General features: G+C 43.8%; 2 protein-coding genes across 5 annotated transcripts; both read left to right on the forward strand.

Moving 5' to 3' along the window:
- The first annotated feature begins 20,462 nt into the window (after positions 1–20,462).
- Positions 20,463–30,360, forward strand: LOC120063316 (RGM domain family member B-like). 2 transcript variants are annotated; one of them, XM_039013620.1, is made up of 3 exons: positions 20,463–21,293; positions 25,634–26,187; positions 27,798–30,360. In XM_039013620.1, exons 1-3 carry the CDS (start codon positions 21,173–21,175, stop codon positions 28,542–28,544), a joined length of 1,422 nt encoding a protein of 473 aa, XP_038869548.1. In that variant the 5' UTR covers positions 20,463–21,172; the 3' UTR covers positions 28,545–30,360. The 2 variants fall into 2 exon arrangements, with proteins under 2 accessions (XP_038869548.1, XP_038869549.1); XM_039013621.1 differs by having other exon boundaries at positions 20,463–21,290.
- Positions 30,361–40,067: 9,707 nt separating this feature from the next.
- On the forward strand, positions 40,068–54,151 carry LOC120063317 (endoplasmic reticulum aminopeptidase 2-like). 3 transcript variants are annotated; one of them, XM_039013625.1, is made up of 22 exons: positions 40,109–40,135; positions 40,282–40,301; positions 41,063–41,114; positions 41,240–41,620; positions 41,730–41,899; positions 42,141–42,279; positions 46,686–46,820; positions 47,180–47,300; positions 49,326–49,480; positions 49,810–49,923; positions 50,051–50,182; positions 50,294–50,425; positions 50,516–50,584; positions 50,711–50,886; positions 50,984–51,063; positions 51,313–51,496; positions 51,605–51,761; positions 51,928–52,112; positions 52,265–52,426; positions 52,515–52,655; positions 52,928–53,009; positions 53,160–54,151. In XM_039013625.1, exons 4-22 carry the CDS (start codon positions 41,267–41,269, stop codon positions 53,304–53,306), a joined length of 2,835 nt encoding a protein of 944 aa, XP_038869553.1. In that variant the 5' UTR covers positions 40,109–40,135; positions 40,282–40,301; positions 41,063–41,114; positions 41,240–41,266; the 3' UTR covers positions 53,307–54,151. The 3 variants fall into 3 exon arrangements, with proteins under 3 accessions (XP_038869551.1, XP_038869552.1, XP_038869553.1); XM_039013624.1 differs by lacking the exon at positions 40,282–40,301 and having other exon boundaries at positions 40,084–40,135; XM_039013623.1 differs by lacking the exon at positions 40,282–40,301 and having other exon boundaries at positions 40,068–40,135; positions 41,063–41,620.
- The last annotated feature ends 6,797 nt before the right edge of the window (positions 54,152–60,948 follow it).

Below are 60,948 nucleotides of genomic sequence, written 5' to 3' on the forward strand. Positions count from 1 at the left end.
GTGCCTGTACATAGCCCATCTGTAAATAGCCCATCCAACTACCTCATCCCCATACTGTATTTATTTATTTATCTTGCTCCTTTGCACCCCAGTATTTCTACTTGCACATTCATCTTCTGCACATCTGCCATTCCAGTGTTAAATTGCTATATTGTAATTACTTCGCCACCATGGCCTATTTATTGCCTTACCTCCCTTATCCTACCTCATTTGCACACACTGTATATAGAGTTTTTCTACTGTATTATTGACTGTATGTTTGTTTATTACATGTGTAACTCTGTGTTGTTGTATGTGTCGAACTGCTTTGCTTTATCTTGGCCAGGTCGCAGTTGTAAATGAGAACTTGTTCTCAACTAGCCTACCTGGTTAAATAAATAAAAGTACTTCCGATTTCAACTGTACGTCTCCAGTGCGTTCTGATCACACTGTATGTGTATGTTTGTGTCAGTTTCAGCCTCCCCAGTCTCAGCTGTGAATGTAATTGATTAAATTAATTCGTATGAAATTAGCATGATGAATAAGGTAATGTGTATGTGTGTGTGTGTGTGCATACTTGCGCATTAAGTACAAGATATTAAATTAGTATTGATGAATAGCACCATATGTTAGCACGAGAGCTGTAATTGAATCAAGTAACATTTGTATCTGTTTGTGCCATGACAGTCAAGCCCCAGAGCTCAAGACTCTTTCCCTGCTTACTCCCAAATTACAGTTCTCTTTTTACACCTCAGAAATAGACAAATGTCAAGATGTCATGTTGCGTAGATCCAGTTATGTGCCTCATTCCCAGAAGAAGTGAAGAGATAGTCATCAGAGCAGCAGAGCAGAGTTAACAGGAAACTGCAGATATAATCTAATCACAGGAGGTTGGTGGCACCTTAATTGGGGAGGACAGGCTCATGGTAATGGCTAGAGCAGAATCAGTGGAATGGTATCATCTATTTGCTTTGTTCCAGCCATTATTATGAGCAGTCCTCCCCTCAGCAGCCTCCACTGAATCTAATATCAGTGTTTGGTTAACGAGGATAATTTGTTCTGGCTACGTCTGATGAGGAGTTTAGTAGTCAGTGTGTGTGTCTGTGTGTCTTTTGTGTGTGTGTGTGTGTGTGTGTGTGTGCGTGTGTAACTGATGTGAAATGGCTAGCGCGCTAGTAGCGTTTCAATCGGTGACGTCACTTGCTCTGAGGCCTTGAAGTAGTTGTTTCCCTTGCTTGTGGAGCAATAGGTAACAATGCTTCATGGGAGGCTGTTGTTGATGTGTTCAGATGGTCCCTGGTTCCAGCCAGATTAAGGCAAGTTTAGGGACAGAAGCAAGACTGTTACGTGTGTGTGTGTGCGTGCGTGCGTGCGTGCGTGCGTGCGTGCGTGCGTGCGTGCGTGCGTGCGTGCGTGCGTGCGTGCGTGTGCTGACAGACTGTGAGGAAAACTTTTTTACTGCTCATAACGACAGCACAGCTCTGCCTGGTATTGTAAGGAGTGTGTGTATGTGTGATGTGTGTATGGTATTGGAAGGAGTGTGTGTATCAAATAATCAAATAAAATGTTATTGGTCACATGCGCTGACTACAATAGGTGTAAGCTTTACCGTGACGTGCTAACGAACAAGCCATTTCCCAACAATGCAGAGTTAAAAAGTAAGAAACATTTGCAAAAGGAAATAGTAACACAATAAAATAACAATAACGAGGCTATATACAAGAAGTACCGATACTGAGTCAATGTCCTGGGGGTATGAGGTAGTTGAGGTAATTGAGGTAATATGTAGGTACGGGTTAAAGTGACTAGGTAATCAGGATAGATAATAAACAGAGTAGCAGCAGCGTATGTGAAAAGTGTGAATGTGTGTGAGTGTGGACAGAACCAGTATAAGAGAGTCAGTGCAAAAAATGTGATTAACTGTTCAGTAGTCTTATGGCTTGGGGGTAGAAGCTGCTCAGAAGCCTTTTGGTTCCAGACTTGGCACTCCGGTACCGCTTGCTGTATGGTAGCAGAAAGAAGAGTCTATGACTGGGGTGGCTGGAGTCTTTGACAATTTTTAGGACCTTCCTCTTGACACCGCCTGGTATAGAGGTCCTGAATGGCAGGGAGCTTGGCCTTGCTGGGCCGTACACACTAGCCTCTGTAACACCTGTAACGCCAAGCAGTTGCCATACCAAGCAGTGATGCAGCCAGTCAAGATGCTCGCAGTGGTGCAGCAGTATAACTTTTTGAGGATCTGAGGGCCCATGAAAAATCTTTTCAGCCTCCTGAGGGGGATGAGGTGTTGTTGTGCCCTCTTCACTACTGTTTTCGTGTGTTTCAATCATGATAGGTCCTTGCAGATCCAGTTGCAGAGGGAGGTGTTCAGTCCCAGGGTCCTTAGTTTAGTGATGAGCTTGGAGGCCACTATGGTATTGAACGCTGAGCTGTAGTCAATGAACAGCATTCTCACATATGCGTTCCTTTTGTCCTGGTGGGAAAGGGCTGTATGGATTGCAATAGAGATTGCATCTGTAAATCTTTTGGGGCTGTATGTCAATTAGAGATGTGAGTGCTACAGGGCGATAGTCATTTAAACAGGTTATATTGGCATTCTTGGGCACAGGGACTATGCTGGTCTCCTTGAAACATGTAGGTATTACAGACTGAGTCAGGGAGTGGTTGAAAATGTCAGTGAAGACACTTGCCAACTGGTCAGCACATGCTCTGAGTACGCGTCCTGGTAATCCGTCTGCAGCCTTGTGAATGTTAAAACTTCTTTGGGATAGGTGGGACGGTAGCGTCCCACCTGGCCAACATCCGGTGAAATGGCAGAGCGCCAAATTCAAATTAAATTACTATAAATATTAAACTTTCATGAAATCACAAGTGCAATACATCAAAATAAAGCTTAACTTGTTGTTAATCCATCCAAGGTGTCAGGTTTCAAAAAGGTTTTACAGCGAAAGCAAGACATGCGATTATCTGAGGACAGCGTCCAGCACACAAATGCATAACAAATCATTTTCAACCAGGGAGTTGCGACACGAAAGTCAGAAATAGCGATATAATATATGCCTTACCTTTGAAGATCTTCTTCTGTTGGCACTCCAAAAGGTCTCAGTTACATTACAAATGGTCCTTTTGTTCGATAAATTTCTTCTTTATATCCATAAAAACTCAGTTTAGTTGGCGCACTTCAGTCAATAATCAACTAGGTTTCCATCGGTCAAAATGCATAAAAAATTAATCCCAAACGTTACCAATAAACTTATCCAAACAAGTCAATCAACGTTTATAATCAATCCTTAGGTACCCTAAAAGGCAAATAAACAATCAAATTTAAGACGGAGATTCTTTACCGGAGATAATCAAAAAGAACTCGCTCTCTCGGCCATGCGCATGGAAACACTACAGCCAAAATGGGAGCCCTTAGAAAAACTACTTCTTCTCCCTCATTTTTCCAAAAACCAGCCTGAAACTCTTTCTAAAGACTGTTGACATCTAGTGGAAGCCCGAGAAACTGCAACCGGGCACGATTTCGCCCTATTATAAAAGTGCCAGCCAAAAAACATTTTTTGGGGATGGTTTGTCCTCGGGGTCTCGCCTGCCATTTATGTTCTGTTATACTCACAGACATTATTTTAACAGTTTTAGAACCTTTAGAGTGTTTTCTATCCAAATCTACCAATTATATGCATATCCTAGCTTCTGGGGCTGAGTAGCAGTCAGTTTACTTTGGGCACGCTTTTCATCCGGACGTCAAAATACTGCCCCCCTATCCCAAAGAAGTTTTAACCTGTTTCAAAGTTTTACTCACATTGGCAAAGGAAAGCGAGATCACACAGTCGTCCGGAACAGCTGGTGCTCTCATGCATGGTTCAGTGTTGCTTGCATCGAGCGAGCATAGAAGGCAATTAGCTCATCTGGTTGGCTCGTGTCACTGGGCAGTTCGCAGATGGGTTTCCCTTTGAAATCCTTGACCAGTGCATCAGTGGTGTAGTAAGATTCAATGTTAGTCCTGTATTGATACACACAACAAACACCAACCTATAACACACACCAACCCATAACACACCAACCTATAACATACCAAACAATACCACACACCAAACATAACACACACCAACCTATAACACACACCAAAAATAACACACACCAACCTATAACACACACCAAACATACCACACACAAACCTGTAACACACACCAAACATACCACACACAAACCTGTAACACACATCAAACATAACACACACCAACCTATAATACACACCAACCTATAATACACACCAAACATAGCACACACCAACCTAAAGCACACCAACCTAAAGAAAACCAACCTATAACACACACCAACCTATAACACTCACCAACCTAAAGCACACACCAACCTAAAACACACACCAACCTAAAACACACACCAACCTATAACACTCACCAACCTAAAGCACACCAACCTATAACACTCGCCAACCTAAAGCACTCGCCAACCTAAAGCACTCGCCAACCTAAAACACTCGCCAACCTAAAACACTCGCCAACCTAAAACACTCGCCAACCTAAAACACTCGCCAACCTATAAAGCACGCCAACCTAAAGCACGCCAACCTAAAGCACGCCAACCTAAAGCACGCCAACCTATAACACTCGCCAACCTATAACACACGCCAACCTATAACACTCGCCAACCTATAACACACGCCTCTCTCTCTCTCTCTCTCTCTCTCTCTCTCTCTCTCTCTCTCTCTCTCTCTCTCTCTCTCTCTCTCTCTCTCTCTCTCTCTCTCTCTCTCTCTCTCTCTCTCTCTCTCTCTCTCTCTCTCTCTCTCTCTCTCTCTCTCTCTCTCTCTCTCTCTCTCTCTCTCTCTCTCTCTCTCTCTCTCTCTCTCTCTCTCTCTCTCTCTCTCTCTCTTCTAAATTTCAACATACCAATTAGGATCTGGCTAAAAATACTTGAATCAGTCATAGAGCCCATTGCCCTTTATGGTTGTGAGGTCTGGGGTCCGCTCACCAACCAAGATTTCACAAAATGGGACAAACACCAAATTGAGACTCTGCATGCAGAATTCTGCAAAAATATCCTCCGTGTACAACGTAGAACACCAAATAATGCATGCAGAGCAGAATTAGGCCGATACCCACTAATTATCAAAATCCAGAAAAGAGCCGTTAAATTCTACAACCACCTAAAAGGAAGCGATTCCCAAACCTTCCATAACAAAGCCATCACCTACAGAGAGATGAACCTGGAGAAGAGTCCCCTAAGCAAGCTGGTCCTAGGGCTCTGTTCACAAACACAAACACACCCCACAGAGCCCCAGGACAACAGCACAATTAGACCCAACCAAATCATGAGAAAACACAAAAAGATAATTACTTGACACATTGGAAAGAATTAACAAAAAAACAGAGCAAACTAGAATGCTATTTGGCCCTAAACAGAGAGTACACAGTGGCAGAATACCTGACCACTGTGACTGACCCAAACTTAAGGAAAGCTTTGACTATGTACAGACTCAGTGAGCATAGCCTTGCTATTGAGAAAGGCCGCCGTAGGCAGACATGGCTCTCAAGAGAAGACAGGCTATGTGCACACTGCCCACAAAATGAGGTGGAAACTGAGCTGCACTTCCTAACCTCCTGCCCAATGTATGACCATATTAGAGAGACATATTTCCCTCAGATTACACAGATCCACAAAGAATTTGAAAACAAATCCAATTTTGATAAACTCCCATATCTACTGGGAGAAATTCCACAGTGTGCCATCACAGCAGCAAGATTTGTGACCTGTTGCCACAAGAAAAGGGCAACCAGTGAAGAACAAACACCATTGTAAATACAACCCATATTTATGCTTATTTATTTTAACTTGTGTGCTTTAACCATTTGTACATTGTTACAACACTGTATATATATAATATAACATTTGTAATGTCTTTATTGTTTTGAAACTTCTGTATGTGTAATGTTTACTGTTAATTTGTATTGTTTATTTCACTTTTGTATAATATCTACCTCACTTGCTTTGGCAATGTTAACACATGTTTCCCATGCCAATAAAGCCCCTTGAATTGAGAGAGAGGAGAGAGGAGAGAGGAGAGAGGAGAGAGGAGAGAGAGAGAGAGAGAGAGAGAGAGAGAGAGAGAGAGAGTTTGAGTTTTAAATAATCTTTATTGGGTCTGGAAGCCCACCACACAATAAATACTCATACAAAACCACAGTTACACATCAATTAAAAACACAACTCCAACTCCTCCTCCACAGTAACTAAACACAACAGCCTCTGAATACCCCATATACTCAAAAACAGATCAATATTGTTGACAAGTTTATAATAGGCAAACTCAACCCTTAGTCTCGCTGCCACCATTCCCTCCAGCATTCCCACCACATCCACAGACCCTTGTCCCCGAATACTGTTCTTTCGGGTCTTCCATATCGCTAATTTTGCTGCCCCTAACACAAAATTAAGCAACACAACGACACCTTTTTGACTGAACCTGTACTTTGGCCCAAATATATACAGTTGGGAAGAGAAAACCACTCCCAACGTTGAGAACCAGTCAGTGATCAGGTCAATCATCCCGACCAACCTGGGACACAGTAAAAACAGGTGTGCCAGAGTTTCAGACTCTGCACAGAATGGACACCCCTCCCCAACAGTAGGGTCCAGGTGTACCAGATGCATGTTGGTGGCTATAGCTCCATGTATTATCCTCCATTGGAGGTCAGCTGTCCTCTTATCAATCGGCAGTTTGTATAAGGATCGCCAACAGCCTTTTGGGGAAGCACCTGGACCAAGCACACCCGCCCACCTCGTCGATTTTACCCCTTCCAGGGAAGAGGCATGGGACACCTTTACACATATTCTGTACATGGCCTTCTTTCCCACCTCCTTGAACTCCCCCAGCTCCGGGGTATCGAAGGAAAGCAGCATCCCCACATCCTCCTCAAATGCCCCCACCGCAGCACTAACAATCAGTGCAGGGAACATATAATCCAGACCCTCCTTCCACCGATCAGAATTGGAAATTTCAGTCACATACTGACGATGAAGAACTGGCAAGGAGTCACAGACCTCAGCGACGACCTTCCTCAGTAGGCGAGATGATCGGATCCCCGCTCTTTCTCCCAGCTCCTCCAACGATCTGCTCCTGCTCTGCATCAGATGACCCAGCTTGGTGCACCCCACACCTAACAGGCATGAACGCAGGCTGGCTGAACCCAGAGCACTGGACTGGATGGCAGTGTTATAAAAAAGAGGCTCTTCAAAAAGCCACATCCCTGGTAGCGTGCCGGCCTTACGGGACTTGTCAAGAACCCTCCAAGCCTGCATAACAGACTCATAAAATGGAGTCAGGCCATTCAACTCACCCCCCTCCAGCTTTAAGAGGAAAAGGTGCTTGTCTAAGCCCAAACAGCCCGCTCTCCTCATCAATGCGTAGGCTGTGTCGACCCAGCTAGAACCGTCACTGTATAACAGTCTCTGGGCTGCTTGAAGCCGGAAAGCCATGATCCTAGAGGAAATGTCCACCAGGCCTTGTCCCCCCTCGTGCAGTGGCAGGTACAGGGCTGCAGCTTTGATCCAGTGTTGTCCAGACCAGAAGAAGTTGACAAGGGTCCTCTGAAGCTCTTGTATCAGACCCTTTGGTGGCTGCAAAATCATTAGTCTGTGCCACAGGGTAGAGGCAGCAAGATTATTAATTACCAGTACCCTTCCCCTATAAGACAACTGGGGTAGCACCCATTTCCATCTTGACAGTCTGGCACACACTTTCTCCACTACACCCTCCCAGTTCTTTTTCTGAAAGACATCAGAGCCTAGAAAAACACCCAATGTCTTCATCCCATCTCTGCCCCACTGAAGCCCCCCTGGTAACCGTGGAGCGGACCCTATCTGAAGCTGACCTGCCCACAGCGCTTCACTCTTTCCCCAATTGACTCTAGCTGAGGAGGCACCCTCATACACCATTAAAGCGTCTGAGAGAACCTTAACATCCTCAGCCCCTGTAATAAAAACTGTCACATCATCTGCATACGCAGACAGTGCTATCGTGGGTCCCTTCATTACACCTGGCACAGAGAAACCAGTAAGCTTCGCTCTTAAAAAACAAAGCATTGGTTCAATCGCCAGACTATATAACTGCCCTGAAATTGGGCATCCCTGCCTGATGCCCCTTTGGACAGGGATGGGGCAACTCAAACCACCCCCCACCTTCACCATACACGAGGCCCCAGCATACAGTAAATTCATCCAAGACAAAAAAACATCCCCAAACCCAAAGGCTTTCATCGTTTTAAACAAATACTGGTGGTCCACTCGGTCAAAAGCCTTCTCCTGATCCAAAGAAAGTAAACCCACATTTACATCAGACAGTTTACAAATGTCTAAAACATCTCTTATCAGAAACAAGTTGTCAACAATTGAGCGATCAGGTACACAGTAGGACTGGTCCTTGTGGACCAACAATCCCAGATACTCTTTCAACCTGTTTGAGAGACATTTAGAAACTATTTTGTATTCTGCACACAGCAAAGCAACAGGTCTCCAATTTTTTATGAGAGCCAAATCCCCCTTTTTTGGCAACAGTGAAAGCACAGCACGTTGACAGGATACAGGAAGAGAACCCTCATGAAAAGATTCACACACCACTTTATAAAAATCCTCCCCAATAGACCCCCAAAAATGCTTATAGAACTCAGATGGTAAACCATCAATGCCAGGGGCTCGGCCTGTTGAGAGCTGCATAACTGCTGTGGACAGCTCTTGCAGTGTAATGTCAGAGTCCAATGCGACTCTCTGTTCAGTTCCCAATTGAGGAAGACCGTGTAACAACTGGTCAGTACACAGAGAGTCACAATCCTCCGCCTTATAGAGGGCAGAGTAGAAATCCACGGCATGTTGACGCATTTCACTGTCATCCGTGGTCACCTTCCCATCAGGGAGACGAAGGCAGACCATCTGTTTACGTTGTAATTTCGACTGTCCAAGGTTAAAGAAAAAAGCACTAGGAGCATCCATGTCCTTGAGGGAAGCGAAACGAGACCTAATCAAGGCACCTTTCACTCTTTCATGCAGAAACGACCTCAGTTCATGTCTCTTGTCCTGTAAGTTCATGACTAGTCCAGGGTCATTCTGAGTGAGCAGCTTCAATTCAATTGATTTGATGTCCTGTTCAAGGGCCTTGATAGTGTCTTTAACTTCAATTTGAGACAAAGCAGTATACTGTTGACAAAATACTCGTATTTGGGCCTTCCCAACATCCCACCATTGTCTCAAGGACTCAAAATTCCCTTTTGTAACCCTCCATTTTTCCCAAAACAACAAAAACCTTTCACAAAACTTGACATCATGTAACAATTTAACATTAAAATACCAGTAAGGTGATGACCTTCGTGGACAGGACAAGTGAATATCAGCAGTAATAATATGATGATCAGAGAAACCCACAGGAGTAATGGCACACCTTCCAACCCTACTACAGTATTGATCAGATACGTACAACCTATCTAACCTTGCTGCACTGACACGACCTTCATTCACTTTCAACCATGTGTACTGCCTAACTTTTGCATTCCTTACTCTCCACACATCAGAAAGCTCTAACTCAGTTAATAGGCCAGACAGGAAAGTGGCTGACCGCAGGTGAGGTTCTTCAGCGTTGCGATCAACAGTAAAATCCACAGTACAGTTCCAGTCCCCCCCTACAACCATACACCCCTCTTGGTCACACTGTCTTAAGGTTTCTTTTATTTTATCAAACACAACAAGACGCTCGGTACCCTCATTAGGAGCATAAACATTCAAAAAAACAAACAAAAACCCCATAACATCCACCTTGACCAATAAAACCCGACCCTTGACAATCTCTGTTGTAGATACCACAGTCACCCCTAAGCCTGAGGAAAACAAGATGGCCACCCCAGCACTGAAATTAGTACCATGACTGAGTATATGCTGCCCCTCCCACCACATTCCCCAGTCAACCTCATTATCCTCATCACTATGTGTCTCCTGTAGGAAAACTACATTAAGCCTTTTCTGTTTTATTTCTTCTAATACCCAAGCCCTCTTATTTCTGTCCCTTCCCCCATTAATATTGAGAGAGCCTACCCTTAGTACCTCCATGTAGAAAAGAGAAAGGAAAAGCAGAAGATACCACAGAGAAACCAAAGAGAAAAAAGACACCCTATGGAGCATGATCATCATCATTATTTAAATCTTTTCTTATTAACCTGACCACGTTTCCCACCACCTTTTGCTGCTGTAACAGCAGTAACAAATTTCCTCAAGCGAAACCGCTTCTTCTCACTCAACTCGTCCAACCCCACCGTCTTCTGTAACATCACAGCTGACCTCACAAACTTATCAACATCAAAATATTCTGCCAATTTGACAGATTTCCCAAAAGTCTGATCCAGAAAACCATTTACCTCCTCTAGATCATAAATTGAGTCCTCACCAGCTGCTGTCATATCAGAAGAGATATCCATATCCTTCTCCTGATCCTCCTCAGCTGAGGCCACAGACCACTGACTCCCTTCTACTACATCCCTTTCAACACTCCCCACTTGCACCTCATCACTCGTACCAGGCATCTCCTCCACTACCTGGGAGACTAGCCCCACCTGAACCCCATTACCCGTGGTGGGCATCTCCTCCACTACCTGAGAGCCTAGCTCCACATGAACCCCCTCCTGTACTCCATTACTCGTAGTAGGCATCTCCTCCACTACCTGGGAGATTAGCTCCACATGAACCCCCTCCTGTACTCCATTACTCGTAGTGGGCATCTCCTCCACTACCTGGGAGATTATCTCCACATGAACCCCCTCCTGTACTCCATTACTCGTAGTAGGCATCTCCTCCACTACCTGGGAGATTAGCTCCACATGAACCCCCTCCTGTACTCCATTACTCGTACCAGGCATCTCCTCCACTACCTGGGAGATTAACTCCATTTGAACCCCCTCCTGTACTCCATTACTCGTAGTGGGCGTCTCCTCCACTACCTGGGAGATTAACTCCATATGAACCCCCTCCTGTGCCCCAGTACTCGTACTGGGCACCTCCTCACCAGTCTGAGGAACTGGCTCTTCAGATCCATCCTTGCCTTCTACAACAATATTTTTCTGCTGCATAATATTTCCCTCTAATACAAGTTGCAAACTCGTGGCCTCAACACGGATAACTTGTTCCTCGGCAACAGGTGCTTGTGGCTGCTCAACCACTATCAGCCCACCTCTCCCTACATCAGTGGGCCCAGGCGTTATGATGACCACCTGCGCCCCTCCCTCTGCCTTCTCCCTTTTCGGGCAAGCATGTCGCTTATGGCCAACATCCCCACACTCAAAACACCGTTGACTACCCGTACTAGCATAAGCCATATATAGTCTATTGTCATACTTGACTTTAAACGATATCTCTAAAGTCTGCTCCGGTGAGTCCAAAAACATAAACACCTGTCGCCGAAACGACATAACCTGTTTCAACGCCGGGTGTTTGCAACCCAACGGAACAACCTTAATTGAGCTTGCAAACTTCCCAAAGCGCAATAACTCGCGCTCCAATAGCTCATTTGGAATAAACGGTGGTACATTTGAAATAGTTACCCTTGTTGACGGAGAAAAAAGCGGCGTAACTTGAATAAACATTCCCTTAAGAAGTACGCCCTGCTCAACCATACGATCAACAAGGCGCTCTTCTTTAAGAAATACCACCACCGCTTTGTTCATCCGTGACGCATAAGCAATATTCTCATAGCCTACCTTCTCTCCTACGGCGACCAGAAAATCCTCCACCGTGACAGTAGCTTCAGTAACACACCTAAAGCCGTGCCGAAGTGACAGGGACGGCATTCCAATTCTGGAAGCCATCCCCGCCAAAATCAAGGTAATTTCGATACGAAAAAACCTAAATACTTAATTCTACCACACAAAAAAAAAAAATATAATAATCTTAATCATGCACAGAAGAAACCAAAGAATGCCACCAAGAAAGAGAAAACCGAAAGAAAGTTCTGAATATCTAACTCTACACAAACCACATGCACTCCCTCGATCATACACTTCCCAGCATGCACCAAACACTCCCAGCATGCTCTCTCTCTCTCTCTCTCTCTCTCTCTCTCTCTCTCTCTCTCTCTCTCTCTCTCTCTCTCTCTCTCTCTCTCTCTCTCTCTCTCTCTCTCTCTCTCTCTCTCTCTCTCTCTCTCTCTCTCTCTCTCTCTCTCTCTCTCTCTCTCTCTCTCTCTCTCTCTCTCTCTCTCTCTCTCTCTCTCTCTCTCTCTCTCTCTCTCTCTCTCTCTCTCTCTCTCTCTCTCTCTCTCTCTCTCTCTCTCTCTCTCTCTCTCTCTCTCTCTTCTAAATTTCAACATACCAATTAGGATCTGGCTAAAAATACTTGAATCAGTCATAGAGCCCATTGCCCTTTATGGTTGTGAGGTCTGGGGTCCGCTCACCAACCAAGATTTCACAAAATGGGACAAACACCAAATTGAGACTCTGCATGCAGAATTCTGCAAAAATATCCTCCGTGTACAACGTAGAACACCAAATAATGCATGCAGAGCAGAATTAGGCCGATACCCACTAATTATCAAAATCCAGAAAAGAGCCGTTAAATTCTACAACCACCTAAAAGGAAGCGATTCCCAAACCTTCCATAACAAAGCCATCACCTACAGAGAGATGAACCTGGAGAAGAGTCCCCTAAGCAAGCTGGTCCTAGGGCTCTGTTCACAAACACAAACACACCCCACAGAGCCCCAGGACAACAGCACAATTAGACCCAACCAAATCATGAGAAAACACAAAAAGATAATTACTTGACACATTGGAAAGAATTAACAAAAAAACAGAGCAAACTAGAATGCTATTTGGCCCTAAACAGAGAGTACACAGTGGCAGAATACCTGACCACTGTGACTGACCCAAACTTAAGGAAAGCTTTGACTATGTACAGACTCAGTGAGCATAGCCTTGCTATTGAGAAAGGCCGCCGTAGGCAGACATGGCTCTCAAGAGAAGACAGGCTATGTGCACACTGCCCACAAAATGAGGTGGAAACTGAGCTGCACTTCCTAACCTCCTGCCCAATGTATGACCATATTAGAGAGACATATTTCCCTCAGATTACACAGATCCACAAAGAATTTGAAAACAAATCCAATTTTGATAAACTCCCATATCTACTGGGAGAAATTCCACAGTGTGCCATCACAGCAGCAAGATTTGTGACATGTTGCCACAAGAAAAGGGCAACCAGTGAAGAACAAACACCATTGTAAATACAACCCATATTTATGCTTATTTATTTTAACTTGTGTGCTTTAACCATTTGTACATTGTTACAACACTGTATATATATAATATAACATTTGTAATGTCTTTATTGTTTTGAAACTTCTGTATGTGTAATGTTTACTGTTAATTTGTATTGTTTATTTCACTTTTGTATAATATCTACCTCACTTGCTTTGGCAATGTTAACACATGTTTCCCATGCCAATAAAGCCCCTTGAATTGAGAGAGAGGAGAGAGGAGAGAGGAGAGAGGAGAGAGGAGAGAGAGAGAGAGAGAGAGAGAGAGAGAGAGAGAGAGAGTTTGAGTTTTAAATAATCTTTATTGGGTCTGGAAGCCCACCACACAATAAATACTCATACAAAACCACAGTTACACATCAATTAAAAACACAACTCCAACTCCTCCTCCACAGTAACTAAACACAACAGCCTCTGAATACCCCATATACTCAAAAACAGATCAATATTGTTGACAAGTTTATAATAGGCAAACTCAACCCTTAGTCTCGCTGCCACCATTCCCTCCAGCATTCCCACCACATCCACAGACCCTTGTCCCCGAATACTGTTCTTTCGGGTCTTCCATATCGCTAATTTTGCTGCCCCTAACACAAAATTAAGCAACACAACGACACCTTTTTGACTGAACCTGTACTTTGGCCCAAATATATACAGTTGGGAAGAGAAAACCACTCCCAACGTTGAGAACCAGTCAGTGATCAGGTCAATCATCCCGACCAACCTGGGACACAGTAAAAACAGGTGTGCCAGAGTTTCAGACTCTGCACAGAATGGACACCCCTCCCCAACAGTAGGGTCCAGGTGTACCAGATGCATGTTGGTGGCTATAGCTCCATGTATTATCCTCCATTGGAGGTCAGCTGTCCTCTTATCAATCGGCAGTTTGTATAAGGATCGCCAACAGCCTTTTGGGGAAGCACCTGGACCAAGCACACCCGCCCACCTCGTCGATTTTACCCCTTCCAGGGAAGAGGCATGGGACACCTTTACACATATTCTGTACATGGCCTTCTTTCCCACCTCCTTGAACTCCCCCAGCTCCGGGGTATCGAAGGAAAGCAGCATCCCCACATCCTCCTCAAATGCCCCCACCGCAGCACTAACAATCAGTGCAGGGAACATATAATCCAGACCCTCCTTCCACCGATCAGAATTGGAAATTTCAGTCACATACTGACGATGAAGAACTGGCAAGGAGTCACAGACCTCAGCGACGACCTTCCTCAGTAGGCGAGATGATCGGATCCCCGCTCTTTCTCCCAGCTCCTCCAACGATCTGCTCCTGCTCTGCATCAGATGACCCAGCTTGGTGCACCCCACACCTAACAGGCATGAACGCAGGCTGGCTGAACCCAGAGCACTGGACTGGATGGCAGTGTTATAAAAAAGAGGCTCTTCAAAAAGCCACATCCCTGGTAGCGTGCCGGCCTTACGGGACTTGTCAAGAACCCTCCAAGCCTGCATAACAGACTCATAAAATGGAGTCAGGCCATTCAACTCACCCCCCTCCAGCTTTAAGAGGAAAAGGTGCTTGTCTAAGCCCAAACAGCCCGCTCTCCTCATCAATGCGTAGGCTGTGTCGACCCAGCTAGAACCGTCACTGTATAACAGTCTCTGGGCTGCTTGAAGCCGGAAAGCCATGATCCTAGAGGAAATGTCCACCAGGCCTTGTCCCCCCTCGTGCAGTGGCAGGTACAGGGCTGCAGCTTTGATCCAGTGTTGTCCAGACCAGAAGAAGTTGACAAGGGTCCTCTGAAGCTCTTGTATCAGACCCTTTGGTGGCTGCAAAATCATTAGTCTGTGCCACAGGGTAGAGGCAGCAAGATTATTAATTACCAGTACCCTTCCCCTATAAGACAACTGGGGTAGCACCCATTTCCATCTTGACAGTCTGGCACACACTTTCTCCACTACACCCTCCCAGTTCTTTTTCTGAAAGACATCAGAGCCTAGAAAAACACCCAATGTCTTCATCCCATCTCTGCCCCACTGAAGCCCCCCTGGTAACCGTGGAGCGGACCCTATCTGAAGCTGACCTGCCCACAGCGCTTCACTCTTTCCCCAATTGACTCTAGCTGAGGAGGCACCCTCATACACCATTAAAGCGTCTGAGAGAACCTTAACATCCTCAGCCCCTGTAATAAAAACTGTCACATCATCTGCATACGCAGACAGTGCTATCGTGGGTCCCTTCATTACACCTGGCACAGAGAAACCAGTAAGCTTCGCTCTTAAAAAACAAAGCATTGGTTCAATCGCCAGACTATATAACTGCCCTGAAATTGGGCATCCCTGCCTGATGCCCCTTTGGACAGGGATGGGGCAACTCAAACCACCCCCCACCTTCACCATACACGAGGCCCCAGCATACAGTAAATTCATCCAAGACAAAAAAACATCCCCAAACCCAAAGGCTTTCATCGTTTTAAACAAATACTGGTGGTCCACTCGGTCAAAAGCCTTCTCCTGATCCAAAGAAAGTAAACCCACATTTACATCAGACAGTTTACAAATGTCTAAAACATCTCTTATCAGAAACAAGTTGTCAACAATTGAGCGATCAGGTACACAGTAGGACTGGTCCTTGTGGACCAACAATCCCAGATACTCTTTCAACCTGTTTGAGAGACATTTAGAAACTATTTTGTATTCTGCACACAGCAAAGCAACAGGTCTCCAATTTTTTATGAGAGCCAAATCCCCCTTTTTTGGCAACAGTGAAAGCACAGCACGTTGACAGGATACAGGAAGAGAACCCTCATGAAAAGATTCACACACCACTTTATAAAAATCCTCCCCAATAGACCCCCAAAAATGCTTATAGAACTCAGATGGTAAACCATCAATGCCAGGGGCTCGGCCTGTTGAGAGCTGCATAACTGCTGTGGACAGCTCTTGCAGTGTAATGTCAGAGTCCAATGCGACTCTCTGTTCAGTTCCCAATTGAGGAAGACCGTGTAACAACTGGTCAGTACACAGAGAGTCACAATCCTCCGCCTTATAGAGGGCAGAGTAGAAATCCACGGCATGTTGACGCATTTCACTGTCATCCGTGGTCACCTTCCCATCAGGGAGACGAAGGCAGACCATCTGTTTACGTTGTAATTTCGACTGTCCAAGGTTAAAGAAAAAAGCACTAGGAGCATCCATGTCCTTGAGGGAAGCGAAACGAGACCTAATCAAGGCACCTTTCACTCTTTCATGCAGAAACGACCTCAGTTCATGTCTCTTGTCCTGTAAGTTCATGACTAGTCCAGGGTCATTCTGAGTGAGCAGCTTCAATTCAATTGATTTGATGTCCTGTTCAAGGGCCTTGATAGTGTCTTTAACTTCAATTTGAGACAAAGCAGTATACTGTTGACAAAATACTCGTATTTGGGCCTTCCCAACATCCCACCATTGTCTCAAGGACTCAAAATTCCCTTTTGTAACCCTCCATTTTTCCCAAAACAACAAAAACCTTTCACAAAACTTGACATCATGTAACAATTTAACATTAAAATACCAGTAAGGTGATGACCTTCGTGGACAGGACAAGTGAATATCAGCAGTAATAATATGATGATCAGAGAAACCCACAGGAGTAATGGCACACCTTCCAACCCTACTACAGTATTGATCAGATACGTACAACCTATCTAACCTTGCTGCACTGACACGACCTTCATTCACTTTCAACCATGTGTACTGCCTAACTTTTGCATTCCTTACTCTCCACACATCAGAAAGCTCTAACTCAGTTAATAGGCCAGACAGGAAAGTGGCTGACCGCAGGTGAGGTTCTTCAGCGTTGCGATCAACAGTAAAATCCACAGTACAGTTCCAGTCCCCCCCTACAACCATACACCCCTCTTGGTCACACTGTCTTAAGGTTTCTTTTATTTTATCAAACACAACAAGACGCTCGGTACCCTCATTAGGAGCATAAACATTCAAAAAAACAAACAAAAACCCCATAACATCCACCTTGACCAATAAAACCCGACCCTTGACAATCTCTGTTGTAGATACCACAGTCACCCCTAAGCCTGAGGAAAACAAGATGGCCACCCCAGCACTGAAATTAGTACCATGACTGAGTATATGCTGCCCCTCCCACCACATTCCCCAGTCAACCTCATTATCCTCATCACTATGTGTCTCCTGTAGGAAAACTACATTAAGCCTTTTCTGTTTTATTTCTTCTAATACCCAAGCCCTCTTATTTCTGTCCCTTCCCCCATTAATATTGAGAGAGCCTACCCTTAGTACCTCCATGTAGAAAAGAGAAAGGAAAAGCAGAAGATACCACAGAGAAACCAAAGAGAAAAAAGACCCTATGGAGCATGATCATCATCATTATTTAAATCTTTTCTTATTAACCTGACCACGTTTCCCACCACCTTTTGCTGCTGTAACAGCAGTAACAAATTTCCTCAAGCGAAACCGCTTCTTCTCACTCAACTCGTCCAACCCCACCGTCTTCTGTAACATCACAGCTGACCTCACAAACTTATCAACATCAAAATATTCTGCCAATTTGACAGATTTCCCAAAAGTCTGATCCAGAAAACCATTTACCTCCTCTAGATCATAAATTGAGTCCTCACCAGCTGCTGTCATATCAGAAGAGATATCCATATCCTTCTCCTGATCCTCCTCAGCTGAGGCCACAGACCACTGACTCCCTTCTACTACATCCCTTTCAACACTCCCCACTTGCACCTCATCACTCGTACCAGGCATCTCCTCCACTACCTGGGAGACTAGCCCCACCTGAACCCCATTACCCGTGGTGGGCATCTCCTCCACTACCTGAGAGCCTAGCTCCACATGAACCCCCTCCTGTACTCCATTACTCGTAGTAGGCATCTCCTCCACTACCTGGGAGATTAGCTCCACATGAACCCCCTCCTGTACTCCATTACTCGTAGTGGGCATCTCCTCCACTACCTGGGAGATTATCTCCACATGAACCCCCTCCTGTACTCCATTACTCGTAGTAGGCATCTCCTCCACTACCTGGGAGATTAGCTCCACATGAACCCCCTCCTGTACTCCATTACTCGTACCAGGCATCTCCTCCACTACCTGGGAGATTAACTCCATTTGAACCCCCTCCTGTACTCCATTACTCGTAGTGGGCGTCTCCTCCACTACCTGGGAGATTAACTCCATATGAACCCCCTCCTGTGCCCCAGTACTCGTACTGGGCACCTCCTCACCAGTCTGAGGAACTGGCTCTTCAGATCCATCCTTGCCTTCTACAACAATATTTTTCTGCTGCATAATATTTCCCTCTAATACAAGTTGCAAACTCGTGGCCTCAACACGGATAACTTGTTCCTCGGCAACAGGTGCTTGTGGCTGCTCAACCACTATCAGCCCACCTCTCCCTACATCAGTGGGCCCAGGCGTTATGATGACCACCTGCGCCCCTCCCTCTGCCTTCTCCCTTTTCGGGCAAGCATGTCGCTTATGGCCAACATCCCCACACTCAAAACACCGTTGACTACCCGTACTAGCATAAGCCATATATAGTCTATTGTCATACTTGACTTTAAACGATATCTCTAAAGTCTGCTCCGGTGAGTCCAAAAACATAAACACCTGTCGCCGAAACGACATAACCTGTTTCAACGCCGGGTGTTTGCAACCCAACGGAACAACCTTAATTGAGCTTGCAAACTTCCCAAAGCGCAATAACTCGCGCTCCAATAGCTCATTTGGAATAAACGGTGGTACATTTGAAATAGTTACCCTTGTTGACGGAGAAAAAAGCGGCGTAACTTGAATAAACATTCCCTTAAGAAGTACGCCCTGCTCAACCATACGATCAACAAGGCGCTCTTCTTTAAGAAATACCACCACCGCTTTGTTCATCCGTGACGCATAAGCAATATTCTCATAGCCTACCTTCTCTCCTACGGCGACCAGAAAATCCTCCACCGTGACAGTAGCTTCAGTAACACACCTAAAGCCGTGCCGAAGTGACAGGGACGGCATTCCAATTCTGGAAGCCATCCCCGCCAAAATCAAGGTAATTTCGATACGAAAAAACCTAAATACTTAATTCTACCACACAAAAAAAAAAAATATAATAATCTTAATCATGCACAGAAGAAACCAAAGAATGCCACCAAGAAAGAGAAAACCGAAAGAAAGTTCTGAATATCTAACTCTACACAAACCACATGCACTCCCTCGATCATACACTTCCCAGCATGCACCAAACACTCCCAGCATGCAGAGAGAGAGAGAGAGAGAGAGAGAGAAAAACAGTTGGAGGGAATTAGATTTTTTTCAAAAGATGTTTCATATGCAGGCTCAGCATTCCAGACATCAACAATGGAAATGACATGCTGTGAAGGTGTGTAAAAATAAGGGTTGGGGTGTAATATTCTCCTCTGTGCTAGTCTCCATAACAAATCTGTTTGGGTCTCAGTGAGACTACAACACCCACGATGCCTCTGTCTCACCTGTCAGGAGATGAAAGACATAGTACACCTGTGTGTGGCATAAATCGGTTTGAGCATGTTTAATAGTGTCATCATAATCATTACCATTAGGGCTTGTTAAACTTAACTTTGTCTGTAGGTCTTGTAAAACTTAACTTTGTCTGTAGGTCTTTGTCTTACTTCTGGAAATGTATTGCATCAATACATGATGTTTTTAAAATAACATGCACTATTCCTCGCTCTCTTTCTCCCGCTCTCATTCCCTCCCTCTTTCTCTTTCTCCAGGAAAGCCATGGGGCGGGGCCTGGTCTGTCAGAGGCAGGTTTTGCGCCAATGGTATTGTTCATTCGCTAAGCAAACAGAGGAAGAAGCAATGCGAGAGGGATAAGTGTGCCCAAAGTCTGTTTCTCCAGCAGGTGGCGATTTTTATTTATTTTTTTCGCTCACCAAGCGAAGAGTTTGTGTATGGGAGGTCATGAGAGTGTCGAATTTGGTTAACAAAATTTGAATGGCTTATTTGATACGTGAGGCTTATTTAAAATAATAGAAATGTCGTAATACTTAGCTTATTACGAGTTTACTGATATAAGTAGAACACGTGACATCCCGGCAACTTTGATAAAAAAAAAAAAACTTTATATCGGAATCGTGCCCGTTTTCACACGCGCATCTGTCCTCCCATTGGCTAGAATGGTTCCAACTGATCTTGCCTACTCCCGACTGCCTTCTATTTTAAATACGTTTCTTTTCATTGTTAGAGTGGCCACTTGAGTATCTGGTCAACGATGGATCATCTGTGGTATCCATCTGGGAAAAGGCTGTATGGACACTCCTGACCTGCAAATTGATATTTAATTTCAGAATCGGTTAAAATTAGGTTACGGTAAGGGTTAAGGGTTTGGTTAAAGTAAGGGTCAGTTTTAGATTTTAGTTAGTCGTTTGCAGGTCAGCAGTGTCCTTAGGTCTCTCCCATAGATCTGAGGAACAGAGAGGAGAGGGGCAGGATTCTGAGGTGAGGTAGAGAGAGACAGAGAGAGGGGAGCCGAGGTTGATCGCTACAACAAGACTCAACTCAGTCAGGACGGAATAAGCTGCTAGAGACACACTGCGGGGTCTGGGAAGGAAATCTGTCGCAGGGGACGAAAAAGGAGTGAAAGTGTTTCTGTTGCTGGATGGACTTGTATTTTTATATCGCAACTTAGTTTTCCCTTTTCCTCTCCTTTCCCTTCCACCGCCCTAACGGATCGCATTCCGCGGAGCAGCTGCGCTTTAATGCCCCTGCGCATTCTAGGAGGAGAAGGAGAGAAGAGCGAGGAAGAAGGAGTACAGAGGGAGGGAGAAGGAGAGCAGAGGCCTGACTTCTCGGAAACCGCTCCGCCGCCCCTCACGCCTCTCCCCCGTGGCTGTCTGTCCCCTCTTCCCTCCTGGCCCTGTATGGACGGGGATGGGGAGAGCCGGATGTTGTTACCGCGGGGCTGAGCGCCTCGCATCCCCACCGAGGGTGCCCCGCTTGCGGCCGTTGCTGGTGCTGCTCCTTGCTCTCTGCTACGGGGCTCACAGAGGTGGTAACTATATAACTTCGGATGTTGTTCATTCTCGGTAGCCTAAATCGGGACCTAGTACCCTGTACGCCGTTCACTTCAGCTCGAGCGCTGCGAATGTGCCATAACAGTTATAGGCGAATGAATAATTAATAACCAGTTAATAATGACACAACTAAAAATGTCCCACTGGGCACAGACGTCAATTCATCGTCTATTCCACGTTGGTTCAAACCACGTTGATTCAACCAGTGTGTGCCTAGTGGGGTGGGATTGGAATGAGTCTTCCATGTGGTTTAAGGGGAGTCTAATAGTGTGTATATCTTATAGGCCTGTGCGTGTTGTAGCCTATCGGAGTGTATTGGATTTGGACCTCCTGTCCTCTTCGTGTCTCTGCCGTGGGACGCTAATGGCTGATAGAGAAAGGGAAGGGTGGCTATGCAGACATCTCGGTGGCAGGTCCTCAGCAGCCAGGCTAACAGATTATTGTTGACACATTTTGAAAATAATAGAGGTTTATAATAATAATAATTGAAATGTTAGAAAATTATACGCTTCACTTTTACTTTTAATACACAAAGGAAATAGTAGAATATAATAGGACCACATGGAGACTCTAGAATGGAATAGAATAGAACAGAACAGAACCATATTGTGACAGTGCAAATAATCATTTGTTGTTAATTTAATTACTTATATCAATAAAGGTCAAATATAAATAAATATAACTATATCATCTAGAATAGAATATAACAGAATACAATCATACAGAAACTCTAGGATATAGAGAAATATAATATAATCAAAATGATGTAATAAAGTAGAATAGACTTAAATACCAGAGGAAAGCATTTTGGGTGCTAGTAGGCTACTTGAAGTCGTCATATAGAGTCTGGGTTGGCCTCAGTAACCCGGTGCTAGCTGGCAGTTGTGCCCATACAGAGAGCCACGTTCTGGGCTGGCACTGAGACAGCCCACCACCTCTCTGGATGTCCCCCAGACCTGCTGTGTAACTCGTGCTCAATGACTGTGTGTGTGGTGTGAGTGCGTGCAGCAGGTAATTAGTTTAACACGGTGCCAGACAGCTGGACATGACACTGTCTGTGTACAGTTATCTGCAGTAGGAGGATGAGGACTGGTTGAGTAGCATGAAAGCACTCTGATGCTCCCTGCCAATAAGAATTACAATTTTAAATCATCTAATCTATTTAGAAGGTTCTATTTCACTTTTGTAAGTTTGTTCATGACACCATAAAACACCATTGACAGTTTAATTGATCAGCATGTCCTGTCTCATTGGGGATGTCAGATGTTGCAACGAGGAGATATATACAAAAACAAAACAACAATTATTGAGAAGAAACAGTGACTTGGTGTGTTTTATAGTGTTGTTGGTGTGTGTAGCTAGCTTGTAACAAAACTTGGTCTGTGGGCTATTCGGCTGATGGTGTGTGGTCTGTGACTGTGTGTTGATGGTGTGGTGTGTTGCTTACTGGTCTGTGTTGATGGTGTGTGTAGCTAGCTGGTCTGTGTGTTGATGGTGTGTGTAGCTAGCTGGTCTGTGTGTTATTGTGTTGATAGTGTGGTGTGTGTCTTGCTTACTGGTAACAAGGCTCCACAGCTGTCTCATGGTGCTCATCACCACCGGATGCACCAGACCAGCCAGGGAGCTATCACTTCTGATCCTGATATTATATTGCAGCGTCATTACCGCCAGCCGTCCACACTATTTACCGTTATTCAGCCCTGTGTGTGTGTGTGAGAGAGAGAGAGAGAGAGGGGACTGAAACGGAAGTGAGTGTCTCTGAAGCGGAGGCCAGAGCAGCTGTGTATTGTGTCACAGTCAGTCACAGTTATCAGTATGTTCAGACTAGACTCACTGCACAAATTCCTGTGTGATCAGAAAGACCTGTGTGATCAGAAAGACCTGTGTGATCGGAAAGCACTGGAGACGTACAGTACATGTGTTTGGCATAGAGGTTTAATCTCAAGATTCAGCCTGAGAATGAAACTGTTTAGTTGTTCACTGTATCTGTGAGTAACTCTCGTGTGTGTGTGCGTGTGTGCGTGTGTGTGTGTGTGTGTTTGTTGAGGACTAGTGTTAGTATAACACAATGAAGGGAGATTCAGGATCTGGAATGTGAGTTGGACGTGTTATGTTGTGTACCCCCCTCTAATACTCAGCACACTGCTGCCACCACCTGGTTGGCCCGGGTACTGACACACACACACACACACACACAACCCTCTCACCACACAGCCCTGAGAGTGAGAGCATTGGTTTTAAACATTCTTCTTCTTTCTGTTATCCCTTCATCTTATGGTTCAGGGCATTCATACCAGGATAACCATGGATGTGTTTGCTTTACCTCTGTATGCACCATGGGAACTAGGCCTAGTGTTAGCATAAGTTCTGTATGACGTGTGTGTGAATAGGCCTATGTTGTGTGTGTTTGCTGCAGGGGTTTGAACCAGAACAGAACATTGAAAGTGATCTCTAGTGGTTCAGAACAGAACTGTTCAAATCTTGAGAAACGGTAAATAATCATATTTTTTGTTCCAAAAAATATTCCTGGTGTTTGGTATATCATTGTGTAGATGATTGGAGTTATGATGATAGTAATAGCCTAAACACATTCCAACCCATCATCATGCTCAGTGCTTCAAGACAAACCCCCTCCATGTCCACCGCTTTCTCCTGCTCTCTCCCCACCCGTGGAATTTCAATCACATCTCGTGCCTGCACTTATCTGTCCATCATACATGTAAACAACTAGCTTACCCGTTCCATAGCAAGATGCTCTATCCATGCTAATTGGTGGGTGGTAAATGAATGAGCTAAATGTAGAAACTATGTTGATTTCCCGGGGAACAATGAACAGTTACTTTTGTTTGGTTGGAAACGGTTCAGAACTTTGTAATGCTGGTTGGAACACTGGAACGGTACAAAATAAATAGGGGTTCTACTCAGAACGGAATGATTCCAACCCCTGGTGTACTGGTGTCTGTTAGTAAATCATGCCATAATCAGGTGAGCTCGGCCAGTGTGTGTTGTTGGCAGCGGAAGCAGAGCCAGTATTCTCTCAGAGATAGTTATAAGTAAGTGTGTGTGTGTGTACGCATTAGAGAGCCTCTGGTCTAATCTAATAGGAGCTCACTGTGGCTGATGCATTAGGCCTGGCATCTTCTCCTTTTATCTGTTCTTTTTCTCTCTCTCCCTCTTCTCTAAGCCTTAACAGGCCTCTCTTTTCCAAGCCTATATGAACTACTGCTGCAGTACATTGACCAAAATGCTGCACTATGTAGGAGAACATTATCGCTGGCTGAACCATCTCTAGATGGCCTTTACTGCTGTATAGATGTAATCAGTGAATCATTCCAAAGTGTTTTCTTTTCCTCCATTGGCTAGAGGCCGGGGGCAGAGGTCACTGCAGACTCCAGCCTGACACTGAGAGCTCTGAAGAACTTCTAGATCATAGAGTTGGCAAACACACTGCGGTCTGCGGCCACCCGCAGCTTTTAGCACTTCTTCATGATGGTGTCTCTGAGCTCTTAAAGATGCACTCTGGAGTTTTCTTTCCCATGTGAGGGTATTATTTTGAGGCAATATCATAAACATGGCAGTCTGGAGAATGACAAGCTTCATCAGGCAGCATAGAATATTATGTAACAGTTATCAGATGTGGATGTGTGTGATCTGTTATTCTTTCACTCTAGCTCAGTCTTATCTCTGGCTCTGTGGGAAGGTCTGCAAGTCTCTGTGTCAGTCTCTCAGCGCTGCTCTTTGTTCTGGTTTATAAAAGTCATAAAGTGGTGTTACTGTACACACACACACACACACACACACACACACACACACACACACACACACACACACACACACACACACACACACACACACACACACACACACACACACACACACACACACACACACACTGTAGCCTGTTCTTTCTCTGCTTTATTGGTCTAATCTGAACAGGCCAGTAGTGTTGTGTGTGTTTACTTGTGCCATAGAGATCAAAGCCTCCTTCGCACCCCTAACCAACCTGACTCTGCGTGTGTTTGTGTGTTTGTCTGTGTGTGTATGAAAACGAGAGCTTCCGTGAAGATTTAATGTATGTCATACCAATGACTATGACTTTCTATTATAGCCACACATCATCTGTACCACATGTTCTCTGTCTGTCTTTGGTACCACGAATGAACATGGATATTCTATATTACATTAATAGTCTGTCAATAGATATGGTATTGCTACCCTGCCAGGGCACTGGTACTGTATTAGTGCTGTCATAATAGAACTGTAATACTCTTGTAGTTGTACAATAGTACTGACAGTTAGTATGTGTGTGTTTCTCCAGGTCATTGCCAGGTGGCCACCCCTCAGTGTCGTATCCAGAAGTGCACCACAGACTTTGTGTCCCTGACGTCTCACCTGACCCCAGCGCTGGATGGCTTTGACGTAGAATTCTGTAAGGCTCTGAGGTCCTACAGCGCCTGCACCCAGAGGACAGCCAAGTCCTGTAGGGGTAACCTGGTCTTCCACTCTGCTGTCCTGGGCATCTCAGACCTCATGACCCAGAGAAACTGCTCCCGTGACGGGCCCACCTCCTCCACACACCCCGAGATGCAATCAGAGCCCTGCAACTACCACAGCCGCACCCAGCACGCTCACATACACCCTCACACACACCCTCACACACACCCTCACACACACCCTCACACACACACTCACACGCCGCCAGTGTACCTGTTCTGCGGGCTGTTCGGGGACCCCCACCTGCGGACGTTTAAGGACAGCTTCCAGACCTGCAAGGTGGAGGGGGCGTGGCCACTTATTGACAACGACTACTTGTCCGTGCAGGTGACCAACGTTCCAGTGGTGACGGGATCCAGCGCCACGGCGACCAATAAGGTGAGGGGAGATCATTACTGTATATATATTTAAAAAACTCCTTCCTACATACTTCAGGAAGGGTGCTAGTCCACAAAGTAGAAAGCAATACACTTATAGATACAGGAAGATTGTTTTGTTTCAATATAAAACAAAAATAAATGTACTAAAAGTATTATTTGGAGCATGTTCCATCTTGTAGTAGAGTAAAGGTATGAAACACACAGAGAGACCCTACTATAGAGCCCTGAGGTACTCCCTCTGTAAGACGTCTGATAGATGGATGTACTGACCCAGCTCTCCACTGAAGCAGCGGTGTTGTGAGGATGTAGTATACAGTGAAGCCTGGGACGGAAGAAAAGAGGTTGAGTTTGGCGTACAGAATAAACAAGCTGTTTGGTATGAAGAGCTGTGCAGCTGATGCCAGAGCTGTTCTCATTGAGGCAGAAAACACACACACACACACACAGTCTCACTCACAGGTGCGAGGAGAGCAGAGCAAACAGTTGAGTCTTGTGACCAACACTTGTGACTAACGTGATGTTGGAATCCTAACTTAACTAATAGCTGCTTATAGCATGACCCCTAATACCCTGGAATGAGCGGCGCGTGAAAGAAACCACTGTGTGTGTGTGTGTGTGTGTGTGTGTGTGTGTGTGTGTGTGTGTGTGTGTGTGTGTGTGTGTGTGTGTGTGTGTGTGTGTGTGTGTGTGTGTGTGTGTGTGTGTGTGTCAGCAGTGGGCCCAAGAACTTTCACACACATATGGCCTGAAGCAGGTTACTGTCGAGAGTGAAGGGCACCATACCATAAATGACAAAACACACACACACACACACACACACACACACACACACACACACACACACACACACACACACACACACACACACACACACACACACACACAGGCTGAGAGTGTTTTTAGACGTCATTAAATCCGGTTTGTGCCTCACAAAGGCATCTCTGTGGTGGCCATGCAGTCCCCCCCGCCCATCCAGGTGATAGTTATACTGCTGCTGCTCTGACCCTGTGTCAGGGCTCGCTATTAGTCAGAATTATTAGCACACAGACACACACACCCATTGATGTGTGACTGTGCCTGCAACAGGCCTAATGGCTGCCCAGACCTCATCTCTGACAAATGGACAAAGCAGTCATTCATGCTAATGCTAACCCTATGACTGTGTGGCTATGGCCACAGCCTTGCAGATAGAAGGACCTGGCTAGGGCTAACACCATGCCACTTAAATCCAAACTGGTTGTCTAGTAAATTTGTAAGAAGGTCTCATCCTATGTTCAAGAAGGGCCTTTTTCCCTTTATTCAGATTACACCTGCTCACTTTCGGTTGTTTGAAAAGGAAATAATCTCCAGAATATTGTTATTTTTTAAACAAGTTTAGAAAGTTGGTTGCAATTTCAGTTTAATCCACCTGAAAAGACAGAACAAATAATACAATACAAATAATACAAATCAAACAAGTTGGGAGGCCAGTATCCTTGCTGTGATTGGATTGCAAGATAAACTTTATAAGATATTATAAAGTGTCTGGCAAACCTGTTTTAACCTGTTTCATACAAAGATCAAAGTTATTGTGTGCCTGGTCACTTTATGATGTTTGTGTGTCCATAGATCACCGTCATATTCAAGCCATTTGAGGAGTGTACAGACCAGCGTGTGTACCAGGCAGTAACAGATGACCTGCCCGCTGCCTTCGTAGACGGTACCGTGAGCAGCGGGGCCCCTGACCATAACCTTAACGGAAATAATGGTGACTCTACCGGGAAGGTACAAGCGCTGTGGATCTCGGAGCATAGCCCCGGTCACCACGTGGAGCTGCATGCCGACTACATCGGCGTGACGGTTATCGTACGACAGCTGGGGCGCTACCTGACCCTGGCGGTGCGCATCCCGGAGGAGATGGCCCATGCCTACGACGCTACGCAGGACCTGCAGCTCTGCCTGAACGGATGTCCCACCTCGGAACGCATCGACCGGGGGGGTCACCTGTCCCTGCCTCTCCCTCTACCACCTCCAGCCCTGGGCTTACAGCTCCAACAGCCACATGGCCAGGGCCAGTCCTCACACACACACTCTCACACGGCTCCCTACAGCGCCCCCCAGGGGTTCAGTATGGAGGGTGCGCGGGCACGCTGCAGGGAGCAGCTTGAGGTGCAGGATATTTATTTCCACTCATGTGTGTTTGACCTCCTGACCACCGGGGACGCTAACTTCACTGCAGCGGCGTTCAGCGCCCTGAAGGACATGGAGAGTCTCCACCCCCAACGCGAGCGCTGGACGATCTACCCACCCAGCTCAGCCCACACCTCTCAGCCTATCACATGGCTCCTACTGCTCACGCTCTGTGTGCTCGGATAGGCACTGGTATAGCGTGTGTGTTTGTGTATGTGTGTGTGTTTGTGTATGTGTGTGTTGGTATAGAGCTCCTAGCTGAGCTGTAGGATAAAGTTCCCTCTTGATGCAGATCTAAGTTCAGTTTTGAGTTTTCGCCCTAATGGTTATGATTGGGGAGGGTAACCTAAGCTGATCCTAGATCTGTGTCTAGGAGAAACTTCTAACCAGAGCCCCTCTGGAGATTTACCCTTTTCTTCTTCTTGACTGAACACCCGGGGCATATTACTGCCACAAAGGAGCTGCAAGCCCCCAGGTCCAAGCCCACAGGTCCAAGCCCCCAGGTCCAAGCCCACAGGTCCAAGCCCACAGGTCCAAGCCCACAGGTCCAAGCCCACAGGTCCAAGCCCACAGGTGGATTCTGAACAGATTCCATGACACTCTTGTACTTTTACCAACTCTGCTATGTGGGATCTAGCAGGCCTTGTGGAGATTATGACCAATCTATATGTGAGGATAACACATATAAAGGAAGACCCAAATAAACACTCCCAACTTGTGTGTATATTGTAGAAACACACTCCAGACTGTAAATAGTGTGTGTGAGTACCGTATCCAGGAACGCTGAATGGCGTTGAGTTTTGGTTGTTATTTTGGCTTGATTTTGTTGTGATTGTTTTTTTATACCTCAGACAGAGGAAGTTGATTTAACAGAAGCACTTTATTTATTTTTTGTTGCTAAATCCACACCAGTGTTCCCCCTCTCCCCTCTCTACCCCACCCCCTCAACCTTTCCCCCTACATGACATATTTCTCCCCACTGCCCCCCCCCCCCCCCCCCCCCCCCACCACCACCACCAGCAGCAGCCCAAGCTGTGGATTTCATCTGCCAATTTCTTCACTCACAGTGCAAATCTCAAATGACACCTGATTTCCTCAACATGCACTTTCCACCAGAGGGACATAGGGAAACATAGGGCATGGTCAAATGTAGTGCATTATATAGGGAATAGGGAGCCATTTGAGACAATTAACCAGCTCACTAACACAGTGAGATGGAACCTCTGTTTTAAAGCCGACATTCCAAAGGCAGTTGAGTTGATTTAGCCTCTGTCCTATAGTAAATACATTTTTCTGTTGAATGTATTCTGTATGGTACCATAGTAGCTGTTAAGAACAGTTTCACACACCATTACCGTTTAATGTTTGGTTATCATTTACATTTTACAGTATGTCTGCAAATACAGTGTGTGTGTGTGTATGTGCTTGTGCGCAAGTTTGCGTGTGTTTTACCTGACTTGTCGTCTGAGGACTGAAAAGTCAGTCAACCTCAGCAACTCTTTTTATGAACATATTCCCTGTTTGTTCACACTGATGTAATGACTATAACATGCTCTGACTACGTTTATTTTTACTTCCACAAATTTCAGCTGGTGGTAACAATCCATTTACCAAACAGCTTTGACTCAGCTTTTCTATGTTGTGGTTTTCTCTTTCTATGAGTGTTCAGTTTGCTTTCAAAGACAAACACATACAGTGATTCACCATACAAGTTCGCCAGTTTTCATATATTGGAACATGGTGATCACACATCCCCTCCAAACCCAAACCGTAACCCTGCCCTGAACCCTTCCTACACATCTGTAACTCTTAGTAAACTTGCTACTGTAGATCGACTCTATTTTGGGATGCTCCCCAACTGGACACATGGCTAGACTGTAGTAAACTGTAGACCAGGGTTGCACACTTTAGTTCCAGCCCAGCACTAACACACCTGATTCAGCTACCCAAGATATTGATGATTGGTTGATTAGTTAAACCAGGTAAGTTATAGCTGCGCTGGAACAGAAGTCTGCACACAATTCCCTATAGTAATAGTGTTGCCTACAGGCTGTAGATGGAGCACTGGGACTCCCACAGGCTGAGACGACATCACACACTTACAGATAAATCTACAATGCAGTGTCTGATGGGATATACTGTACATGCCTATTGCGCTCATATACAATTACAAAGCAGTATCTGGTGGTAAATTAATGCTCAGTCTGCCTCTGGCATTGTGAATTATTAAGTTGTGTTTGAGTGTCCGTGTGGTGAAGAGTGACTGCTCAATGTTGAAATATGTAACTTATTTATAAACATAGTGTCTGTTAGAGGAAGGTACGCTTCATATTCTGGCTGTTTCAGATGGGATTGTACTGCCACCTAGTGGCGCTCCGTTGCTATGTCAGTGTTTTACTCTTAATGGATGCACTAAAGAAAACTTTGGGAAAAAAATTAAATGTGTGCAAGTGTTTTATTTAAAAAACAATAAATGAAAAAGAGACCCATTGTTTCTTTTTCAGATTATTTGTTGTTGTTGTAAACAATGACAAAAGGGAAATCAATCTACAGACCAAATAATTTTATTCTCAAACTTATTTACATTTTATTTACATATCTTATGTTATTTCACATTGTATCTGGTCTTAGTGTTTCTAACTGACAGAGAATTAGGTCAGAGTGGAAGCCAATTGTCTCTGTATGTGTACATCTGTCTGAGGTGATCAGATACTACAGGTTTGTTCACACACACAAACAGCTACAGTAACTGTCACCCTAACATTCACAGGGACACCTGCAACCTCCAGGTTTCTGAGAAGCACGCCCAAACTCATGAACACACACATGCACAGCTACTCCAGGAGACGCCCTCTGCAGACCCTAGCCATTACTGGACAATGTCCTCTGTGGTGGTCATCATGGTAGAGGTGAGAAGTCATCCTTTCTGTGGACCATGGCCTCTCTCTCCTCTATAAAGACCATATAGAAGTAATCCTCTTTTCATCTACTCCTGGCCATCTGAAAAAGGGAAATATTAACGTTACTATTACAGCCAAAAGTTAATGTTATACAGTTGAAGTCGGAAGTTTACATACACCTTAGCCAAATATATTTAAACTCCGTTTTTTTCACAATTCCTGACATTAATTCCTGACATTTAATCCGAGTAGATATTCCCTGTCTTAGGTCAGTTAGGATCACCACTTTCTTTTTAAGAATGTGAAATGTCAGAATAATAGTAGAGAGTGATTTATTTCAGCTTTTATTTCTTTCATCACATTCCCAGTGGGTCAGAAGTTTACATACACTCAATTAGTATTTGGTAGCATTGCCTTTAAATTGTTTAACTTGGGTTAAACGTTTTGGATAGCCTTCCACAAGCTTCCCACAATAAGTTGGGTGAATTTTGTCCCATTCCTCCTGACAGAGCTGGTGTAACCGAGTCAGGTTTGTAGGCCTCCTTGCTCGCTCACGCTTTTTCAGTTCTGCCCACAAATTTTCTATGGGATTGAGGTCAGAGCTTTGTGATGTCCACTCCAATACCTTGACTTTGCTGTCCTTAAGCCATTTTGCCACAACTTTGGAAGTATGCTTTGGGTCATTGCCCATTTGGAAGACCCATTTGCAACCAAGCTTTAACTTCCTGACTGATGTCTTGAGATGTTGCTTCAATATATCCACATAATTTTCCTGCCTCATGATGCCATCTATTTTGTGAAGTGCACCAGTCTCTCCTGCAGCAAAGCACCCCCACAACATGATGCTGCCACTCCCGTGCTTCGCGGTTGGGATGGTGTTCTTCGGCTTGCAAGCCTCACCCTTTTTCCTCCAAACATAACAATGGTCATTATGGCCACACAGTTCTATTTTTGTTTCATCAGACCAGAGGACATTTCTCCAAAAAGTACCATCTTTGTCCCCATGTGCAGCTGCAAACCGTAGTCTGGCTTTTTTATGGCGATTTTGGAGCAGTGGCTTCTTCCTTGCTGAGCGGCCTTTCAGGTTATGTCGATATCGGACTCGTTTTACCTTTTTCCTCCAGCATCTTCACAAGGTCCCTTGCTGTTCTTCTGGGATTGATTTGCACTTTTCAAACAAAAGTACATTCATCTCTAGGAGACAGAACGCATCTCCTTCCTGAGCGGTATGACGGCTGCGTGGTCCCATGGTGTTTATACTTGTGTACTATTGTTTGTACAGATGAACGTGGTACCTTCAGGCATTTGGAAATTGCTCCCAAGGATGAACCAGACTTGTGGAGGTCTACAATTTTTTTTCTGAGGTCTTGGCTGATTTCTTTTGATTTTCCCATGATGTCAAGCAAAGAGGCACTGACTTTGAAGGTAGACCTTGAAATACATCCACAGGTACACCATTGACTCAAATTATGTCAATTAGCCTATCAGAAGCTTCTAAAGCCATGACATTATTTTCTGGAATTTTCCAAGATGTTTAAAGGCACAGTCAACTTAGTGTATGTAAACTTCTGACCCACTGGAATTGTGATACAGTGAATTATAAGTGAAATAATCTGTCTGTAAACAATTGTTGGAAAAATGACTTTTGTCATGCACAAAGTAGATGTCCTAATCGACTGGCCAAAACTATAGTTTGTTAACAAGAAATTTGTGGAGTGGTTGAAAAACTAGTTTTAATGACTCTGAACTAAGTGTATGTAATCTTCGGACTTCAACTGGAAATCAGTGATGTCTGAAAATAAATAGTCAGGGGTTAGAGTTAGGAGTCAAGAGCAGATTTAAAGGTCAAGTAATCTCGGTTGAGTCATGGGGGACACACTTTGCTCCCAAGGGGTCAAAGAGGTTTAAATAAAAAAAAGTAAATCCTGGTTAACCCAGAACTAAAATCTCTGGTCATTTGGGATCAGGGGTTAGAGGTAAGGGTTGGAGGTCAGGGGTTAGAGGTCAGGGTTGGAGGTCAGGGTTACGGTCTCACCACTTTCTAACAGCACATGCTGTGATCAGAGCATTAAAGATGGTGGTCTTTAGGAGGAGAAGCCTCAAGGCCTGTAGAGTCACATGATCAGTCCATAAGCCATTGGCTGCAGAGAGAGAGGAACACAGCTGTAATAAATGTTTGTTTGTTTCAAATGAATGTTCTAACTAAACCCACTACCTCAATGGCAGTTTAGTTCTTGACAATGCTTACACTTACCTTGAAACACACTGTTGTGATGTTCATAGCAACTCTCTTCGTCTTCATCTGTAGAAAAAAGTTGTTCACCATCGCACTCTTTCAACAGAACTAGAGTATTGTATACCAGGTTATTTGAAAGAAAGCACACACACACACACACACACACATTTACATTTTACATTTTAGTCATTTAGCAGACGCTCTTATCCAGAGCGACTTACAGTAGAGTGCATACATTTTACATACTGAGACAAGGATATCCCTACCGGCCAAACCCTCCCTAACCCGGACGACGCTATGCCAATTGTGCGTCGCCCCACGGACCTCCCGGTTGCGGCCGGCTGCGACAGAGCCTGGGCGCGAACCCAGAGACTCTGGTGGCGCAGCTAGCACTGCGATGCAGTGCCCTAGACCACTGCGCCACCCGCCACACACACACACACACACACACACACACACACACACACACACACACACACACACACACACACACACACACACACACACACACACACACACACACACACACACACACACACACACACACACACACACACACACACACACACACACACCCAAGCCTTACCTGTGAAGGTGGCATGGTGTGTCCTAATGACTCTGGCGTGGCGGCGGTGACTGACAAAGCAGCTGTATGATGCCCATTCGCTGGTCGCCACGGTTACTATGGCCACGGCGCTGCGGCCACTGTCCTGTTCCTCCCCGGCCACACTGTAGGGAGCACTGGCAGGACTCACTAGATTATCATGTCAGAGAGAACAGAGGTGTCAATTCACTAGACTGTCATACTGGAAAGGGCAAAAACAGCAAGAATTTCTAAAATGTAACATCTAGTCTAGTGTGTGTGCTGATGTGCCTACCATCTCCAGGTGACCTCCAACTGACTTCCAAGTGACCCCTCCCCAGGTCAGTGATGACACACACCAGCAGCGTCCAGCCCACCCTCTCACCTGCCAGGTGCACTGGTGGGGCCAGGGAGGCCAACACATCACCATGTACTAGGACTGTGGTAGGGTGGAGGGGGAGAAGGAGAGGACAAAACTACTGTAAGTCACCGTGGGTATGGGCATGATGAAAAGAGAAGGATGAAGAGGGTGAGAGTGAGCTGTAAAACAGTCTCTAATGGTCTCAGGCTCTACCAGTCATTCCTTTACTTTGCTACTCAATATATATACATCATTTAAGGTATTGAGAACAAAAAACAGTAGTTGATTATGCATGAGGATACTAAAGATCACTCTTGAGAGCAGCAAAAGGTGTGCTGGCAAATGACCTAGTGGCCTCATGGATGGAATATTATTCATATTTTTCATAATTTCATAATTCTCTTTAAATGCCGAAAATCCAGTGTTTCTATGTCAAACAGTTTCAATATATTTCAGTCTTCTGTGATGTATATAAAGTGTAAAATTGGGATGCAATCTCAAAATGTAATACATTATATCTGACATGGTACAGGTGTCTTCTTTTTTAAAGCCCATAACCATGTGTGTGAGGTGTATACGTTTGTTTCAAAGTAGATTCGTTCAAGACTACCAAGAATCACTCTGTGTGACCCCAATTTAGCCCACTGTAGTAAAAGGTTAAAGACTATTAGTTAGTTAGGTAGTCAGGCAGTTTTTTAGTTAGTCAGTATTTACTCACCAATCCAAAGGTGGAGAATAGTGAGGCAGAGGAGAATCCTATGTCGTTCTTTCATGTCTGTGGTATGTCTATGTTACTGATGAGCATCCTCCTCTATGGAGCCGTTATGCATGTGTGTGAAAGAGTGTGAGAGAGTGCATGAGTTGGGAGAGTGTTTGAGTGAGTGAGTGTGTGTTCTTTTGTTTGTCAGTAGCGTTCTACAGGGTGGAGACATTTCACAGCAGTGCATGAGGGGGAATATCAGCCCATAGTCATGTGATCTCACCCGCCACGGAATCTCCCCACAGATTGAGAGGGAGATTGAGAGAAAGACAACGAGAGAAGGAGAGCGAGAGAGACCATTTTCACCTCTGCTCTTTCACAGTGTCGTTTTAACTGTATCAAGTAGTGTGTCTTGATAAAGTGTCTATAGTTCAGAGGTCCATAGGATCTTAATGTAGTGTACAACAGGGAGTTCGCTGGTTGTGTCTTCAACTGTGTGAGTAGGCCAGTAGTCTACCAGTAGTAGAGCAGTAGTAAACAGGTAACCACAGAGGACACCTGGAGCTCTGGGCTGTTAGATCTGAGGTAAGAGGCTGATCATATCAATCATCCCCAGAGTACACCTGCACACACACACACACAAACACACACAAACACACATCCCATGCTCTACAGAAGCCTGGCGTTCTGGAACAAAAGAGCATCACTTCATGAACCCCATGGTATTGTCAGGAGGCTAGTTTAGCACTGTGGATGAGATACATGGAACGTATGTTTTCTTGCAGCGTGTGTATGCAGGAGAGATGGTGGTGTTGAATATAGTATGTTAGTCTCCAGTATGTAGTGTGTTCTTGTGGAGGTCATGTGGATTAACCACCTGGTTTCCCCTGCTGACAGGCTAAATGCGGGCACAGGTACAGTATATATATATATATACACACAGTACCAGTCAAAAGTTTGGACACACCTACTCATTCAAGGGTTTTTTCTTTATTTTTACTATTGTCTACATTGTAGAATAATAGTGAAGACATCAAAACTGTGAAATAACACATATGGAATCATGTAGTAACCAAAAAAGTGCTAAACAAATCAAATTATATTTTATATTTGAGATTCTTCAAAGTAGCCACCCTTTGCCTTGATGACAACTTTGCACACTCTTGGCATTCTCTCAACCAGCTTCATGAGGTAGTCACCTGGAATGCATTTGTTGTTCATTTGTGGAATTTATTTCCTTCTTAATGTGTTTGGGCCAATCAGTTGTGTTGTGACAAAGTAGGGGTGGTATACAGAAGATAGCCCTATTTGGTAAAAGACCAAGTCCATCTTGTGAATCCAGCCAATATTTCCGATTTCTTAAGTGTTTTACAGCGAAAACACAATATAGCATTATATTAGCTTACCACAATAGCCAGAAACACAAGCCATTTACCAGCAGCAAAAGTTAGCGATCGTAACAAACCAGCAAAAGATATATAATTTTTGACTAACCTTGATAAGCTTCATCAGATGACAGTCCTATAACATCAGGTTATACATACACTTATGTTTTGTTCGAAAATGTGCATATTTAGAGCTGAAATCAGTGGTTATACATTGTGCTAACGTAGCATCTTTTTCCCAGAAAGTCCGGATATTTTTATGACACTCACCTATTCTGACCAAATAACTATTCATAAACGTTACTAAAAAATACATGTTGTATAGGAAATGATAGATACACTAGTTCTTAATGCAATCGCCATGTTAGAATTCTAAAAATAACTTCATTACGACATCCAGCTTACGTTATGGCGAGAGAGTGCCCAAAATCTGGGCGCAAACTAATAGTACACATGTACGACAGATATATGAAATAACATCATAAAATGGGTCCTACTTTTGATGATCTTCCATCAGAATGTTGTACAAGGGGTCCTTTGTCGGGAACAATCGTCGTTTGGTTTTAGAATGGCATTTTTCCCTCTTGAATTAGCAAGCACACTAGCGAAGTGGCGCGAAGCTCTCCATCGTCAACAAACGCTGACAACGCAACACGCCTAACGTCCCGAAAAATTTTCAAAAGTCTAATAAAACTATATTGAAAAAACATACTTTACGATGATATTGTCACATTTATCAAATAAAATCAAAGCCGGAGATATTAGTCGTCTATAACGACAGCTTTTCAGAAGGCAATACCAGGTCCCTTCACGCGCCTTCCAGAAAACAGGAAATTGGTGTCACGTCATGCCAAGAGCTTTTATTCGACCTCAGATCAAGTTATACACTCCATTTCTTCTCTCACTCCCTATTGACATCTAGTGGAAGGCGTATGAAGTGCATGTATACTAATACATATCAAGCACATTTATAGGCAGGCCCTAGAACAGAGCATCGATTTCAGATTTTCCACTTCCTGTCAGGAAGTTTGCTGCAAAATGAGTTCTGTTTTACTCACAGATATAATTCAAACGGTTTTAGAAACTAGAGAGTGTTTTCTATCCAATACTAATAATAATATGCATATTGTACGAGCAAGAATTGAGTACGAGGCCGTTTGAAATGGGCACCTTTTATCCAGGCTACTCAATACTGCCCCTGCAGCCCAAAGAAGTTAAGACATGAAGGTCAGTCATTCCGGAAAATGTCAAAAACTTTGAAAGTTTCTTCAAGTGCAGTCGCAAAAACCATCAAACTCTATGATGAAACTGGCTCTCATGAGGACCGCTACAGGAAAGGAAGACCCAGAGTTACCTCTGCTGTAGAGGATAAGTTCATTAGAGTTAACTGCCCCTCAGATTGCAACCCAAATAAATGTTTCACAGAGTTCAAGTAACAAACTGTCACGCCCTGACCTTAGTTATCTTTGTTTTCTTTATTATTTTGGTTAGGTCAGGGTGTGACATGGGGGATGTATGTGTTTTGTCTTGTCTAGGGGTTTTGTATGTTTATGGGGTGTTTACTAGTCTAGGTGTTTGTATGTCTATGGTTGCCTAGAATGGTTCTCAATTAGAGGCAGCTGTTTATCGTTGTCTCTGATTGGGAACCATATTTAGGCAGCCATATTCCGTTGGGTATTTCGTGGGTTATTGTCTATGTATTGGTTGCTTGTGTCTGCACTTTATATATATAGCTTCACGTTCGTTTTGTTGTTTCGATTAGTTTGTTTAATTGTTCTTTGTTTCATGTTAAATAAATAGAAGAATGTATTCGTATCACGCTGCGCCTTGGTCCTCCTCTCTTTCTCCCGAAGACGATCGTGACACAAACACATCTCAACATCAACTGTTCAGAGGAGACTGCGTGAATCAGGCCTTCATGGTCGAATTGCTGTAAAGAAACCACTACTAAAGGACACAAATAATAAGAAGAGACTTGCTTGGGCCAAGAAACATGAGCAATGGACATTAGACCAGTGGAAATCTGTCCTTTGGTCTGATGAGTCCAAATTTGAGATTTTTGGTTCCAACCGCTGTGTCTTTGTGAGACGTAGAGTAGGTATGGAGGAGGAGGTGTGGTGTGGGGGTGCTTTGGTGGTGACACTGTCAGTGATTTATTTAGAATTCAAGGCACACTTAACCAGCATTGTCACGGATCCCTCCAGAACTTTCATTACGCACACCTGGCCCCTATTCCCATTGATTAGTAATTGTATATATGTGCCCTTTGATTGGGCTGTCGATTATTGTTACAATGTCCGTTGGTCGTGTGAGTACCTGTGCCTTGTTGTTTTGGCTTTCGTGCCATTGTGGAGTGCTCAGATGATTACGGGTTTTGTCCCGTGTGATAATCATTGTGCGCTAGTGTTATTTATTCGAGGTACTCCTCGCTCTTTTGTTTGGGTTTCAACCCTGTCTGTTGTATACGTGTTTATTTGGTCTTCATGTAAAGGCACGGGGACATCAAATAATATCAAATTGATCAGAAATACAGTGTAGACATTGTTAATGTTGTAAATGACTATTGTTGCTGGAAACTACAGATTTTTAATGGAATATCTACATACAGTAGCCGTACAGAGGCCCATTATCAGCAAACATCACTACTGTGGTCCAATGGCACGCTGTGTTAGCTAATCCAAGTTTATAATTTTAAAATTATAAACTTGGATTAGCTAACACAACGTGTCACGTGTGCTCCCTTTCTGGCCTCTAGGTCATCAGGCTGCTTGTTATGGCGCACACCTGTCACCATCGTTACGTTCACCTGCTCGTCATCAGACTCACCTGGATTCCATCACCTCCCGAAATACCTTCCCTATATATGCCACTCCCTTTGGTTCCTTCCCCAGGCGTTATTGTTTCTGTTCCAGTAAGTCTGTGCGTTGTTTGTGTTTCTTGTTTTATGTTGTGTTTATTTATTTATTAAAACATTCACTCCCTGAACTTGCTTCTCGACTCTCAGCGTACATCTTCACAACGTGCCATTGCAACACAGGAGTGATGGTTGCTGATAACGGGCCTATGTAGATATTCCATAAAAAATCTGCCGTTTCCAGCTACAATAGTCATTTACAACATTAACAATGTCTACACTGTATTTCTGATCAATTTGATGTTATTTTAATGGGAAAAAAGTGCATTTCTAAGTGACCCCAAACTTTTGAACGGTATTGTGTGTGTGTGTATATATACAGTCCTAACATCAGCCTGGAAAATAAGAAGAAATACACACACAAGTTTGTTTTACTATCCTTGCTGGGATCAAACAATTGATTCCCATTCAAAATCATATTTCCCCAACCTAAACCTAACTCATAAACATAATCCCTAATTGTAACCCTAAACCTAAAATAGCCTTTTTCTTTGTGGGGACCGGCAAAATGTCCCCACTTGTCCAAATGTTCCTTGTTTTACTATCCTTGTGAGGACTTCTGGTCCCCACAAGGATAGTAAAACCACACACACACACACACAGCTTCTGTACTCGCGATAGAATATGGGGGCGGGAGCATGAAAGCGAAAATGAAAGCAGAGACAAAGAGCAAGGGAAGGATGATGAAGCTACATGAGGTAAACGAATACAAACATGGAATTAACCTCCATTCTAGACCTCCCCCAACTCAGGAAACAGCTAGCTGGGGTGCTAGGGCAACATGATTACTGCTCTATCGTGTTAGTGCTGAACTTACTAATGTTAAAACAAACTTGTTTTGCAGGGCATGATTCTGTGTGTGGGGTGAGTGTGCGCAGAGATGGGCAGTATTTCTGTCACATGTATTTGAAATATCTATTTCAATTACTTTTAAGAATGTTGTCATTTGTATTACACTGGGCTGAACTACACTCCAATGTATTTTGTTACAAGATACTTTCGAGAGCTGTATTTTTTATTTTCAAAATGCAATTTTTGTTCACCATTTGGTGGCCCCCTTTCACCCTACATTGGTATCAGAAGTCTGATGGCACTATGGTGTGATGAGAGCGTCCGCTAAATTAACTAACTATAAACGTACATATATTTAAAAATGAACAATTGCAAAGCATGCTGAGTATTATTATACTGAGCTCCGCTCTGAACAAAGCCAATAATTAATACCTAGTGTATTTTGCAGTTCATTTTGGTATGTTCATTTTCACATATACATTTACATTTTGGCCGTTTAGCAGACACTCTTATCCAGAGTGACTTACTATTTACAGTCAGTGTATTTAACTAAGGTAGATTAACAACAACATATCACAGTCATAGCAAGAAAACGTTTCTGTAAACTTCACTGAGAATGGTGTTGCTGTTTGGGCCGGCTACTTGCAAATGTATTTGAATAAAATACATTAAAAATACTTTTATTTTGTAGTTTATTTTGATACATTCATCTTTATGGTATTTTGTGCTTTAAATTTTACAACATATTAACACCTCACTGTGTGAGATCCTAGATGAGATTCACTGTTGCTGTTTTTAAATAACAATAACATAGCTTCTTCTTTTGTCTTCAGGTTCGAGAAAGAGCTGCTGAACATTTCAAGTCAATTCTACTGGCCTGTTGCTGTAAGCTTAGACTACACTCCTCCTGAAGTCTAATGATTGACAGATATCTACATTCTGAAAACAAACGGAATGCCAGTACACCATTTGCTGCATTCGAGTGATCTTTAATATCCTTATCTTTACAGTAGTCAGCCAACAACTTTTCCACCATAATGTTCTGGGTCAGGTTCTTGGTTCTGGCCCTCCTGTCTCTGGCTGGTGTGACCCAGACCTCCTCTAGCCCAACCCAGACCTCTGAGCCCCCTAACCCCACTGAGGAGCAGCCTCCCTTGAATACGGGAAGCCTCTCATTCCCTTGGAGCCACCTCCGTCTTCCGGAGTACATTGTTCCGCTCCACTACCACCTCCTGCTCCACCCTAACCTCATCATACTCAGCTACATCGGTACCGTCAGGATAGAGCTCCAGATTCAGAACAATACCAACTGGGTGGTGCTGCACAGCAAGGGGCTTCGTATCACTACGGCAACTGTGCTGGACCAGAACCTGGCTCACCTGTCAGACCAGGTAAACTACTCCCTCAGCACTAAACTATCATGCCCAGTTTCTAACAATGTTCCCACTTCTGACAACTCTGTCTAATGACTACCGTGTGTGTGTTCATGTGTGTCCTCAGGTTCTCCCTGTTCTCCACAACCCTACCCATGAGCAGGTTGCCATATTCTCTCCCAGAGTGCTCACTGGTGGGCAGAAGTACTTCCTGTTTCTGGAGTTTGGGGCGGCGCTAGGAGAGGGCTTCTATGGCTTCTACAGGAGCACCTACAGAACCAGCACCGGAGAGACACGGTACGGAATGTGTGTACTTGTGTGTGTATATATGTGTGTGTGAGGTATACTAAATGTACACGGGCTCTGTGTAGGCTACCTCACTCTCCATCTCCATGTGGGGGAGAAAGGCTGACACTCCTCATATAAACACAGAAACTACTGGTATGAGGAGAGACATCACATGAAACTCCTTGTATTTTTTCTTTCTCTCCCGCCATTCCACCATCCCTCCTATCTCCCCCTACCTCTATCTCTCCAGGACCCTGGCCTCCACTCATTTTGAGCCCACCAGTGCTCGGATGGCGTTTCCCTGTTTTGATGAGCCTAGCTTCAAGGCTAACTACTCTATCAGTATCAGGAGGAGCCCAGCACACACCGCCCTGTCCAACATGCCTGTAGTGAGTAAACACACACACACACCATGGTGGAGATGTAAATCAAATCACATTTATTTATATAGCCCTTCTTACATCAGCTGATATCTCAAAGTGCTGTACAGAAACCCAGCCTAAAACCCTAAACAGCAAGCAATGCAGGTGTAGAAGCACGGTGGCTAGGAAAAACTCCCTAGAAAGGCCAAAACCTAGGAAGAAACCTAGAGAGGAACCAGGCTATGAGGGGTGGCCAGTCCTCTTCTGGCTGTGTCGGGTGGAGATCATAACAGAACATGGCCAAGATGTTCAAATGTTCATAAATGACCAGCATGGTCAAATAATAATAATCAGAGTAGTTGTCGAGGGTGCAGCAAGTCAGCACCTCAGGAGTAAATGTCAGTTGGCTTTTCATAGCCGATCATTAAGAGTATCTCTACCGCTCCTGCTGTCTCTAGAGAGTTGAAAACAGCAGGTCTGGGACAGGTAGCACGTCCGGTGAACAGGTCAGGGTTCCATAGCCGCAGGCAGAACAGTTGAAACTGGAGCAGCAGCACGGCCAGGTGGACTGGGGACAGCAAGGAGTCATCATGCCAGGTAGTCCTGAGACATGGTCCTAAGGCTCAGGTCCTCCGAGAGAGAGAAAGAAAGAGAGAATTAGAGAGAGCATACTTAAATTCACACAGGACACCGGATAAGACAGGAGAAGTACTCCAGATATAACAAACTGACCCTAGCCCCCCGACACATAAACTACTGCAGCATACATACTGGAGGCTGAGACAGGAGGGGTCAGGAGACACTCTGGCCCCATCCGATGATACCCCAGGACAGGGCCAAACGGGAAGGATATAACCCCACCCACTTTGCCAAAGCACAGCCCCCACACCACTAGAGGGATATCTTCAACCACCAACTTACCATCCTGAGACAAGGCCGAGTATAGCCCACAAAGATCTCCGCCACGGCACAACCCAGGGGGGGGCGCCAACCCAGACAGGAAGATCACGTCAGTGACTCAACCCACTCAAGTGACGCACCCTTCCTAGGGACGGCATGAAAGAGCACCAGTAAGCCAGTGACTCAGCCCCTGTAATAGGGTTAGAGGCAGAGAATCCCAGTGGAGAGAGGGGAACCGGCTAGGCAGAGACAGCAAGGGGGTTCGTTGCTCCAGAGCCTTTCTGTTCACCTTCACACTCCTGGGCCAGACTACACTCAATCATATGACCCACTGAAGAGATGAGTCTTCAGTAAAGACTTAAAAGTTGGGACCGAGTCTGCGTCTCTCACATGGGTAGGCAGACCATTCCATAAAAATGGAGCTCTATAGGAGAAAGCCCTGCCTCCAGCTGTTTGCTTAGAAATTCTAGGGACAATTAGGAGGCCTGCGTCTTGTGACCGTAGCGTACGTGTAGGTATGTACGCAGGACCAAATCGGAAAGATAGGTAGGGGCAAGCCCATGTAATTCTTTGTAGGTTAGCAGTAAAACCTTGAAATCAGCCCTTGCCTTAACAGGAAGCCAGTGTAGGGAGGCTAGCACGAGTAATATGATCAAATCTTTTGGTTCTAGTCAGGATTCTAGCAGCCGTATTTAGCACTAACTGAAGTTTATTTAGTGCTTTATCCGGGTAGCCGGAAAGTAGAGCATTGCAGTAGTCTAACCTAGAAGTAACAAAAGCATGGATTAATTTTTCTGCATCGTTTTTGGACAGAAAGTTTCTGATTTTTGCAATGTTACGTAGATGGAAAAAGCTGTCCTTGAAACATGGTAGACAACATGGTGGCAGGCAGATCATAGTGTGTTAGTGTACAGTGCCTTCAGAAAATATTCACACCACTTGACTTTTGCCACATTTTGTGTTACAGCCTGGATTTAAAATAGATTAAATTGAGATTTTTTTTCATTGGCCTACACACAATACCCCAAAATGTCAAAGTGGAATTATGTATTTCGACATTTTTACAATGTACTACAAATGAAAAGCTGAAATGTTTGAGTCAATAGGTATTCAACCCTTTTTTTATGGCAAGCCTAAATAAGTTCATGTATAAAAATGTGCTTAACAAGTCACATAATAATTTACATGGACTCTGTGTTCAATAATACTGTTTAATAGGATTTTTTAATGACTACCTAATCTATAATTATCTGTAAGGTCCCTCAGTCGAGCAGTGTATTTCAAACATAGATTAAACCACAAAGACCAAGAAGGTTTTCCAATGCCTCACGAAGAAGGGCACCTATTGATATATGGGTAAAAAAAAAGCAGACATTGAATATCCCTTTGATCATGGTGAAGTTATTCATTACACTTTGGATGGTGTATCAATGCACCCAGTCACTACACAGATACAGGTGTTCTTCCTAACTGAGTTGCTGGAGAGGAAGGAAACTGCTCAGGGATTTCACCATGAGGCTATTGGTGACTTTAAAACAGTTACAGAGTTTAATGGCTGTGATAGAAGAAACACTGAGGATGGATCAACAACATTGTAGTTAATCCACAATACTAACCTAATTGACAGAGTGAAAAGAAGGAAGTATGCACAAAATAAATGTATTCCAAAACATGCATCCTGTTTGCAACAAGGCACTAAAGTAATACTGCAAAAAATGTGGCACAAAGCAATTAACTTTTTATCCTGAATTCCAAGTGTTATGTTTGGGGCAAATCCAATACTACACATTACTGAGTACCACTCTTCATATTTTCAAGCATAATGGTGGCTGCATCATGTTATGAGTATGCTTGTAATTATTAACTTTTTGGGGATTGGGGGGGCAGTATTGAGTAGCTTGGATGAATAAGGTGCCCAGAGTAAACTGCCTGCTACTTAGGCCCAGAAGCTAGAATATGCATATAATTGGTAGATTTGGATAGAAAACACTCTGAAGTTTCTAAAACTGTTTGAATGATGTCTGTGAGTATAACAGAACTCATATGGCACGCAAAAACCTGAGAAAAAAATCCAACCAGGAAGTGGGAAATCTGAGGTTTGTAGTTTTTCAAGTCATTGCCTATCCAATATACAGTGTCTATGGGGTCATATTGCACTTCATAAGGCTTCCACTAGATGTCAACAGTCTTTAGAACCTTGTTTCAGGCTTCTACTGTGAAGGGGGATCGAATAAGAGCTGTTTCAATCAGGGGTCTGGCAGAATGCCATGAGCTTAGTCAGGCGCGCGGCCGTGAGAGTTAGCTGCGTTCCTTTTCAATTCTAATTGAAGGAATTGTCCGGTTGAAACATTATTGAAGATTTATGCTAAAAACATCCTAAAGATTGATTATTTTCATCGTTTGACATGTTTCTACGAACTTTAATATAACTTTTTAAACTTTTCCTCTGAACTACGTGATCGCGCATTGAGCATTTGGATTACTGGGCTAAACGCGCGAACAAAAAGGAGGTACTTGGACATAAATTATGGACTTTATCGAACAAAACAAACATTTATTGTGGAACTGGGATTCCTGGGAGTGCATTCCGATGAAGATCATCAAAGGTAAGTTAATATTTCTAACGCTATTTCTGACTTTTGTGACACCTCTCCTTCTTTGGAAAATGGCTGTATGTTTTTCTGTGGCTAGGTGCTAACCTAACATAATCGCAAGGTGTGCTTTCGCCGTAAAGCCTTTTTGAAATCAGACACTGTGGCTGGATTAACGAGAAGTTTATCTTTAAAATGGTGTATAATACTTGTATGTTTGAGGAATTTTAATTATGAGATTTCTGTTGTTTTGAATTTGGCGCCCTGCAATTTCACTTGCTGTTGGCGTCCCACATATCCCAGAGAAGTTTTAAGGACTGCAGAGTTTTTCAGGATAAAAAATAAACAGAATGGAGCTAAGCACAGGCAAAATCCTAGAGGAAAACCTGGTTCAGTCTGCTTTCCACCAAAACACAAGGCCAGATCTACACGAGTTGCTTACAAGAAGACAGATAATGTTGCTAGGAGGCCGGGTTACAGTTTTGACATAAATCAGCTTGAAAATCAATGGCAAGACTTGAAAATGGTTGTCTATCAATGATCAACAACCAATGACAGAGCTTGAAGAATTTTAAAAAGAATAATGGGCAAATATTGTACAATCCAGGTGATCAAAGGTCTTAGAGACCTACCCAGAAAGACTCACCAGCTGTAATCACTACCAAAGGTGATTCTAACATGTATTGAGTCAGCGGTGTGAATACTTATGTAAATTAGATATTTCTGTATTTCATTTGAAATAAATTAGCAAACATTTCTAAAAACATGTTAACACTTTATGGGGTATTGTGTGTAGACGGGTGATACAAATTTTAATTAATCAATTTTGAATTCAGGCTGTATCACAACAAAATGTGGAATAAGTTAAGGGGTATGAATACTTTCTGAAGGAACTGAACATTACAATGTGTGTGTCCGCATGTGTGTGTGTTTTCCCTCTAGGAGCAGACAGTGGTCCTGGATGATGGACTAATGGAGGATCGTTTTGCTGTGAGTGTGAGGATGAGCTCCTATCTGGTGGCCTTCATCGTGTGTGACTTCAGATCTGTCAGCGCAACAACTGCTTCAGGGGTCAAGGTAGGTATGACTGGGGGCAGGGGTCAAGGTAGGTATGACTGGGGGCAGGGGTCAAGGTAGGTATGACTGGAGGCAGGGGTCAAGGTAGGTGTGACTGGGGGCAGGGGTCAAAGTATGTATGACTGGGGGCAGGGGTCAAGGTAGGTATGACTGGGGGCAGGGGTCAAGGTAGGTATGACTGGGGGCAGGGGTCAAGGTAGGTATGACTGGGGGCAGGGGTCAAGGTAGGTATGACTGGGGGCAGGGGTCAAGGTAGGTATGACTGGGGGCAGGAGTGTGTATGTGGGTGTGTGTACATGTATGTACGTGCAGTGTGTGTATGCGTGAGATTTCAGAACATAACTTTAATAATGTTTCAGGTTTCTGTCTATGCTGCTCCTGAGAAATGGCAGCAGACCCATTACGCTCTGAAGGCTGCAGTCAAACTACTGGAGTTCTACGAGAAATACTTCAACATCAGCTACCCACTACCTAAACAAGGTACTGAAATATATCAATATCATCTACCCACTACCTAAACAAGGTAACTAAATACTTCAATATCAACTACCCACTACCTAAACAACGTAACTAAATATATCAATATCAACTACCCACTACCTAAACAAATCAATATCAACTACCCACTACCTAAACAAGGTAACTAAATACTTCAATATCAACTACCCACTACCTAAACAAATCAATATCAACGACCCACTACCTAAACAAGGTAACTAAATACTTCAATATCAACTACCCACTACCTAAACAAGGTAACTAAATACTTCAATATCAACTACCCACTACCTAAACAACGTAACTAAATACTTCAATATCAACTACCCACTACCTAAACAAATCAATATCAACTACCCACTACCTAAACAAGGTAACTAAATACTTCAATATCAACTACCCACTACCTAAACAAGGTAACTAAATACTTCAATATCAACTACCCACTACCTAAACAAGGTAACTAAATACTTCAATATCAACTACCCACTACCTAAACAAGGTAACTAAATACTTCAATATCAACTACCCACTACCTAAACAAATCAATATCAACTACCCACTACCTAAACAAGGTAACTAAATATATCAATATCAACTACCTACTTCCTAAACAAGGTAACTAAACAAATCAATATCAACTACCCACTTCCTAAACAAGGTAACTATACGTAACAAAAATATAAACGCAAAATGTAAAGTTTTGGTCCCTCGTTTCATGAGCTGAAATAAAAGATCCTAGAAATGTTCCATAAGCACAACATTTTTTCATGGCAAGTATGTTCATTTGAACCAGTTTGCTGCAACAGGAAAATAATTGTACAGCAACAGGAAATGGGAATTATTATGTGGATTATAATTCATGTACAATTTGGTAGGGGTTGATAAATTTTTCGTAAGGGAAAATCAAGTCAGAAGTTTTAAGTGGAAATTACAAACTTCAGAAGCCTTTTTAAACCGCAAATACTACAAGTTCTCCTGCAACATGGTGATCAAATTAAGATCCTACATCTATCTATTATTTTGAATGCTAGACAGTGAATAACATTATTTAATGTATTATATAGATCAATAAAAACAAAGACAGCTATTATTTTTACTAGTATAATGTGTGTTTCTCAGTTTTATGTCATTGGTGTAACTGCTTACAAAAATATCAAGTTCCACAATTCAAGTTGTATTAATCGTATGTAAGGCGAACACATGGTATACACCGTCCAACAACATGCTTACTTGCAGGTTCCTTGTCTACAATGCAACAACAATAAGAAATAATAAAATATAAGAATATGAACATAAAGTAATTGGCTCAGTAGAATATAATAAATATTTCAGCATCACTATAATACAGGAATGCAGTATTTGGCAATCTAATAAGAGTATGGTAGCATTTGTGATGTGTTTCATGAGTGTGTGTGTGTGGATGAGTGCAAATATACAAGGGCTTTGAGCATTCTCTCCAGTGGCAAACTGTTATTGTGGGAGGGATATTTAAAAAATGTATTAGCTAATCACACCCTTTTAGTATGTCATCAATTTGAGGCTTCCATCCCTCTGATAAGTTGCTGTGTGTAAATCTGAAGTGTCACTTGGTGTTAGTCAATTGAAATGAAGTGGAAATAACATTGTGAGCAAAATGATTAATCACATCACTTTAGTAAATGTCTTTTAAAGGTTTGATGACCTTAGATTTGAGCATTTAAGGCCTGCATTTCAGAAAATCCAAATGTATCTAAAATGTCTCATTGGTATTACCATCATTGATCTTACAACTCCTACTGGTGTCACAATGTTATCAAAATGGCACACATTATTTAAAGCCATTAAGCTACCATATTGGTTATTTTAGAATGGGAAGATGTACCCAAATACATTTAAATACAAATCGAGAAAAATGAATTAACATTTTTCCAAAATGCCTTGCCCAAAGGCCACCGTAATTCAAGAACAACCCAGTTGCTTAAACAAGACAATCATTCTAAAGTTACTGCCTGCCTCCCCCTCCAGACCTGGTGGCTATCCCAGACTTTCAGTCCGGAGCAATGGAGAACTGGGGTCTGATCACCTTCAGAGAGACGAGCCTGCTCTACGACCCCACCACCTCCTCAGCCTCTGATAGGCTCTGGGTTACCAAGGTGATCGCCCATGAGCTCGCCCACCAGGTAAGTCAGACAGGTTAAGTTCACAGTGTAGAACAGGAAGTAGCCAGTCATGGCAATGATTTAGATTTTATATGATATGACTACAATGACATGAAGAGGGATTAACAGTGATGCCATGAACCTCTGGATTCTTCAGGAAGTTTATCTGCACTGGAAGACAAATGGAACTCCTATCTTCTCTTGACATCTCTCATTGTCTGTCCTGCCTGCCTGTCTCTGTCTGTCTGTCTCTGTCTGTCTCTGTCTGTCTGTCTGTCTCTGTCTGTCTGTCTCTGTCTGTCTGTCTCTGTCTGTCTGTCTCTGTCTGTCTGTCTCTGTCTGTCTGTCAGTGGTTTGGGAACCTGGTGACCATGGAGTGGTGGAATGACATCTGGCTGAACGAGGGCTTCGCCACGTACATGGAGTACATCTCAGTGGACACCACATACCCCAAACTCAGAGTGGTATGATCCTGTTACTCACTTGTTGTACACATCCTTAGCCCGAGTTCACAATATGAATGTTTCAAAGGATCTCGACATGTCCCTGAGAGAAATTCTTGTTGAAACTGTGCCTTTTTTAATCTCTTAGGAGGACTATCTTCTGGACACCTGCTTCGTTGCGATTGGTCGAGACTCTCTAAACTCCTCCCGCCCCATCTCCAGTGTAGCTGAAAGCCCTACACAGATTAAAGAGATGTTCGACACAGTATCCTACAATAAGGTAGAAAAACACACATACACACAAGCACAAGTTTTCTATTTCATAGCTTTCATGTCTAAAGTATTGGATCAGGCCCCCAGTGTTGATGTACTTTGTTGTTTGTTCCACCAGGGGGCATGTGTCCTGCACATGCTAAGACACTACCTGACTGACCAAGTGTTCCAGATTGGAATCATGCGTTACCTTCGCAGGTACAGCTACAGCAACGCTCGCAACCAGGACCTGTGGGACAGCCTGGCCAACGTTCGTAGATCGATCAAATGATACATAATTTTTTGATCCCTGCAGGTTGCTTTAGTGTGTAAATGTGAACTGCTGTGTTGTTGTTCTCAGACATGTTCAGAAGCGGAGTTCACCTCTGGAGGACACTGCTACAGCAACAGCCAGGCAGCTAAAAACGCAGTAAACACACCTCTCTTTACATAACAGTACAAGACCAACAGTCTGACCATTACAAACAGGTACTCTGTGACTGATTGAACTGTGTGATGTTTACCTGTGGGTGTGGTTTTGATGTGTGTGTGTCAGTACCTGTACGCCAGGGAGCACCTGGACCTGACGACCATGATGAACACCTGGACGCTGCAGACAGGTGTGCCCTTGGTAACGGTTGCTAGACAGGGGTCTCGTCTGGTGCTGAAACAGGAGAGGTTCCTGAGGACCACACATCCGTCTGATCCAGCATGGCCCAGCCTGCAGCAGGGGTAAACATACACACACACACACTCACTCTGATGGTCAGGTGTTGTGAGGTCATATTCCTGCACCTCATCCCTCCCCTCTCTGATCTCTGTGTGTTAGGTACCTGTGGCACATCCCTCTGACATACAGGACTGACACCTCAACAAGCATTCACAGACACCTCATGACCACACTCACAGGTAAGACGCCTACTGACCACACTCACAGGTAGGACACCTACTGACCACACTCACAGGTAGGACACCTACTGACCACACTCACAGGTAGGACACCTACTGACCACACTCACAGGTAGGACACCTACTGACCACACTCACAGGGAAGATAATTGCTTTCTCTCCTCAGTGTGGAGCTTGCTGTGGAGTTGATTGACTGATTGACTGGTTGTTTCACTAAATGATTGATCGCTGTGTCTCTCCTCTCCTCAGACAGTGTGGAGGTGGGGGAGGAGGTGGGCTGGGTGAAGGTGAATGTGGACATGGCTGGTTATTACCTGGTCCACTACGATGGTTCAGGCTGGGATGACTTGATACAACTACTGAAGGACAACCACACAGCTCTCAGCTTCATGGACAGAACACACCTCATACACAACGCCTTCCAACTCACCACGTAAGAGACCTGTGTGTGTGTATGTGTGTGTGTGTGTCCATGCGATTATGTGAATAGACAACACAAACACTCTTTTGTTTCTGACATCTCTCTATAATATTTCTATAGAGCAGGTCGGCTGTCACTCGATAAAGCCTTGGACCTTATTGGTTACCTGCGATCAGAGAGTCACACTGTGCCCCTCCTCCAAGGGTTGGCCTACCTGGAAGCCTTCTACAGGATGGTGGAGAGGATGGACATGCCTGACGTCACACAAAACCTCAGTGTAGGGCACATACAGAAACACATAAAACATTAAATAAATCTCAAACATTCTGGTTCAATTACATGAAGTTTGAGTTGGGTGTGTGTGTGGTCTGATGTCCTCTCTGTGTGTGTGGTCTGATGTCCTCTCTGTGTGTGGTCTGATGTTCTCTGTGTGTTTTCTGCAGACGTACATCCTGTGGTATTTCCGTGGTGTGATTGACCGTCAGACGTGGAGCGACAAGGGCTCTGTGTCTGAGAGGCGGCTGAGGTCGGAGCTCCTCTCTCTGGCCTGCCATCTAGGAGACCTCCCCTGTCTGGAGCAGGCCCAGCGCAGCTTCACACACTGGCTGGACTCCAACAGCACACTCAGGTCTGTCTTTCTTACTGTCTGTCAGCTATTTGAGAGAGTAGTTACATCCCATGGACAGCAACATACAGTACTTTGTTCAATCCCTGACCAAATCAAACTTTTCCTGACTGCAGAAGTAAACCATGTCCTATCTGTGTCTCTCCCTCCACCAGCCTGCCTGCAGATGTGACAGAGACAGTGTATTCAGTAGGGGCCCAGGAGGACAGTGGCTGGGCGTCTCTCCTCCACATATACACTCTTTCCCTCTCAGAGACACACAAACACAAGATCCTCTCTGCCCTGGCCAGCAGCAGAGACACAAACAAACTACACAGGTACGTATAGTCTTCTATACTGTGTCAATTCAATTCAATATGGTCTCAGACCTTACATTCCGTTTGTGTGTGTGTGTGTGTACCCCAGGTTGTTGGAGCTGGGTCTAGAGGGGGAGGTGATCCGTACCCAGGACCTGGACTCCCTCATCGTCATGGTAGCCAGGAACCCCAGGGGACATCATCTGGCCTGGAGCTACGTCCAGAAATACTGGAGCACCCTGGTGGACAAGTAGGTGGTAGAGACGGAGGGGGAGGGGAGAGAGGGAAAGGGAGGGGGCTGGGAGAGAGGGGGTGGAAGAGACAGGCACAGGGAGAGGGAGAGAGAAACTAACACTCAGGAGGAGAGATAGGTAGAGTCTATCCCTGTGGTAGAGAATGAGAGAGGGAAAGGGAGAAAGATGAACTGGTACTGGTGAAAAAGTAGGTATTAGTTGACCAGCAGTCCCATAGCCTGGGTGCTTTAGCCAACCTGTGATGTTACCTCTTGTTTCTACCCTGCAGGTTCCAGTTGGGATCGTTCTCTATTAGAAACATCATCATCGGCACCACAGGCCAGTTCTTCTCAACAGAGGAACTCACTGAGGTGAGATTATTGATCTGTTAGTGGCAATATCATTCTCAACAACTAGACCCTGACCCTGGAAATGTATTGTATCAGTAACAATGTATGAGCGAGGGTGTGTGTGTCCCAAAGCCCACGGCCATGCTTACCAAGAGTATGTGTGTACCCTAGGTGCGTGTATTCTTTGAGTCGATTCATGAGCAGGCGTCTCAGCTGAGAGTCACTCAGGTTGCCATGGACAACATCCAGAAGAACATCCTCTGGATGCAAAGAAACCTGGGAACTCTGAGGAGCTGGCTGAACCAACAGATAGACTGAAGAGAGAAATGGGGGAGGGGAGAGGGGTGGGGAGAGAGAGAGCAATAGAAAATGAGCTTGGAGTTTTTTAAAGCTTAATTAGAGCTTTGATTTGTAATTATGAATATTTGTGAGATAATTGAGTGTATATACTTTGGTCATGTCTTTCAGTTTACATCAGGGATTTGGAAATGTTTTTGTTGAATTTGGTTAAGATGTTTGATAATAAAATGTTGTGAAAGTATTATTTGAAGAGCAGTAAGTAGGCCAGGATCATGTTGAATTAAGAGCAAGAGTAAGAGCAAATTAAATACAAACAGAAAACCCTTTTTAGCTGTGAATGTAGGAGTGGTCTGAAAATGCTAAAACATCACAGGACAGAATGACGCTTGGCCTCTGCAGGGCCTCACACACTACAACCTCACAGCCACTAGTGGGAGCAGACTGCTGATAATTTAGTGTGAAACAGATGTGTGTAAACATATTGCAATGTACACATTTGATCACTGTTATCAGCAGAACATTTTAATGTGCAGCAGGAAATGCAAATTGTAGTGTATTCAAGGTTTAAAAAGGCTTCTAAAGTTAGCAATTTCCACTTTAAAATGTCAGACTTGATTTCCCCTATCAAAACATTTATCAACCCCTACAAAAATGTACATGAATTATAATCCACATATTAATTTACATTTCCTGTTGCTGCATGATTATTGTCCTGCTGTCAGAAGCAGGGTCAAACTAAGATCTGTATCTATGTTGAGAGTTGGTTTAGTTGGTTTCCAAAAGACAGACATCTTTCACCTATAGTGTTTGCAAGTTGGTTGAATCATATCAAATAAAATGTTATTCGTCACATGCTTTGGAAACAACAGGTGTAGACTAAATGCTTACTTACGGGCCCTTCCCAACAATGCAGAGAGAGAGAAAATAGAGAAATATTAGAAAAGTAATAACACGTAATAATAAAAGTTACAATAAATACACAATGAGTAATGATAACATGGCTATATACACGGGGTACCAGTACTGCGTGTATGTGCAGGGGTACAAGGTAATTGAGGTAGATATGTACAGTCGTGGCCAAAAGTTGAGAATGACACAAATATTAATTTTCAGTCTGCTGCCTCAGTTTGTATGATGGCAATTTGCATATACTTCAGAATGTTATGAAAAATGATAAGATGAATTGCAATTAATTGCAAAGTCCCTCTTTGCCATGCAAATGAACTGAATCCCCAAAAAACATTTCCACTGCATTTCAGCCCTGCCACAAAAGGACCAGCTGACATGTCAGTGATTCTCTCGTTAACACAGGTGTGAGTGTTGATGAGGACAAGGCTGGAGATCACTCTGTCATGCTGATTGAGTTCAAATAACAGACTGGAAGCTTCAAAAGAAGGGTGGTGCTTGGAATCATTGTTCTTCCTCTGTCAACCATGGTTACCTGCAAGGAAACATGTGCCGTCATCATTGCTTTGCACAAAAAGGGCTTCACAGGCAAGGATATTGCTGCCAGTAAGATTGCACCTAAATCAACCATTTATCGGATCATCAAGAACTTCAAGGAGAGCGGTTCAATTGTTGTGAAGAAGGCTTCAGGGCGCACAAGAAAGTCCAGCTGTCACGTTCCTGACCTTATTTCCATATTAAGGTAGCCTGTTTTCACTGTTTGTGGGTGATTGTTTTTCCTGTTCGTGTGTTCATCTGTTCTGTGTTCCCATGTTCAGGACTGTAGCGTTTTCGGTTCCTTCTGTCAGTTTGTTGTTTTTGTTCGTCGTTTAAATATCCTAATTAAAATATGGATTTTCATCACGCTGCATTTTGGTCCTCCTCTCTTTCACCCGAAGACAGCCGTTACAGAATCACCCAACAACAAACAGTGAAAACAGGCTACCTTAATATGGTTCCCAATCAGAGACAATGACAAACACCTGCCTCTGATTGAGAACCATATTAAGCCAAACACAAAACATAGAATGCCCACCCAGCTCACGTCCTGACCAACTAAACAAAGACTAAACAAAGGAAATAAGGTCAGGAACGTGACACCAGCAAGCGCCAGGACCGTCTCCTAAAGTTGATTCAGCTGCGGGATCGGGGCACCACCAGTAAAGAGCTTGCTCAGGAATGGCAGCAGGCAGGTGTCAGTGCATCTGCACGCACAGTAAGGCGAAGACTTTTGGAGGATGGCCTGGTGTCAAGAAGGGCAGCAAAGAAGCCACTTCTCTCCAGGAAAAACATCATGGACAGACTGATATTCTGCAAAAGGTACAGGGATTGGACTACTGAGGACTGGGATAAAGTCATTTTCTCTGATGAATCCCCTTTCCGATTGTTTGGGGCATCCGGAAAAAAGCTTGTCTGGAGAAGACAAGGTGAGCGCTACCATCAGTCCTGTGTCATGCCAACAGTAAAGCATCCTGAGACCATTCATGTGTGGAGTTGCTTCTCAGCCAAGGGAGTGGGCTCACTCACAATTTTGCCTAAGAACACAGCCATGAATAAAGAATCGTACCAACACGTCCTCTGAGAGCAACTTCTCCCAACAATCCAGGAACAGTTTGGTGACGAACAATGCCTTTTCCAGCATGATGGAGCACCTTGCCATATGGCAAAAGTGATAACTAAGTTGCTCGGGGAACAAAACATCAATATTTTGGGTCCATGGCCAGGAAACTCCCCAGACCTTAATCCCATTGAGAACTTGTGGTCAATCCTCAAGAGGCAGGTGGACAAACAAAAACCCACAAATTCTGACAAACTCCAAGCATTGATTATGCAAGAATGTGCTGCCATCAGTCAGGATGTGGCCCAGAAGTGAATTGATTTCATGCCAGGGCGGATTGCAGAGGTCTTGAAAAAGAAGGGTCAACACTGCAAATATTGACTCTTTGCATCAACTCTTCCCTACAGTCATTGCCGGGTGGAGACGAAGGAAGGAAGCAGTCATTTAAATGCATGGCGAATCGTTTGGATGATTGATCATATTGAATTAATTTGATCGCACACGCTAATAACTTCACCAACCGTGTTTGTGGCAGCTAGCTAGTGTGTGATAAGTAGCTAGCAGCCAAGTTAGCCCACAGACTACAGCTACACAGTGGACTGATCGGGGCTGATAGCTCAGCCAGCACTAGCCGAGTAACATCAGCTTGTCTGTGGTAGTGGAGTTTGTTTAGCTGTCGTGACCTCCTGCGGCGTGCTGTTATTATCAGTGAAGTGAGGACAGCTCGGCTCTTTCAGATATCTTGTCATGGAGGACCCATTTGACAGTGGTAAGGAATAATGATGACGCTACCTAGCTGCTCCCCATACTTTCCAGCCAGCCACAATTTCTGTAGTAACGTTAGTTAGTTAGCTAACTAGCATTTTAGCTTGCGGACGGTTACCTACATAACGTTCCAAGTCAACAAGTGTCAGGCTCTTGATAGCCAGGCAGCAGTTTTGGTACGAACTAATCAGCTTTCATACACTTGTAATGATGGGTACGTTAGCTGATAGAAACATGGCTAACTACGCCTGGCCTTGGAGTACAGCTAAATTAAAATAGCCAGTGTATCTCTGACAGAGTTTGCCTGAGTAGACTGTGATCTGTAGCTTTAGTTCTCAGTGTGACATTCACTTGGGGACACATTCCCCAGTCGGGCTGAGGTCAGGGTTAACTTTTGACTCTTTTCAGCCGAGGGTCTATATATTTAACCCCTTAAAGCAGTGTTACTCACTATCTCTTTTGTAAGGGGGCTACTTGGGGGTGAGACAATCATTCAGAGGGCTGCACACATATTTAATTTGTTGTACTTCTAATTCCAATATTATCAATTATCAAATGAGAGCAAATTCAGAGCAATAGAGCACATGTAAATATATACATACACACACCAAATAGGCTACATCACATGTATAAGACCCATTAGTTGGATGAGGGAAAATGTCCCTTCTGCTCCTTGACTGAATTAATTCTAAATGTATAGTCTGTTGTTGCTATACTTGTGAGGCAAACCAGGTGTGCATTGGCCAGTCTGTTTTTATTTCACAATGTTCATTGTTGAAAATGTTGCTTCACATGAATAAGTGCTGCTGACAAAAATTGTCACCCTTTGCACACACTGCTTCAGAAGTGGATACTATGAGTCTGACACAAGGCCCCAGAAACATCTGATCTTAGTTCACCTTGCAATGTGTCATTTGCCTGCAGCTCAACTATCTCACTCTAGTCCAGCACGGTCAGGACAGAGGACTGTGATGACTGGGGCCAGAGATGACACAGGCACACGAAAGGGGTTCTCAATGACGTTATCCTTGAATCTTGACTCAAACTCCAACTCACGCACAAATGCATCATAGCTAAAATGTTGCAGTATGTCTGGGTTGGATGTGGTGACTGCTCTGAGTAATGGGAAATTAAGAAATAGTCTTGTCAGGTATGAACCGTGTGGTGATTTTATTTTGAAATGCTGTGACCACACGCAGCATTTTGCCTGGAGTTTTAGCTTTCCCTTGGAGTTGGGGATTCATTGTTCAGGTGAAGTCAGTTCAAAAAGCCAGCTTTAATATCCACTGTGGATCATCCAGCTCTGGCTCCTCTCTGCCCTTGCTTGCAACAAATTCACGGATTTGAGGAAAAATCTTTCCAAAACTGCCACCAGACAGCCATATCACCTCATTGTAAAATATCATGTCGCTGTATTCTGTCTGGGTTTCCTCCAGCAACTGGCAGAATTGCCGGTCATTCAGTGCCCTCGCAATAATAATGTTCACCACGCGCACGACTTGCTGCATCAAATTCTGTACGTCACTTTGGGTTTAGCCACAAGTGCTTCCTGATGAATGATTCAATGATATTCGGGAATATCCTCTCTCTTGCAGAGTTGCAGTCCCTTAATTTGCTTTAAAATAGCTTCCTTTTTTGTGAAATCGGCATACAATATTTAGGCTGAGGCCAAAAAACATTATTTTACATTGCCGTGTCTGTGAAGGCCTTCTTGTTTCTTGCGAGTATCCTAGCAATCTCATATGTTGCCTCTGTCGTTTTCTCTGCAACAGTGTTAGATCTGTTTATTTGTTTTTGTCCTTTGAATAGCGCTATTTTGTTGTTTCTGAGGTTGCTTTGTGGCAGATATGTTTTGTCATGGTGTGACTGAATATGTCGCTCTAAATTTGGTCGTTTAAAACAATTGACTGCCTTCTGGCAAATAAGACAAAGTGAGCTAGTCCCACCATGCAGTACAAAAAAATTCTGTTCATTTCTCTTGGAACTTTCTGTGTTCTTCTTGAATCGACCGTATCCTTCTTTTAGCCACCGGAGCCACATTAGCTAGCTGCATTTCCCCGCCGTCATCTTCCTGATTTTCCGGTGGTTGTTTGTTCATAGCTGTCACGTTGTTCTCCAGCTCTTCCCCCTCATTTTTATTGTCAATGGATTTACGTTTATTTTTTACAATCAATCCATGTCGACCAGACTGCAAAATTAGTTAGTAGCAAACTGATATGTGTCAGTCGCTGTAGCTGAGCAGTTGCGTTCCATTTCGGCCTTTCTGTTATACAGCTGCGCTATAATGCCATCTATTTGCCATCCAGGGAACAATAGATATATTCAATGAAGTGATTCAGTCCTGCATTAAATAGTACCCGTCTCAACGTCAACAGTGAAGAGGCGATACCGGGATACTGGCCTTCTAGGCAGAGTTCCTCTGTCCAGTGTTCTTTTGCCCATCTTAATCTTTTCTTTTTATTGGCCAGTCTGAGATATGGCTTTTTCTTTGTAACTCTGCCTAGAAGGCCAGCATTCCGGAGTCGCCTCTTCACTGTTGATGTTGAGACTGGTGTTTTGCAAGTACTATTTAATGAAGCTGCCAGTTGAGGACTTGTGAGGCGTCTGTTTCTCAAACTAGACACTCTAATCTACTTGTCCTCTTGCTCAGTTGTGCACCGGGGCCTCCCACTCCTCTTTCTATTCTGGTTAGAACCAGTTTGCGCTGTTCTGTGAAGGGAGTAGTACACAGCATTGTACGAGATCTTCAGTTTCTTGGCAATTTCTTGCATGAAATAGCCTTAATTTCTCAGAACAAGAATAGACCGAGTTTCAGAAGAAAGCTCTTTGTTTCTGGCTGTTTTGAGCCTGTAATCGAACCCACAAATGCTGATGCTCCAGATACACAACTAGTCTAAAGAAGACCAGTTTTATTGCTTCTTTAATCAGCATGACAGTTTTCAGCTGTGCTAACATAATTGTAAAAGGGTTTTCTAATGATCAATTAGCCTTTTAAAATTATAAACTTTGATTAGCTAACACAACGTGCCATTGGAACACAGGAGTGATGGTTGCTGATAATGGGCCTCTGTACGCCTATGTAGATATTCCATAAAAAATCTGCTGTTTCCAGCTACAGTAGTCATTTACAACATTAACAATGTCTACACTGTATTTCTGATCAATTTTATGTTATTTTAATGGACAAAAAATGAGCTTTTCTTCAAAAACAAGGACATTTCTAAGTGACCCCAAACTTTTGAATGGTAGTGTGTGTGTCAGCCTACAAATACTTATTTTTTATTTTTTTTAAATAGGCCCTATTATATTTCAAAATTCTAATCAAATTCGCTAGCCTATAATGGTAACTTTGTAGGCTGCATATCCTGTACCAGCATCGCATGTTCTCTCCCAGCTTCATGTTCTGAACGACGTGCGTAATTCCAGTTTGTATAATACAATACAGTAAAGTAATACAGTCCAGACTAAAAAAGATTAGCCTCCTGGAACCTGTTTAATTTATTTACCCAAGAGAGCATCGCTACATCTATGGGCTTTTATGTTTTTCTGTTGTGCGTAATGTGTGGTAGCCTATATATCATATCATAGGCGATGTATTGGATAATGGCACAATCATTTGGGCTTGGGCTCATAAAATGTATTTAATGTAGGGGTCATAAAATGTCTTTAATGAATGGCTCAGGTAGCATCAGACTTTAATTTTCATGCCGATCAAAGCTCTAATGAAATCCAGACATTTATATGCTTTAGAATGACACTAATGATTTTGTCAGGAAATACCGGTTTATCCCAGGTGAAAGGGGATTTATTCTCGGGATGGATAGAACATTTGTAAAATACCAGGAAAATATTAAACCCTACCACTCAGGAAAGTGAGGAAACACAACTCAGATTGGTTTAGCCCACTGGGTTATATGCCAAGGTAAAGCCTGTCTGAGTTTAGTTTATTTCTAATGTGATGCAAGCTGGATGTGTTCTTTTTCTTCCAGTCGTCATCAGAGGGCTGTTGTATGTGTGCATGTATTAACCAGCGTTCTAAAATATGTTTTACTCTTGTGGATTTCTATTCCTTTGCTACTACTGCTATCGCTCACTGATAACAACAAAATGCAAATAATTCCAGTAGACTGGTCTTTCTGGTTCCTCTCCTGTGTGTAGGTGAAAATAGCATTTTTGGGCAAGCGATCTTCATCTTTGTCCCAAAAATACTTCTGACTCGCCTCATGGGCAAGTGCCTTTCTCAGACCTTAATGTCAATCCCTGTGAAATGTAATAGACATTTGGTGTTAGTGGCAGGTGGAAATGTTACATGTATCTCCTGTAAATAACAACAATCATTGATAAAATTCGAATTGGATATGTAGCCCACAATTTTCTGCTACTCAAAGATGC

The sequence above is a fragment of the Salvelinus namaycush genome, chromosome 18, assembly GCF_016432855.1.
Source record: "Salvelinus namaycush isolate Seneca chromosome 18, SaNama_1.0, whole genome shotgun sequence".
Classification (NCBI taxonomy): Eukaryota; Metazoa; Chordata; class Actinopteri; order Salmoniformes; family Salmonidae; genus Salvelinus; species Salvelinus namaycush.

Bases quoted from the DNA above. Each gene is read 5' to 3' on its own strand.
- LOC120063317 (XM_039013623.1), top strand. From the start codon at position 41,267: ATGTTCTGGGTCAGGTTCTTGGTTCTGGCCCTCCTGTCTCTGGCTGGT. The intron at 52,113-52,264 runs GTCTGTCTTTCT...TCCCTCCACCAG, and splicing joins GACTCCAACAGCACACTCAG to CCTGCCTGCAGATGTGACAG. The intron at 52,656-52,927 runs GTAGGTGGTAGA...TCTACCCTGCAG, and splicing joins TGGAGCACCCTGGTGGACAA to GTTCCAGTTGGGATCGTTCT.
- LOC120063316 (XM_039013620.1), top strand. From the start codon at position 21,173: ATGGGGAGAGCCGGATGTTGTTACCGCGGGGCTGAGCGCCTCGCATCC. The intron at 21,294-25,633 runs GTAACTATATAA...GTGTTTCTCCAG, and splicing joins CTACGGGGCTCACAGAGGTG to GTCATTGCCAGGTGGCCACC. The intron at 26,188-27,797 runs GTGAGGGGAGAT...GTGTGTCCATAG, and splicing joins GCGCCACGGCGACCAATAAG to ATCACCGTCATATTCAAGCC.